Genomic DNA, 72,089 nt, shown 5'->3' with positions numbered 1-72,089 from the left:
ATACAAGCCGGTAAAGAAACATAATGGCATACTGCCGCAGAAAGTGGGAGGCCCGCCTAAGGCTGAGGTGGATGCTGCTGCTCCGGCTGATTTTGGCTGGTTTGGCCTTCATTTCGCTCATCCGCCGCCGGCTCCTCGTTATCAGAGACTTCATATCCCTGCTCGGCAGCCCAGTCTTTGAAGCGAGGCGGAGGAGCCTCACCTAGTACTTGGGCATCATACATCTCAGTGGCGTAATCATACCTTAGTTTATAGACCTCAAAGTCTATATTTGGGTAGAGGAGGCTCCAAGTGATCTTCAGCCGGGACAGATTATCACGCTCATTCTCCTCCAACAGCCGCTTTTGTTCTTGGGCGAGCTCGTCTGACTGCTTGTTTCACATAGTGACAAGCTCAACCCCCAGGCGGGAAACGTCTGCTCGGAGTTGAGTGTTTTCTTGATCAGCATCTTCCAATGACTTGAGCTCAAATTTTGCATCCTTTTGTTTTTGCTCAAGGTCATCATCCCTGCTGTTAGCTTTGTCATTCGCTGCCGTCAAGCTCCGGATCAGCTCCTCCTTTTTCAACTCTACTGCTTTAATCTTTAAATCACACATATAATTAGCATATTCAGCAGAGTTGAGGTTTTCAAGGGCCCTCCGTTTTGCGTCATTTACCTCTTCTTGTTTCCGCCTGAAGGGGCCCCGGAGGCCATCCACTCATAGCATTACCTGAGAAAAGAGCAGCCGGATTATGATATGCTTAATTAAAATAAAGGAAAAGTATTGGGGTTGTGGGATTTTTTACCTCAGCCAGTTGGCCCATTATCCGGTCGAAGTATGGAGTTCTTCTCCGACCGGGTGAGGGTCCTAACCATCTGTTTTGCGAAACTCGCAAGATCTGGCTCGTCGGATGTCAGATCTGCACCAAAAGTAGTACTATGTGAGTAAGAGGCAGCACAGTTGGCACTCATCCGTTGCCTGCTGCTGACTGAACCCCCACATGGGTCTACCTTAGTCTTAACTGTCATGAAATCAAGTGGCCAAGGCATTTCAATCCTTCCCTTACCTTGGGTATCCGAATGGGGCGCAGGCTTCTGCTCCTCCCCAGGTGTTGCCGCACCGGCTGCAACATTAGGTGGCTCGCCACCCTTCGATGCCGTAGAGGCATCCGGCGGTTTCTGCTGTGAGCATTCAGAGCTTTCGCTCAGAATCTTCATCGCAGCAGGAGATTTTCCTCCGGTCGTTGGACGATCGGATTTGGCAGCATAATGTGTCTGGAGAGGGGGGTCCTTTCTGGCGGCTTTCGCAGCCGGAGTTTTTTCCAGATCCTCTCCTTTCCTTTTGAAAAGCTTGGAGGAGGATCGGGGTACACGCTTTGTAGAGTCCTGCAAAATGAAAGTGGTTAAGTATACCTAGCCGACAAATTTAAAAAAAATGTATACACATAAAAAGTCAGGCGGTCTTACCCCGCCTTTCTTAGACTCATTTGCGTCGACGGCTGCTTTCTTGGCAAGTGCAACCTCTTTGCGCAGCAGCGCCGCCGACTTAGCCGGTGTCTTTGCCGGGTCAACCATTTTTAAGGCGTCGGCTGCATGAACAGAATTCAAGGTTAGAAGAAATTGTTGCAAGTTTGCAATAAAATTAAAAATAACAAACACTCCGGATGCAAGGTAATCTACCCTTGGGAAACATGGGACTTAACCCACAGGCGGACAAGAAGCGTTCATCCTTGAAATAGTCCGGATGGGGGATCTAGTTCTTGGGAACTATAATTTGAGTCCCATCCCCCATGGGCTCAGTTGTGGTCTCAAAGAAGCCCGACTCTATTATTTGCTCCCGGGCCTTAGTAGATAGCTCCGGGAGAGGGTTATTTCCTTCCAAGAAGAGCCGGCGCTGTGTTGTACCGGCGGAGAGTCCGGTTGTGCCTCAAAGTTGGGGAAGAAATCAAGTAAAACTTGTCCTTCCACCCGGACCACTTGGACACTTTGTCCAAGCTCATCAAATATTGGGGCAAGGTAGTCAGAGTATACCATGCCCCATGGCCGCCTGGGGCCTTGCTCAAATAATGCATGTGAGCGAAGGCGGAGAAGCTTGGATTTATATTCTGGAGCTCGCAGGCGGCGATGTAACTTAGAATGTTCACCCACGAGTTGGGGGTGAGCTGCCAAACTCCTAAATCGTACCCCGTCAGGATTTTCCTAATCCCGGGGTGGAGAGGGAACCGGAGGCCGGCTTCTTATACCGCCTCGTAGCACACAAAATAATGGTCTGCATTATCAATGTCATCGTCCCACGCCATTACTGCGTCAGCAGGCGGAACGATGATATCCCACCCCTTCCCAAAGGGGTGCTTCTCTTTTAAGGCCCTAAAGCCGCTTCTCAGTAGGGCGATGTCACCCGGCAGCATTCTAATCCTTTTTGGATTAGGGTGGTCAGCGACTTTAGGTGGCTGCTGATAGTCAGCCACAAAGTTATCCGGGTCACAGCCAGAAGATTTGGCCTTTTACCCATCGGCCTCGTCGTCACCGGTTCCATTAGAGGAGGCGGCTTCCTCACCGCCTTCCTCTCGTACTCCTGAGCTCCCGGAAGTAGAGGGAGCATGTTCATCATAACCACTCTCCTCCAATTCCCTCTGTTTCCCGTCTGGAACAACCTCATCGGCTGGCACTAACATAGTGCGCCGGCTCCTAGATTTCCTAGCTGTCTGTTTTACTCTAGCCATTGTGTCCTGCACAGACATAGAGAGGGAGGAATTCGGAGATGAGCACATCGGTTCTGACAGTCCAAAAAAGGCACCCCCTATTCTAGACTCGGCCGTTCCAGGGGACCGGCTGAGTGTCCTAGGCAGTGCCGAGTGTGTGGATTGAGAGCTCATTTATATTTTCTAAAACTATGTATACAGGCGGAGAAAAAATTGTATACAAGTTAAAAAGGAGAAAAGCTAAAATGGTACAGGCGGTTACCTTACTTTTACTCTGAAAAATCTGAAAACCGATACAACTGGTAAACCTGGTGTTGAACTTGTAGCACACGAAAACTTGAAACCGCTCTGACGCAGACGGAGGCAGAGAAACTCTCTCTAAAAATCTCTCTCTTTCTCTCTCTAAAAATTCAAATGAACGTAAGGTGAGAGAAAGGGAGGGGTAAACTTCTATTTATAGAAGGTGAAAACGGGGGGAAAAATTTTCGTTTGAAATTTAAATTTACTATCCATTACTGTTCACCTCTGATAGGTGGACACGTGTCACAAGCCCACGTGATATGCACGTGCGCCCTGTGAGGGGCAAATGTTTAGGGTAAAAATACCCTAGACACGTGGACCAATGAGAGGAGGCCACGTGTCAAGTTCAGGATAGCCCACGTGGCTTAATAACCTCTTGACACGTGGCCCCCTTAGATACAACTCTGAAATGGCGGCCTTCAAGGGCCCAAATCCCAAGAAGCGCCGTAAAACGGCGCAGCCCACTAAAATTTAGGTCAAGTGACCTAGATAGGGGCACGTTTTCCAATGACCTTATAAATAGGGAGATATTTCCCCATTTTGGGGACACATTCAATCATTTATTACACCTACATTCTCTCTCATCAGATAAACACCTGAGCTTGGAATCCAAGCAGATCCCCACCTAAATTTTCATACCCTTTATTTCCTTTCAAGTTACTAACTTGACCTTTGGAGGCGAAGCTCCAACCACCCGGAGTCTCCGTTGTTTTGCAGGTGCAACTCAGCCGGACCAGATTTCGTGACGTAACTCTCCCGAGGGACAAAAACACCCAAAACAGTACTAACTTAATCTTCAAAGGCGGACCACCGTCCATTCGGTGCTCCGTTTGTTTTGTAGTTACACGCGTCCTTGTTGAATCTAGTCTTGAGTTGTAACTTTCCCGAGTGACATAAAAACCCCCGAAACAACATATATAGACGGCAGCTTCCATACCCGTCTGACATTGGACTTTTCATCAAGAAGGAGCTCAATCGGCATTCGAGAGTAGTTGCATTTATTCATGCGACACTCCAAGGCCAAGCAGCAAACCTCCAACTCCACATATACAAGCGGCAACTACGGGGAATTAAATCCCAGATTCCGCAAATACAAGCGGCAAATATGCCAACTTATATAATAGTAGTCAGGCGGCACTTAGACAGTGGATGCCCGAGTGATACAGCCGGTTGTATGACTTCGTGCTTAATCGTCTCGAATTTTAATCTAAGAGTCGGCCATGTGTAATGCCACTTGTGTCTTTTGCTTACAAGAGAGTGAGCAGCCATTGCCGAAGCTCCCATAGCTAAGAAAATCACCTTAGCTAATTGCTTAGCCACTTTGAAGAAGAGTTGCAAACTTAGAAGACCACGTTGATAAAATACACAAGAGGCCAAGCTTTTTTCTTTTGCTAGCATACACAAGAGGCCAAGCTTTTTTCTTGTTTTAGCATAAACAAGCGGCCAAGCTTTTTTCTTGTGTTAGCATGCACAAACGACCAAGCCTTTTTCTTGCGTTAGCATACACAAGCGGCATTTTCAATAATTTATGAGATCCGCCTGTATATGGGATGAAGCCTTGCCGCCTGTATATGGGTTGAAGCCTTGCCGTATGTGTAAATGATTATCAATGCGGAAGACGGCAATTGATCAACGCAGCAAAAATGACCATCAATGATGTCAGTGGGCCATTGATCGCTGGACGACCATGTCATAACAAACTAGCGGCTGCTTTGTTCATCAATCAAGCCTAGTTGTAAGGGGCTGCTTCTTGCCTCAACTAACCCCGGTTGTGAGGCTGCTACCTGCCTCAATTAAGCCCGGCTGTAGGGATGTTTCTTACCTCAATTAAGCGAATGTCATGGCTGCTCTATTCTTTAATCAATGGCGGCTGTAAGGGTTGCTTTGTTCACCTCAAAGCCGGCTGCCATGGTTGATTTGTTTATCATCAGAGCCGGCTGCCATGGTTGCTTTGTTCAACCTCAACGCCGACTGACATGGTTGCTTTGTTCAGCCTCAAAGCTGGATGCAATGGCTGCTATATTCATCATTATTATGATTTTAAAAAAAAATAGAGAGGAAGTGAGAAAAGCCGCCTAACTGATGTTCTACCATTTTGTAGGTATATACAACTTTGGTGAAAAAAAAGAGGCATGCATCACTTAAGTATATTTATATATGCATATTAGCATATATAAAATACATATAAAAGGAGAGCTACTCCATTATTATACATCTCTTAGTGAGCCGACCATGAGTCAGGAGACACTTGTGAGTTTATTGAATAAATCAATAATATTAGCTAAGTAAAAGCTTCAATATGGATTTCCACGAGCAACTTATTATTCAATAAGTTTTTGGAGCAAGTTCTGGTAAGCAAAGATAGCCGAAAGATGGCTATAAAATACCATAGGCGGCACTACTTATTCCTGGTTGCCTTGTTCATTCTCAAGCCCAGACCGTAGGGGCTGCTTTGCTCATCAATTAAACCCAGCCACACCCATCCGGTTGTGTGGCTGCTTTGTTCACCAATTAAATCCGGCTGCGTGGCTGCCTAGCTCATCAATTAAGCCCGACTGTGGGATGCTTTGTTCTTCATAAAGCCCGGCTATGGGCTGCTTTGTTCTTCATTAAGTCCGGATGTGTCATTGACTCATTGAGCTCGATGACAGGGGCTACTTTGTTCATCGACACCTCTGGCTGCTCTGATCATCATTATCATTACTATGATTAAAAAAAAAGGTCGGTTGTGAAGTGTGCTTACAAGAGAGCTCGATTGTAAGCTTGGTCAAGCGGCGACCAAGCTAAGCAAGAGTCAGACGGTTCAAGTTTCATCCCTACGTCAGCCCGGTTTTAGCATTGGATTGTAACCAATCTAGCCCGTCTATGGCATTAGCTCATTGAGCTTGCCTAATCAATCATGCTCGGCTACAGGGGCTACTTTTTTCAAGCGTATGTGGCTATTAAAATAAAAGCTTAGTCGCGCGGCTGTGGCTATATATGTTAGAGCTCTTGGAGCGGAAATGTAACTTCTACTAGATAATATGAAACCGATACCTCACAAAGATAAGCAATATATGGGATAGACAAATAACCACTATGAAGGAAATAATAAATATAAGAAAAAACTTTCTTAATGCTAAAACTTTTGACGTGAATAAAAATGAATAATTATTAATCTATTTCTACATTGTGATTCTGCATATTTATAATGAATATAATGTTAATTAAACAATGATTCAGATTGTTTCTCTAACAATCACTGATATTGTTTCTTTTAATTAGAAAATTAAAAGCTAAACAAAAGGCAATCGTCCCTATTAAACTCCTTATATTTCTCTCCTCCTATTAGCTCCTTAATTTTCTCACAATTCTCCACCTCGTTCATAATTTGAAACATTCAAAAAATATTGGACGAACAAATTGCGTAGGTCGTATCCCGTTGCACCATTTTACAATGATTGCCTACGTACCCTCGACCGGGATCAAACCAACCGTAGTTCCATTTATTTCTTCAAGTAGTAACTAACATGAAACAATATTGAGCAATTCCAAAAAATGTTGGAACTTACTTCCTTAGACAACTTTGGTCAACATGTTTGTAGGGTTTTCATTTGTATGCACCTTCATAAGAGAAATACTACCTTCCTCTATGAAATCTCGTACAAAATGATACCTTACATCTATATGTTTGGTAGGAGCATGATGAACCTAGTTTCTGGCCAAATGAATAGCACTTTGGCTATCACAATTCAGATTCACACTATCCTGCCTCAACCCCAAATCATCTAGAAGTCCCCACAACCATAAAGCTTCCTTAACTCCTTCTGCCATTGCCATATACTCGGCTTCTGTCGTAGATAAAGCCACTGTAGCCTGTAACATTGATCGCCAACTAACTAGAGCACCATTTATTTTAAACACATAACCAGTAGTAGATCGTCTTATATCTAAATCACCAGCATAATCCGAGTCAACAAAGCCACTTATTTGACATGTATCTCCACCAAAGCATAAACCTTTTTCATTGGTACCTTTTAAGTACCGTAAAATCCATTTCACTGCTTCCCAATGTGTTTTACCTGGGTTCGCCAAGAACCTACTAACAACACTGACTGCTTGTGAAATGTCTGGACGTGTACACACCATAGCGTACATTAAACTGCCAACTGCACTAGCATAAGGTACATTATTCATGTATGCCTTATCTTCCGCTGTAGTGGGAGATTGTTTAACAGAGAGTCTAAAATGTGGAGCCAATGGAGTCACCAATGACTTAGCTCCTTTCATTCCAAACCTATCAATAACCCGCTCAACATAGCCTTTTTGGCTCAAGAACAATTTTCGGTTTGACCTCTCTCTTTTAATAACCATACCCAGTATTTTATTTGCAGTGCCTAAGTCTTTAGTCTCGAACTCTTCACCGAGTTGAGTTTTTAACCTATCTATCTCCACCTTGCTTTTTGAAGCAATTAGCATGTCGTCTACATACAATAGGAGATAAATATAATCACCTCCACGAAGTTTACGAATGTATACACAACAATCGTAATTACTTCTGGAAAAACCTTGTTTTAACATAAAAGAATCAAATCGCTTGTACCATTGTCGAGGAGATTGTTTTAATCAATAAAGTGATCTCCTCAAGCGCCATACCTGATTCTCTTTACCCTCAACCTTAAATCCCTCAGGTTGATACATATAGATTTTCTCATCCAAGTCACCGTGTAAGAAGGCCGTCTTCACATCAAGTTGTTCAAGATCAAGATCTCCATGAGCTACAAGACTCAATAACACCCGAATAGAAGTATGCTTTACCATTGGAGAAAATATCTCATTGTAATCAACACCTTATTTCTTTGCAAATCCCTTGGCCACTAACCTAGCCTTATACCTTATTTTATCTAACTTGGAAGGATCCTCTTTTCTTTTATACACCCACTTACAACCAATAGCAGTATTTCCCACGGGTAATGGGACTACTTCCCATGTCTTGTTTTTATGAAGAGATTGCATCTCTTCTTCCATAGCAACCAACCAACTCTCCCTATCCTTTTCTTTGACAACTTGTTTGAAGGTGACCGGCTCATCATCCTCCACCGAGAGAGCATATTCTACCAAGTTTACCTGCCCGTAATGCCTCAGAGGTTTATCTGACCCAAACTTCTGAACTAATTTATAATTCCTCTTTGGCTTAGTGGATGCCAAAGAATCCTGTTGTTGTTGTTGTTGTAGTACATGTGCATTTTCCTGCTGAATCTCCTCATGATCCAGATCATCCTCCTCCTCATCTTGAGAAACACCAGGATGCTCCACCTGAACATGACTAGAATCTTGTTGGTGTTTAGATTCTATCTCCACCACTTGAGTATTTGTAGTCATTCCAACCTCACCATCATTAGGCACCATAGTTTTTGATAAAGCTACCATAGATCTTTCATCAAAGGTCACATCCCTGCTAATTACAAATTTAGAATCTTCTACACTCCAAAGACGATAGCCTTAAACCCCTTTTGGATACCCCAAAAAGATTGCTTTCTTGGCTCTTTCATCAAGCTTATTATCCTTAACATGATAATAAGTCGTGCACCCAAAGACTCTAAGTCTCGTGTAATCTGCATGTTCCCCTGACCACACCCTATAAGGCGTGTCACCATCTAAATAAGAATGTGGGGATCAATTTACTATATAACAAGTTGTAGCAACCGACTCCGCCCACCATTCTTTACCTAATCCAGAATTAGAGCGCATACACCTTGCCTTCTCAATTAGTGTACGATTCAGTCTTTTCGTGACTCCGTTCTATTGTGGTGTGTCTCTGACCGTCCAGTGCCTCACAATGCCTTCCTGGTCACAAAATTCCTTGAAAGCTCCTTCTGTGTATTCGGTATCATTATCAGACCGTACAGTTTTTAGCTTTCGACCTGTTCTGTTCTCAACCATTGTTTTCCACTGCTTGAAAATGTCGAATACCTCATTCTTATGCTTAAGAAAATAAATCCAAGCATATCTAGAATGATCATCAACAAATGTAACAAAATACCTGGAGCCACCTTTGGAAGCAACTTTAGCCGGACCCCAAACATCCGTATGCACATAGTCTAACAATCCTCTGCTCTTGTGCTTGCTTGTAGAGAACTTTACCCTGTGCGCTTTTCCGTACACACAATGCTCACAAAATTCCATTTGTGGCTTGTCCACTAAGCAACAATAGACCTTTTTCCGACATATTCCCAAGGCGCATGTGCCATATTCTCGTGCATTCTGTTTGGTCTTTACTTCCACCAGTTCGAACTGATAAATCACCTGTAACAGTTGTCCCCAAAAGAGGATAAAGATTACCGTGACAAATTCCCTTCGTCACTACCAAGGAACCACGAACAACTTTTAAAATTCCATTCTCCAAGACTATTTTGCAACCATTTTTCTCTAATAAACCAAGAGAAATAAGGTTCTTCTGCAAATCTGGAATATGTCTCACATCCTTTAAGGTTATTATTGTTCCATCATGCATCTTGACTCGGATAGTACCTAACCCAACAGTCTTACAAGCATGATCATTTCCCATCAAAACAGTACCACCATCCAAACTCTGGTAAGTTGTAAACCACTTCCTGTTTTGGCACATATGGTGTGATGCACCTGAATCAAGCATCCATTTACCGGATATCTCATTGCATTGTTTTGAAACCGAGTAACAATAATTATCCTCGTTATTTGAGACAAAACTAGCTTCTTGTTTTTCATGTTGTTTTCCTCTGGAGTTGTCGCTGTTGTTCTTCTTGAATATTACCCTCTTAGGGCAATTAGCTTTAAAATGACCAAGCTCGCCACATTTAAAACATGGCCTTTCCGCAAGAGGTCTAGATTTTTATCTAAACTTTCCTCCCTTGCCTCGCCCTCTTTCATTAGTCCTTCCTCTGTTTGCAAACAATCCCTGAGCTTGTTCATTGTGCTCTCTTCCATTACCAGACATCATTCCGCTTGTAGAAACCTTTCGAAGGTCATCCGCTAAAAGCGATGTTCTAGTTTAATCCATGGTTAGAGTATCACCCACAAGCATCAATGTTTGAACAAGATTTTCATAGGATTTCGGTAATGAAAGCAATAACATGAGTGCTTGGTCTTCCTCATCTACCTTCACGACAATATCCTTCAAGTCTGATATAATCCTATCAAACTTATTAATATACTACCGGATTGAGGTGCCTTCATCCATCTTGCATGTATACAATTTGGATTTTAAGTAGATCCTATTTGTTAGAGTTTTTGTCATAAAATTAGTCTCTAACTTCGTCCACACTCCAGCGGCTGTTTCTTCTTCATTTACCAAGAATGCAACGTCCCTCTCAAGGCATAAGATTATAGCTGCTCGTGCTTCAAGATCTAACTCTTCCCAATCCTCATCCTTCATGTCCCCGTGTTTTTGTTCTTTTTCTACCAATGCCTTAAGCAACTTTTGTGATACAAGCAAATTTTTCATTTGCATCCTCCAATAGGAAAAATCATTTTTACCATTGAATTTTTCGATTTCATATTTCCCAACTTGAACCGTTCCACTAGTAGATGTCATTATAATTAATTTCAAAAAATCAAAAAAATTTATCACTTAATATTTTGACGTCGGCTCTGATACCAATTGTTAGAGCTCTCGCAGCGGAAATGTGGCTTCTACTAGATAATATGAAATTGATACCTCACAAAGATAAGCAATATATGGGATAGACAAATAACCACTATGAAGGAAATAATAAATATAAGAAAAAACATTTTTAATGCTAAAACTTTTGACGTGAATAAAAATGAATAATTATTAATCTATTTCTACATTGTGATTCTGCACATTTATAATGAATATAATGCTAATTAAACAACGATTCAGATTGTTTCTCTAACAATCACTGATATTGTTTCTTTTAATTAGCAAATTAAAAGCTAAATAAAAGGTAATCGTCCCTATTAAACTCCTTATATTTCTCTCCTCCTATTAGTTACTTAATTTTCTCACAATATATATGTCGTCTAAGTAGTGAGCAAGCAGTCTCTAATTATTTACTTGAGTTCGAGAGCTCGGCATTCAAGATTGTTCTAGCAGCGAACTTCAATTCCATATCTCATTGGTAGAGCTCACTCACTCGGTAATCATGGAGCCGCTCGACCTCTTACATAGCAAAGAAGCTCACCTTGTGAGACCAGCCGCCCACGATCTACCGGCCATCTACATGTAGGGGCTGTCTGTGGTCGCATTCTCGCTCAAAGTCGGTCTTATGTTTCGGTTGTACCACCCTTGAAGCAATTCATTTGCATGAAGTTACCAGGGCTATCATGGCAGCCAATAAGCAATAAATAAAAACCTACAAGGCTCCTTGAAAGGTAAAGAGATGGACGGTCGTTAAAGCCGACCAACATTCAAGAGTGTATACGTTATTTGGAGGGTTGTCTGAGCCATAAGGGAGAAAGCGACATCAGGGGCTGCACCTTTGTACAAACGGCATGAAAGCCGAATGAAATGAGTAAGCCCCCCTTCATGTGAGGGAAACCTTAACCTCTTGTATCCAAGCGGCATTAATATAAAATGATAAGGTTAGGCACATCCGGCTGTGACTTCATATGCTCGAAGGCAATTCCAAATCTGGTTGTCAAGCAACCTTTGTATTTGGTTAAGCTCGACAGCCGGCCTCTCAAGGTCCTTCAAAGGCTAAGCTACCCAATTACATAGGTTAAGCATCGAGCATTGAATATTTGAGGCAACATTGATTTATTCTCTTCTAAATAATGTTGATGCATTAAAATAAACTAAGTTAAAAACTTAGTAGCCAAACTAATGTCCAAGTGGCATAAGGCCAATAGCCGGATAATAAACTAAGTAAAAAAACTTAGTGGCTATACAACCGTCTTAAAAATACATGAGGCCAATGGCCGAATGGTAATATATTTTATAAATTCGCCTGCTCCAACATGAGTAAGACTTTTGGCGACGCCTATCTGGGTGAAATCGTCGCAGAGAGTAACTCCCGTCCTGGTGACATAGTGCTCTACAACCACATGCATGCAAAAAAGATTGAACAACCTAATTGGTCAACTCATAGTCTTCTCACCTGGGTAATCTAAAGAACGATTAATTCTTCGCAAACCGGATGTCTAAAAGACATTAGCCGGTGACCGGTCAAAGTTCTAGCCTAGATTACCTTCCGAAATTATACGATTCCACCCAATGGAATAAAAGGACATTAAAAGTATAATTACAAACACCCCAGGCGGCCATTTGCCTCTTGTCATATCAGGCGGCCATTTGCCTCATGTCCTGCCAGGAGACCATTTGCCTCCTGCCCTATGAAATGTCAGGCGATCATTTGCCTCATGTCCTATCAGGCGGCCATTTTCCTCCTGTCCTATCAGGCGGATATTTGCTTCCTGTCTAGCCAGGCGGCCATTTTCCTCTTGCCCTATGAAATGTCAGGCGGTCATTTGCCTCCTGCCCTATCAGGCAGCCATTTGCCTCCTTTCCTGTCAGGCGACCATTTGTCTCCTGCACTATGAAATGTCAGGCGGCCATTTGCCTCCTATCCTACCATTTTCCTCCTGTCCTGCGGGACGGCCATTCACCTCTTGCCTTATGAGATATCAAACGTCTCAAAAATATTCTAAGTCACCCAAAGGTCATATTACCACCATATTGGGGCTAAAAGAAATGAAAGATCATTATGATGACTGATTAACTTAGAAAATGTCATCCATTAAGATATCAAAATTTCCAAGTTAATCAAATCTCTCTATTATTGAACTAGACATATGCCGACCAAAGAGCTTTTGAGCAAGTGGCAAATAAAACCTTAATTTCAAAAGGAGCAATTCCTCTTGAAAGAGAAATTACCTCTTTCGAGGGGCTAATGTTTAGGGTGAAAATACCTTCTATATGTGGACCAATGCCACCGCAACAGGTGTCTGCAAGCTCATCGCTCAATGAGCCAATTAGAGCATGACACGTGTCACTCGATGATAGAAGGGTGAAAATGGGCTCTAAGCTGTAAAATGGAGGGAAGACAATTTACTTAGGTTAAATAACATAAAAGGCACATGTCTCAATGCTCTATAAATACTAATCATTTACATCAGTTCAAGGAGAGTTAATTCATCCTCCAACGGCAATGCCCCCTACAATTACTCTCCCTTCTATCTATTTTCTCTCTCTAAAATACATTCTTTCGGTCACTAACTTAATCATCGAAGGCAGACCTCCGGCCCCTCCAAGGTCCGTTGTATTGAGGTGAACAAGCCTTCAAGTGCTGCATTGCGGATCTGTCTCCCACGGGACATTCACACTCTCCATTCGGGTACATAGAAAAAACTCTGAAACAGCTGATGTACTATCAAGGGTGCAAGGTTCTTAAATAATGTTCATGGATATATTAGTGATTGAGTCAAACCTAGCTCACTAAATTAATACTAGTTATGCCTTGGATACAAACACAACTTCCCTGATTCATAAATTGAAATAGGGTGAACCAGTTCCTAGTTTCCAATTTCATGATGGAATTTTGAAGAAAAATGGTAGAATAGTGGTGGGACCAGATGAAAACTTGAAAAACAAGTTGATTAATTGACAACATGCTTCTTTGGAAGCTGGACACTTAGCTAGGGACAAAATTGGGAAGAGAATGCAGGGCATTTTTTTATTGGAGGGGCATGCTGAAGGATATAAGTCAATTTGTTAGGAGCTTTACACTACAGAGCAGTTAATTATCAGTATACCTATTATAGCAGCATCTTCATCTCTTTCTTCAGCATCTCTTTCTTCATTGATGTTGTCTTCTATAATTACATTATCTGCTGCATACATCATTAGTATTAGTATATTTGAATTTTACTTTAAAATTATCAGAAAAATAGATTCGAATTTAAATTAATTTTCTACGACATCTTATATATACAATTCGAATTAAAATAGCTTTGATTGCAAGTTATTAGTCGAACTTAAATGCGATCGGAATATAATTAGCATTGATTTTAAATTATAAGTCAAAATTAACTACGATTTGAAATTAAATTATGATTCATTCAAAATTAATAACGATCTGTAATTTAATAAGCATTGATTGCATATTATAGGTCTAAATTAACTCGAATTTACATACGATCTGATATTAAATCGAAATTTAATACGATCTGAAATTCAATTTGCCTTGCATGTAAATTATAAATCGAAGTTCATAATACAAATTCACTATTACATTTAACAAATATGATTTGAAATTAAAAACAATATGAAATTATGAATTGTATTGTACCTTTTTCAGCAGTAATTGTGCTAGAATTTGATTCTATGGGTGAATCAGATTCTATTTCAATCATCATTATGTTGTTTGATTTCTCCATTTTTTTGATTTGAATTGTTTGAAATTTGAAGATTTGAATTGAAATTTAACGAAATGAAGGAGTTCGAAATTTTGAGTAAATGACGGCGCTCAAAATTTTAGGAAAATGATGAAAACAAAAAAATTCGACATTTTATTAAATGGCGCGTGGGTTTTGGTCGGGTTTACTAGGCCCGCGCCTTTTTCATTTACAGCCCGCTCTCACGTGAGTCCAGTCTCACACAAAACGCTTTGTTTATTGAAAAGTAATGAATGCGAGAGGAAAGATATAATAAAAAAAAAGTAGTAGTGGGTTTGGGTGGGGACCATGAGAGGAGAGAGATACTTCTTCTGAAACTTTTTAGTTGACACGTTTCTTTAGTCACGTTTGTCAATGCACTTATTCAATCATTAATATCTTTAATTATCGATAAGCAAAAATTATGAAAAGTTGATATTTTGAAAGTATATAATGTGACGAATCTAACATGACTGTATTTTTCATTACGTATAAAGCACAAAATACGGTCAAAGGAAGGTAGATGAATAGTGCTAAAGTCGGAACGTGTCAACTAAAATAAACGGACGTATAATATTTTAATGTAACTTTTTGCCAAAAAAGAAAGTGTAACACTTAAAAAAATACGGCCGAAAATAGGAAGTGTAACACTTAAAAAAACACGGAGGGAGTAGTTTTTTATAAATCTATAATAATGTAAAAAAAAATAGAAAATAACATAATATAATAATTGTCTTAAAAAAAATATACTCCGAATATATAATTTAATAATTTAAGGCAAAATTTAAGAAGGTTTCAAAAATTAAGTAAGAATAAAAATAAGAATATGATGTCAGTAATTGATTTAGGAGAGAAATTTTTTTACCACAACTTGACATTTGTACAATTTAAATAGGGGATGATGTCAGCGGTTATTACTTTAGTTATATTTATAAATATAATTATTGATTGATTATTGATACCTGTGAAGCTGAAAGCATTGAGGTATTACAAGTTTACAACTACAGAATTGGAAAATCAAAGAAAAATCAACCTATTCAACAAGTTACTAGTTGTAGACAACCTAAATGTATCTCACCAAAATAAAGTACGACGACGAAATAACATTCACCGCCTTATTTGGTCTGGTTCAAGTTTGGATTTGAAGATGACATCTAGATATTTTACAACGATTTAAAAATAAAAAAAAATAAAAAAAAAACCCCAATTTGCAGCGTCTATGCCGCTACTAGGCATGCCATGATGCCCTTTTATGCCACGTTTTTCTTTTTTTCTTTTTTTTTTGCCACGCTTTTTTCTATCTATAAATACTGACCTATTTTATGAGTTTGGGGATAATTTTAGCAACCGGTATTTATTACGGAGATAACCCTAAGCCCTATTCTCTCCCTCTTCAAGTAATCCGACGTTTTAAGCCAAGGTTCGAAAATTCTACCTTTTGGTTAAAACGTGACAATATAATTTTACTGTATCAATTTTTCTAACTCGAGCCTTAATTTGTTTCTTATTAATTTAAATTACTACCTCTATTAACGGTTATCTGCAACTTTGAAATTTTTTATATCTCATAAATAATACCCAAAGTTGCAAATAATCATTAGCGAAGATAGTATATTAAAGTTTACTAACAATTTATTCATGATTTAACATTCAAAGTTGCATGTTCAAGTGAACAATTATTCACATTCACACGTGCTAAGGTAGGTTGACTCATAGGACGCCTACACCACTCATCTAAGATTACTGAGATCAACAATTATAAATCAGCCTTAAGCCCTTAACTTACTACAGAGAGTTTGAGAATTCAAATTAGAAATTACATTGGGTTGGCCTATGTGAAATTCGGCTTAAATTTTAACTCCAACCCAACATCAAATTAAATTAGACTTGCCAAATTCAAAAGCTTTATATAACCATACCAAACTGCACCAGAACTTCCTTTGTCAAAAAAAAAAAAAAAAAATTAAAAAAAAATAATAATAAAACTGCACCAGAACTTTTTATAATAGGCCAACAGCCACTCTTAACTGCACATATAACTATCATTACAATATGTACATTTTGCACATTTTCCTTCTAGTGTGAGACAAAACCTGTATAGATAAAGACATCCTAAGTTAAATTGCAACAGCACACTGGCATTCAAATTGCACAGCTGATATAGATGTCCTCAATATGATCAGAGAACTCTTGACAAACTTCCATCCGATCAAAAACTTAGGCACACCTTTCAACAGGCGGTTTGACGTAAGAATGAAGTGAATCAGGTAGGTAGTTAAAAGTGTTATGTTAGAATCAATAACTCCATATGACGTGCAACATTTACACTTCGACGGCCATGATAGATGGCGCACATTTCAGTTGCAACATGTGTGCTCTAAGGCTGCAATCTTTAACCTGTTTTCCATCCAAACCAGCAGTCACAATATAATCATAATATTATTTTAAACATAAGTTATCATTCAGTGAAGCCCCTACAATAAGCAAAAAAATGACTGACAAGGAAAATTGAAACGGAAAAAAGCTATTAATGCTACCTGTATAGAACAAAAAATACAGAATATTGGACCAGGATAGTTCATCATGTTAAGTATTCTCAGTAGAACATCAAGTGATATAAGACATAAGAATATATAAGAGCCAAGAATTCTCTATAGAGATCTTAATATATTCTTATGTCTTATATCACTTGGTGTTCTACTGAGAATACTAACACGATGAACTATGCTGGTATAACCCTGTGTCTAAAAATCAGCAGCTAAAGTCCACTTATCACCAAAGTTGCATAGCCCTACCCTAAAGGAGGCCGGCAAGATGAAAACGGCTGAGTAATCGAAGAATGTAGGTCAATTTCATAAATGAACTCTTCTTTGATTTGGTAGGGCCTCCCTCTAAGATAGCTATTTCACTGTTTGACTATTTATATACAACACAAAAACCTAGAAAGGTATCTTATTTTTAAGGTAACTCCGTCCATCATTGACAACCAAGTATATTGCTTTGATGAAAAGGGTTCTAGATCAGACATCTCCATATTAAATAATAGGGGTGCTTGATTAGAAAGCTTCAAATTCTACCACCCAAAAAGGGCAGTGACAAAACACTGGATAACAGGCAACAATTCACCATTTCTATTACAGCTTCTACAATAGATAGCAAGCGCTTGAACCTTATATTTACCTGCATGGCTGCCAACATTGATAATATGTCTTTGCACTCATTGAGGAAAGATTGTTCCTTTACAGTAATGCTGGCAACTTCTGCCACCAATAAATTTACATCCTCAACCTGTCAGTCACAACAATACAAGGTCAAAATGTTATCTTAGACAGGCAACAGAATTCCTTCAAGACTTTTTAGGAAACAAAATAATATCTAAACTGAAATATATTCATACAAGACACGACTACAAAAGCAATGGCATGAACAAAACAGAAAATTAGCATAGCACAATCCTGACACACTAAAGGATTGTGCAATACTTTAACAACTAGTATTCAAAGAAACAGTGAGCAACAACAATCTTGAATGACTACTGTGCTTCTATGGTGTACATAATTTCAAATTGATTTTATCTCTGTGCGCTCATACTAATATCCTTGAAATAATCGGTGAAATGGCAAGTGGTATCAGCTATATATGTTCAATATCTTTATATAAATTTCACAATATTTTATACTACCTCCATTACTTTTTATTTACAACAAACTGAACAAAGGAACTTATATCTCACAAAAAAAAAAAAAAAAAAAAAAAAAAAAAAAAAAAAAAACCTTTGTTGCAACAAAAAAGTAGAGGAGGTAGTAACATATATCATACAACCACAGTTGCAAATGGTTAAAATTGCACAAAAGAAAAAATTAAACATACCCAAAACCATACAAGCCACACACTGGACAACCATGGCAAACAATTAATAATGGGACAAGGGGAATTTAACAAAACCTAGACAAAATATATAGATGCCATGATTCTAAAGTAACAACACACGCCCAAGTCACAAAAAGTAAAAGGTCATATTAAGAACAGAATGCAAAAATAGAAGTAGGTTTAGTCAGGGGCTACTTTAACAAAATGCCAAAGACTTAGGGGCTGCTGATTTCTGTACAAGCATTTTACTATGTAAATAGGGAGTTCAAGATCAATTTGAACATGGAAGACAAGATTGACGAATGAAGGAGAGAAAGATGATACAAGAAGGAGAAGCAGCAGCAATTGGAAGCCGTAATTGGCAGAGTCCCAACTTAAGATTCATTGACCAACCATGACAAGTGGTAAATACCAAGAAGCAGGGATTGGGGGGGGGGGGGGGGGGGGGGAGGGGGGGAGATGGAGCAGGGAGAAGGCGAAGTCACCAAGTAACTGTGCAACAAACTTTTGTACACGTATTAAGAAAGAGGAGAGAGAAAATGAAAGGGCAACATCTAATCAATCTAAATCAAAAGGAACTAAAACCCCTTATACAAAACCATATACAAAACCATACTGCCACCGCCGCCGAAATAAGACCTATTGTGAAAAGGCTGCCTAATATACTCAAAACATCATTGACAAACTAAATCAAAAGGAACTTATTACTTTAATTTTTCATTTTTTTTCAGAATTTAATACTTATTTGATTTATTTCAAATCATATCAGGAAAACAGTAAAATAAAAAATACTACCTTCGTTTCTTAGTTTGTTCAGCAAAATGCCTTGCACATTTTCCAAGACAACTTTTAAAGGATGTTAATTTAAGAAATAGACAGATAATTAAGAAAGCTAATTACCACCATCCCACCAAATACTAACATCAACAATCACCCTATCACCACCAACACCCCACCCCCCACACATCCACCCTAACCACCAGAAACCAACACACCACCCACCCACCCACCACCCGTCCACCCACCAGAAAATGACGAGACTCAAAACCCACCACCCAAAACCCCCAGAAACTAACGCAACCACCGGAAACTATCAAAACCACCCTCTAAAACTCAGAGGAAGGCAAGTAATTTGACAAGGAGGGGCGACGACGACTTTGATCTTGATTCTTGGCAATTAAGAGGGGTGGCAACTTTGATCGTGACGAGACGAGTGGTGGTGGTCATGGTGGTTGTTATGAGGATGGGGACAAAAAATAAGGTGGTGTGGTGGTTGTGAGAAGAGAGAGACAAGTGGTGGTGAGGGTGGCTTAGAGGGAGGAGAGAGAAAATGTGGTGGTGTGGGTGGTGGATGTGGTGTAAGGGAGGACAAAGATTGTGGGTTAGGGTTTTATAGAGGGATGATTAAGTTAAATTTATTAAGTTAATAACATGAAGTTTGATGTGCTAATGGAAGTGAATTATGGGTCTGTTGGTACTTTTACTTTAAAATATTTACTATAAAAGGAAACTTTTTTTTGTTACACACAACTTGTAAGTTGTAATACTCCAAAATGGCAAATGTTGCACAAAATAAGAAATGAAGGTTGTATGTTCACATATTATAGGAAAAAAATAAAACTAAATTAAAAAAAAATAAAAATACTTTAAGAATAATGTGCGACATTTTATCACAAAATGTCTTAAGGATTCAATTTTTGAAATATTCAGTGATGATGGAGGTGGTGAGGGTGGTGGTTTCGGTGAAAGTAGGGTAGGTGGGTGGTGTTTCAAGGGAAGGTGGTGAGGGTAGAAGGTAGTTTCGGGGAAGTGGTGAGGGTAGAAGGTAGTTTTGGGGAAGGTGGTGAGGGTAGAAGGTAGTTTCGGGGAAGGTGGTGAGCGTGGATGGTTCGAAGAAGGTGGTGAGAGTGGGGGCATGAATAGTGAGTGATGGTGGTGATGGTGGCGATTTAGGATATGGCAGTAATCTTGGTTGGTGGTGACTATGGTGGACAAGGCGTATGGAGGGAGGGGGGAGTTAGAAGCAAAAGGAGAGTGTGTGGTCAAAGTTAATAGTTGGGGGCTGGTGTAATTAGTGGGGTATATTTCATATGTTAATTAATTAGGGATAGTATGGTAACCTTGTAAGAAAAAAATTTCATTTTGAACTGTGTTGCAACTATTGTGACATTTCCTTTTAAGGAAAGTGTTGCACATTAAGGAAAAGTATAAAACAATTCTATCATGTGATATTGTGTTCATCATATTAAGACATTAGTATGGGGCTAACAAGCAAAGAACCATCCAAACAAGAATTTTTAATTTGATTCTCTACAACAGGAAGTATAGTTGGGTATTCCGTATTCAATAGTTCAGATTATTTAGATTTAGTTTAATACTCTTAAATCTATTCTTCGGATATAACAATGTGAGGGAATTTATAAGTATTGAATTCAAACATATGCTATTCTAGATAGAACTCTAAATTTTACATTCAAGTCTAAGGCTAATATACTTCCTATTAGAGTTCACACATAATTAAATGAACATTGGATTCAATCCAAAATTAGATCAACAAATCAAAACTGCAGAACAAGCAACATGAGAGAAAGGAATTATGCTTTTACTAAAGTAGAACAAAAATGTAGAGTTGAAGAACCAACCAAAAAAAAAAAAGTAAAAAAAAAAATTGCTTACCAAAAAAACAAGGATGGGTGATGACAATGCTAATACATAATTGACTAATGGTGACGAATGGAATAGTGAAGATAAAAGGTCTATATCATGGGTCTTAGTTTTAAAAAGCGCACCTTACAGCCAATTCAGGCACAAGCACCTACAAAAACACGTGCCTTGGTGTGCCTCAAGACATCTTCTATGGCATAAGACGTTGCGTCTTTGTCGCTTTATGGTTTAAGGCTCTAGTTGCTGCTCACTTTTCATGTATATATATATATATTTTTTTTTTTAAAAATAAGTGTATTTAAAACCCCTAACAATCGTATAATTAGACAAGAGGAGGGTGAAAAACCCTAATCCCCAACTCAATTGTATATTGATAACCCTAGTTCGAAGAAGAGTGAGAACTACCAGTTGTCTACCACAACCAACGGTTGCTAGTCAACGTTCGCCACCATGAAACTGCTGGTCTTCTATCTTTTCTTTTTTCCTTTTTTCGTCTATTCTTCTTCTTCTATGCGATTCTTTTACCTTTTCTTTCCCTTATTTTTCTTTTCTTTTTGCTTCATTTTTTTTCTTCTCTGTTTAACCTCTTCTTTCTGTCTTTTTTTATTTTATTTTTTTAAAAAAGGACAACTATTATGCAGTTTAAAGTACAAATTTTGTTCTTTAAATGATTTTAAGATTTTAGGCAATTTAAGTACGCCTCGACTACAAAAGACGTGGGGCTGCGCCTTGCGCCTCACTCCTGTTAATACTAAGCTAAGGTAGATCATCAATAGGATTATGAGGTGTGCTTGAGCAACCATGCAGCAACCTCACTCAGAATGACACAAACCACGATCCAGTACAATGACCAAATGCAGATTGATTGGTGCCAACTTGTTCCCTTTCCATTTCTACATAAAGTTTATCCCCCCCCCCCCTTTTCTTCCCCCTCCCCCATTTACACAGCAAAAAGAATGCCCCAATGGCCCAAACACAGATTGTTAAATTCGGAAAACAAGTCTAAATTTGTATCCCATATGCCCATGGGTAATGGCTTTTTCTCCCAGTAAAACATTGGTCATCATGGTATTAAATCTTAGCCACACTCTAATGGGATGTTTGGTTCAATACAAGACATGGGTTTGGTATAGGTTTAGAATCACTCAAACCCAAACCAGGTTCACATTTTTTGCAATTTTCATGACTGGGGAGCCCCACTCTCTAAACCTCCAACGAGGGGGGGAGGTGGGTTTGGAAGAAACCCCCAAGTTAGGAATCATCAACCTAAAATGTAAAAAATAAATAATAAATGGAACATTGTATTTGTAATTTCGTAGGCTATCAATCGTACTCCACCATTGCCTTAATCTACAACCTAAATTACCTAACTCACTTCATGAAAATTAGCAACCTTCAAGTAAACCCATAGTCAACCACTACTACAGACTAACAATTGTCGTAGCAAGAAAGATTTTTTCTTTGGACTTTGTAAGAAAAAAAAGAATTCTTCTTTCCAATGCTTTTGATGATGAGTATTACAGAGTATGATTTGGAGCAATTTTGTTGACTTAAGATATGAGCAGCAAATTTTTTGAATTTGTTTTTGAAACAATGTGTGCAACAATATACTTCCTCCGTTTCTTTTTAGTTGACACGTTTCTTTAGTCACGTTTGCAAATGCACAAATTAAATCATTTATATCTTTAATTAGCAATGCAAAAATTATAAAAAGTTAATATTTGGAAAAATATACATTATGACGAATCTAACAAGATCTCGTTTGACTATATTTTTCTTCACATATAAATCACAAAATATAGTCAAAGAGAGGTGTGTGAATAGTGCTAAAGTCAAAACGTGTCCAACTAATAAAAAAACGGAGGTAGTAGTGTGCAATTTTGAATTTGTGAAGGAGAAAGGAGAGAAAAAACATTTTTTATATATATAATTTTGCCAGTCAAACTAATGAAATTTACTTTTAAGTTTTATGCAGCCAAACAAATGAATAAAGATATGGGTTTCTAGGTATGACTCAATCCAAACCCATGGGTTTGATACCTAACCCTGTACCTAATACCTACGGATGAACCAAACGCCCTATAAAGGGTTTTTGGCTTACCATGACAGATATTAGGCCACATTGCCCATGGAAATGAATTTGAACTGTTACTTATCGCAAACACATCCAAATATAAACTGTGGAGATCACCACTCACCATTTAGTCATAACTGCCTCTTCCACTCCTTCAATCAACTTTTTCCCCTTTTGGCTTTGGGGTAGTTGGTGTCACATTTGAGTTAGATCCTATTTTGTTATTTTCAATCGATTAGTATTTTAAAATTTAAGGATTGGATCAAATGTGGTCACATAATTTTAGGTTTGGATCAGGTGATAAGTTACATATTGCCTAATTCTAGATCTAGATACTTGCTTCACTGCTCACCAAGATTTTTTACTCCATAAAGTGCATGTGCTCTTAGTCTGTATTTAATTTGGGTAATTTTTCCGATATATTTAATCCTTTAAGTTCTCTTCCACTCTCATTACTTTCCCTTTTTCATCCATAATTGCTTTACAGCTATAAATTATCAAATTGTTTCCAGTTGCAACTAAAAACTATTCCACAAGCTGTTTGCCTGATATTAATTTTTACACCTCGACATACCCGATGCATTTAATATATACGAAGTAGGCCCCATACTGTTGTAATCTAATATGCAGTGATGCCTCATACGATAATTTATGTACAGTAGAACATAGCATGGAAAGGTAGCTTTGACGTTACCTTCTCCAACAGCGAACATATTGAAGAAGCCATAGCATGCATCACATCTGCAGCGGAGCATATAGCGTCCTTCAAATCTTGAATATCACCCTGAATAAACAATGCCAAGAGTTGCAGTCACACTGGACTCTAAAGATTTTAATCACCCAATTAAAAAACCAAGTCACTTACCTTAGCTCCACCAACAAGTGGAAGGCGAACTGTGCTAGCCTCTAATGACTCGATGGCTCCAGACAATGAACTACAATGATCCTTGACCATAAGAGCCCAACCTTCCAAGTATAACATCTGCACTCATTTTAGGAGCACATAATAAGGATAAATACAATCATTAAACGCCAGGAGCCCTGTCCCCCTGTAAGACAGACAGTTCCTTGAATGACCAAGCTAAAACAAATAGTGTTAACAATTCTAGCTTCTAGAGATTCAAGGCTTCCCAGATGCACAACAATAGAAGAGACAATTACAAACAGGTCCAACTAATACAACAATTTTTTTACAAAAAAAGGTTACGTACGTAGCATTTAGAAAACTTCATATCAAATGTAGTAACCTAATGCCTTTCTATCTTATTATTAAATTTTTATGATCAGCGAAATAACTAATTAGCTTCAGTCTTCAGAAAAAAATACAAATCATAAGCCTTACACATTTTAAAAATTGCAGAACTTGAAATATTTAAAAAAAAAAAAAAATATATATATATATATATATAATAATTAAAAAAAATAAAAAAAAAATTTAAAAAAAAAAACTACAAATAATCAAAACTATGTTTTACTGTATCATTAACAATAACAATAATTTAATAATATATAACACAACCGATTTTCTTTTGTTTTAATTGCAACGTTGGAGAAGGCATGCTTGTCAATGCACATTTTATATTTAAATATCTAAAGTTGTATTTTAGTAAAATTATAAAAAATAGATTTTATGAAAGTATATTTCAAAACAAATCTAACAAGATCCCACATGCTATAGTTTTTCCAACCTTGAAATTCAAAAGACAATTGAAGGAGTGTGTGTTTATAGTGCGAAATTCCAAACATTGCAATACAAAAAAACAAAAAAAAAATACATGATGGAGGCTGTAGTCTTACTTGCCCCTTCAAAATAGACACAAGCTTCAAATTCTGCTTCAGCCATTGTAACTCTTTCCTTTTACAAGAGACTGCTTCGAGCAATTCAGAGGTTGTTTTCCATGCATTGAAAAGACTCCTCTGGTGCATATGTGAAGAAGTTAGAAAGTAGAACCACATAATAACATTTAAATAAATAAGGGCTTCTTATACCCAACCATTCATGACCAAGAAGGGGGTATTCACAGCATAGGTCTCAATTACAATGTAACAGGCGCTAGTTGGTGGGACCAAAAGTCTATAAGTATGAATGAGAAATTGAAAGTTGCTGCTGTCTAGGACCCGAACATCTCCTGTCAAAAGCCAATAATATTGACAGGAATCACAGGAACAAGGTATGTTGTAGAACTATAAGAATGGTCACTGGCAGCATGCACCACTTACTAGCTGTGTTACCCTGACACTCCCCTCAACCCAGAGTATCACGTGTGACGCACGACACGCCTGGGTTGAGGCGTTGACACGCATACCGGAGAAGTGTCCCGGAGCGAGTGTCGGGATCCATTGATTTTGAGTGTCGTGAGTTGTGGAAGCCTTTAATGCATAAGAAAGTTAAGGGAGGAGATGAATAAAAAGTAAATGGAGGACAGCTATTTGACTCTGAATATTTTTTTTTTAATTCTTTTGACATGACTAAAAAGTAAAGTCTAAAATACTGTTGAACTTTTTACGGTTTACTGAGTTTACTTTTTCATGACTTGGGTGAGAGTAATGACAGCTGGGAAAAAAATATATTATACTACATATTTGTTAACGACTACTTGCTCTCTTACTATTTACCCTGTTTTATTTGGGTACAAATGATATTATCCTAATTTTTTTTACTCCCTCCGTAACGAGTTACTCGCAACAATTACTAAAAATGGTCATAACATATTACTTGCAACAAACTTATTTCTTTCCTTTTATGGTAAGTTTTTTTATGTGATATTACAACATTACCCTTACTTTTTTTTTCTAAACACCCTAATTAAACTACTAATCTTATTAACTTAAAGCCTAACATTGATTTAATCACCTCCCATCTAAATTCATCATCACCTTCATTGACCACCACCACCACCACCACCACCATCACCTTCATTTGCAACAACCACCACCACCACCGATCGCTACTATCGCCGGAAATCACCACCGTTTTCTTCTTCCTTGTCGAGGCCTTCGTTTTCTCTATCTTCTTTTTCTAGATCTGACTTTTTCTGGGTTCGTTGTGTGTTTGGTGGCTCGATTGTGGTGCTTGGTGGGTCGAATTTCTGGGTTCGAATTTCAGGATGTGGTGGTGCTGGGTTTGAATTTTGTGGGTTCGAATTTCTGGGTTTGAATTTCTGGAGGATTATGGGTTGTGGGTTTCGGGGTGGGTGGTGGTAGGTTGTAGTGGGTTCGAATTTCTAGGATTGTGGTTGTGGGTTTCGGGGTGGGTGGTGGTGGGTTGTAGTGGGATCGACGGTTGTGGGTCTGGCTTCGTGGGTAATGGGTTTCAGGTGGGTGGTGGTGGGTTGTAGTGGGATCGACGGTTGTGGGTCTGGCTTCGTGGGTAATGGGTTTCAGGTGGGTGGTGGTGGGTTGTAGTGGGTTCGGTGGTTGTGGGTTTGGGTTCGTGGTGGTGGATTTCGGGGTTATGGGTCTGGGTTCGTGGGATTTGGGTTTCGAGGTGGGTGGTGCTGGGTTGTAGTGGCTTCGGCGGCTTCGCGAAGGGTTCTGGGATCGTTGGTGGTGGTGGTGCTGGTGTCTCGTTGGTGGTGCGCTGGGTGTGGTGGTGTTTTCGTGGTTGTGGTTTTGCTAGGTGGTGGTGTTGCTAAGTGGTGGTGGTTTCGTGGTTGTGGTGCTTGGTGTTTAGTTTTTGTTTTTTTTTCATTGATTGGATTAATACTAAGCACATCCCTTATATTCCAATAATTACACTTAAGAAATTTTGCCTAGGAGTCCGCAAACTCCCTATTTGTTGCGAGTAAAAAGTTACGGAGGGAGTACTTTTTTACCAAGTATCGGAAAAATATCCCGACATTCAAAAAATAGCCGATACGGGGATACGGTCAAAAGAGTGTCTTCACTATGCTCTTTAGACACTTTAAGTAAAGTGTCTAAAGAGCATAGTGAAGACACTCTTTCGACCGTATCCCTGTATTATAAAGTGTCTAAAAAAACATAGTGAAGACACTCTTTTGACTGTATCCCCGTATTATAAAGTGTCTAAAAAACATAGTGAAGACACTCTTTTGACCGTATCCCTGTATCGGCTATTTTTGATCGGAGGATCGGATACTCCGATCCCTACTTGGATACGACACTCAAACTCGAGCCTGTGGAACACTAGGGATCATGCTGCTGTCTATTTCTTATATTGTAATACTGGAGCATTATTTCCATTATCCCATCTTAGATATTTTATATGCCGCAGCAGGAAAATAATAAAATCCAGAGCATGGGCATCACCTAGATCCCAGGAGCAATTCACGTATGTGATTAGTGGTGATAACAATGTTGGTACCTGCACACCTCAGAGAAGCAGGCAAAAATCCCTTTCCTTACGTCACAAATAAGTGCTGCACCAGTAAATAAATTAAAACAAGGATCTGAGCATAACCCAAAAGCCTCGACGCAGTTCCACGCATATTTGGGGTCCAACTTGTTTGCATCTGAGCAAGAATTCCTCACTTGTGTGACTTGGCTGGCTGAATAGCTTAGTAAAAAGCCAATGGTTTTACCATTACCATCTAAGTATGGATTTTACATGGTGCTACTTGAACCTAGTTCTTTAGCTTAGCCCAATTCCGGCACATTAGCTAAATGGAAAAATTAACTTCCTTAATTCTGGTTCCTGGTTGTGAGATTTCATTCATTAGTTTCAGTTAGTTTTTAGGAAGTGTTCATTAGCTTTCCATAGTTAAGTAGGAACTCATTTCCTTTTCATTCTGAAAGTGGCATGAGATTTCCTTGGAGATCCAAGGAAGCCTGTTTCCTCAATCTTGTATGAGATTATTTCTGGCAGTATAATACTAATCCTACTCTAACCTGGATTAGTTCATAAACCTATAGCCTTATAAATACACCCACCTAGTAAGTGAATTAGCTAGAGTTTCACAGAATTTTGATGCTCATAAGTACCTAACAGCACATTAACTAATAAATCACAAATCATTAAAGTCATAATCACGCAAAAAGGAAGCTTGGGACTTTGAATTGTCCCATGCATACAAGCAAATACATAATTAAGCAACAAGTAACTTTGTATGTATATAGCAGCTATGTTCAGTCAGCTAAAAGAGTAGATTAAAATTATTCAACATGTGAAAGTGTTTACATGTTGCATTTATCCATATCAGTTAAAGTGCAGCATGTTATTGACTTAATATTGTAAAACATTTATATTATCAAATGTCATGTATTCAGCATAAGTAGTAGAGATAAAGAGTCAATGAATGACTTAGTTCCCTTTGTTATAGCAAAAGTACCATACACGTCATCCAATCTATCAAGTGGGGCACACAAACGAAATTGTTTGACAGAAATCTTAAGTGAATAGTGCTACCTAACCTTTTTTGGTTTTCAAGTGTAGTATTGGTTATTCAGGTAGCTTTTCTTTTAAATAATTAAAATTAGGTGCAGTTATTTCCAAAAGTGGTATTTTAATTCCCAACAAGTTTCTCAGCTTTATAAATCCATTGGGACTTTGCAACCATAATCCAACCCAAAAAAAATCAAATTACTACGTTTGACTGTCTAAGAAAACATATGTTTTTCAAGCTTAAAGCATCCTACGAGTGGAAATTTTCTTGTTTGAGTAAGGAATGCCACATTTCCCACTCCTTTTACCTTTCTCCTTCTCTCCTCTCCAATGTATCATCCCCTCCATCTCCCTACTTTCCCCCTTCCTCTCTCACATTCTCTAACCAGTAACCAAACAAGGGAAAGTTAAGTTCAAAAGTGGATTTGAATTAAATTTTATAACTATTTTGAAATTATAACCCAACCCAATGTAAGTCCATCTCTGTCAAACACTAACTTAATATCTCACCTAACAAGTCCAACAAAACCATTTGTCTGTCCTAAAAGCCCATCGCCAACCCACCACTCTTTCCCTCATATATAAAGACATTCTTGACATTGATTAGATATGATTGGACGAGCTAATCAAACCTAAAACATGTCCCACTCCTTGTATCATACTTCCTCGTTTTCCTTAAAATTGTAATCCTTCTATAATTTACAAGTTTTAATAACTAAAATACCAAAAATGCCCTTATTTTATTCCATGGATAAGGTAGGGTAGGTATGGATCTATACTCTTTGGTTGAAAAAAGAACATTGTCAAGTGTTTTAGGAAACAGGGAATTATAACACAGTTTTTGAACTTAGTTCAGCCAGGTAATATGGGTGCACACTTGATTTTCTACATTACAGCTTCATTAAACTTAGTTCAGCCAGGTAGCATATATAAATTTTGAAGCACTCCAATGTACCATGACACCATATTCTGCCTTAAACTCGTAGGGAGCAAAGAACAAAGATATTGTCTCAAACTATGGCTGGCCCCTTATGAGGATTGCAGATGACATACTGGGTGGATTTACCATAATCAACACTGTTTGCATAAATATAAAAAACAAGCCACAACAACTACAAATGAAACATTGAAGGTAAAATCATGCGAGTAAATAACAAACAATTGCAACCTCAATAGCATACCTCTGCGTTGAACTTTTGAAAAGACAAAGAAGCCTCCGTTCTTGCATTGACAAACCGCCACTGCAAGTGCCTATTATGCAAGATACGAAGCAAATGTGCATCACCAAGACGGCTATCGCCCACCCTCACCCTCCTAACATCAGCCCCAAAGCAAAGAACTGATGGCATGCTGGTCACATTACTGGCCTCGGCATTTCGTACCCTAGATGGACTAGCCATTCGACCCATCCCTACTGAGGGGGAAGCCTTCTCAAATGCCAAGGATATTCCCAGCTTATTTGGTGATGCAGGTCTCATAGACATTCCTGATTTACTTGGTGATGCAGGTCTCAAAGATGTCCTTGGCTTACTTGGTGATGCAGGCCTCAAAGCTGTTGCTGGTCTACTTGGTGATGCAGGTCTCAAAGAAGTCCCTGATTTACTTGGTGTTTCAGGTCTGAAAGATTTCCCCGACATCCTTGGAGATGCAGGTCTCGATGATGTTCCAGGTTTACTTGGGGATGCAGGCCTCAAAGACGCCCCAGGTTTACTTGGCGATGCAGGCCTCAAAGACGCCCCAGGTTTACTTGGCGATGCAGGCCTCAATGATGCCCCCTGTTTACTCGGAGATGCAGACCTCAAAGATGTCCCCAGCATACTCGGTGATGCAGGCCGCAAGGACGACCCTAGGTGATTTGGTGAGGATGGCCTCAGAGACCCACGAATAGGAGATGAAATTCCTCTACTACTGACAGGTCCTCTAGGCGACGCACCTGAACTATCCGACATCAACCTCTTAGGTGGGACGAGTTTAGGCAGAACTGCCACTTTCAACAAACTACTTCTAGCCACTGGAGAACCCGACTCTGAGACATGTTTGGACCGGAAACCATTAGCCTCTTGCCAAACTTTTGGAGAAACCACGATACTCCGACCGCTACCTTTGCCACGACCAACACTGGCATTACTACTATCATGTGATCCTGTAGCTGAATTGCACTCAGATGACACACTCTCCCTATCAGAAACAATCGATTCCGAACCCTCATTAAGGCAACTAGCATTATCATCCCCAGTCCCCTCAACAACATCATCTTTACTCATACTTCTATTCAACTTACAATCACCCATCGACTCTTGCAGGGCCCTAACCACTTTGGTAGTAGATCCATTGCTTAATTTCTTACCTTCACAACCCCCCAAATCAACACTCCGACTCAACGAGCTAACCGGCGGCCGCGACCTACCTGGCCATGGCTGATTCTGCTCAATTAGCCTAGCATTTTCTCCTCCCGCTCTCGGCGTCATCCTGGACGGAATCGTCTTCCTCTCCGGAGTAACCGCTCTCCAACTCGCAACCGGAGAATACAAATATTTCGTAGTTTTCTTGCCCGCAAACGACCCCCCTTGAAATGAAGCTGAAAGGCTTTTCGAAGAAGACATCAGCAATTTCGCAGTATTAGACATCTCACCAGAAATTCTCTCCCCTCTCAATCTCGGCGTAGTTGGTTGGCGCCGCTCTACTGACTGCGAACGCTTAACTACCGAATTCGAATTCATCGCCGGTGTCGATGCTACGGCCGTCCCCGTCCTGGAGGTGACTGGGGAAGGACATCGGCGTGAAGAGGGGGAAAAGTAGGAAGAATTGGAGATAGTTGAAGAGGAAGAACCAGATGTTGAGGAGGAAGAAGAAGTCGACAAATAACGAGAATTGACCTCCCGAGATTTCGGACGCCGATGATGAGCTGCAATGGCGACATTGTTGTTGCTGTTATCTCTCTCCGACGGCAACAATGGAGGTCTCTTAGGTGTCGACTGCGACCGTAGATTCGGGGTCGTCTTCAGATTCGACGTTTTCGGTGCTGCTACCACCATTATCAACCTCCTCCAACTCTAAATCGAAGCATAAAAAAAAACCCTAATTTTTGTTTTCCTCCCCAAAGTTAATCTATTCACAATTGATGGCGATGATGATAATCAAAGATAAATCGGCTCAACCAGAGAGAAAAATATAGAAGAAAGAGAGAGAAATTCGGTGATTTAGAGTGATAAAACGCGACGATATTTCGAATTTCCGGCACTTTTAGGAGTATACAATTGAAGAACCTGACCGTTATACTGAGGAAGCGCTGATAGCCTGATCGTTGGGAATTGGGAGAGAGAAGAGAGAGGTGATATTTTCTCGGTGAAAAGCGGAGGAAGCGTGACAATTACTCCTTTACAGTAATTTTTTTTTAAAATTGTAATTTATTAGGAGTAACTAGTTTAATTCCGTGTGTTGCACGACTTAGGGTCTGTTCTCATTGACTGAACTGAGCTGAACTGAACTCAGCTGAACTGAACTGAAGTGAAATGAATATTTTATAAGAGAAGGAAATTAGGAGCTGAACTGAACTGAACTGAACTGAGCTGAACTGAACTAAACTGAACTGAACTCAGCTGAACTCAGCTGAACTGAACTGAACTGAACTGAATTGAGCTGAACTGAACTAAACTGAACTGAACTGAACTCAGCTAAACTGAACTGAAGTGAACTGAATTTCAACGTAAGAGAACAGACCCTTAATAGATTTTATTTGTTTTAAATAGTTGTTAATATTCAGTATTTGAAACAGGCATATAATAATCTCATTAATTAATTTTGAAAGAAATATTGTGTTTGTTTAGTTTTAGAACTAAGGATGAAAAAAATAGAGAAAAAAAAAATTACGATGTTAAAAATAGTTTTGGCGGGAAAATTTTTCATAAGAAGTCGACAAATGTCTCTTAATGATGTCAGCATCTTTTGTTTTAGTAATAGTTAATAGATTACTGGTAGAAAGAAGAAAGAGCACTAATTTATTAACTATTATTAAAACAAAACATTGACGATGTCATCAATTTTTTAAAGTGTTTACGTGTTAAACTCTCATAAAAAAATTTCCCTTCAAATTTTATCTATGTTGTTATCATTTTTTTTAATTTTTTTTTATTTTATTTTTTTTTTGTTTTTGTGTGTGTCTTTTCTAGCTAGAAACTAGGACCAATAAGATGTGAAATTTGAATTTGACATCAATATTGTTGTATATACTCCACACTACTTTTGGATATTCATAATACAACAATATTAAATAGGCATAGATATTGTTAGCTAATTATACACATTATTTTTTGAACAAATTAATACACTTTTTTTAATTTTTTCTTAATAGTAAATACACATTTATTTAGCTTCCACTCTAAACATATAAGCTTTTAGTATATTTAATCTAACCATCATTTTAGTATATTTTTAAGGAAATTTTGCAAAAAAAACACCTTTTAAATCTTATTTTTTGCATATAACCACCTTTAAAAAAAATTGCAAAAGACCACCAATTTTAAAATTTTTGTTGCAAATTACCACCATTTCAATGTAAAATAATTGATAAATTTGGCTGAAAAAGTGGTATTTTGCAACAAAATTTTTAAAATTTGTGATCTTTTGCAACCTTTTTTTTTAAAAGGTGGTTATATACAAAAAACAAGATTTAAAAGGTGGTTATTTTGCAAAATTTCCTATTTTTGATAACATAGTAAATATTACATTGTGATGCAGCATTTTATAACTAATTTTTTTTTAAGTACATGTTTTTTTTTTATATATCTGTATAACAATTTTTTTTTAAAAAAAAAAAAACGAGCCAAATCATATTAGAAAGTTATCAACGACAAAAGATAAATAATTATAGAAAAATTTCTAATCAACCACCGTGCAACGCACGGATACTAATCTACTTAGGGAGAATAACGGTCCCTAGGTTATTTGTACGGTTTTTTTTTAAATGAAAAAAAATGTTGAGGGTCAAATTTAAACAAAACAAAACAATTAAATGTGGCATAGCCATACCTATTAACACATTTTTTTGATTCAAATGAGGCCAAGCCAAGAGAAAGAAAATAAACAAACTACATACAACAAAAAAAAACGAGAAAGAAAAACACAACTACGAAGGTACTAGGCGTGGGAAGGCCACATCCCTAACATCCTTCCCAAAATACTACTAAGGCCTAAAGGAATAAAATTAAGAATATCTAAGTCGGTGTCTTGAGTGACTCCGCGGTGAGTCATACCTATTGACATCCTTTTGATAGCTTGTTATTTAGTATAGTATGATTTTAGTGTGGTTTTAGGTCATGATAATGTGATAAATCGATGTTTTAGTTTACTTATTACTCTACTTTTATGCATTTTTGTGTATCTCATGCTCCATGGGTTTTGTTTGTGCTTTTGATGCATCTTAGCACTTATTGGCTTGCACCTATGAAGTCTATGCAGTGATTGAGCACGTAAGGACAAGGAAAGAGGCAAGCACAGCTTAACGGAGCTATGAAAGAATGTCTTTGTGTGAAATAAGAGCATTTGAAAGGACTTTTGCGCAAGGGTCTACTTTAACTGACTATATCTTTTTTTCTAATCAACATTTTGAAAGTTATTCAAATGGGAGATTAAAGTTCATCTCAAAAGCTTTTAAGCGATTGGTCACATTTTTTTTTTTGACGAGTAATGAGAAAGTTATGGCGGCCTTCGAAACGAAGCTTGTTTTGGAGTTTTCAGGATGTCCTGCACGAAACTTAGAACACTGAATATAGCCCATCGGATTCGCTATACATACAAGATAATGAAAAGCTCCGGTTGTTCGGAGTTTCGTCGTCTTCGATAGTCAAGTTAGTATTGGAATGAGAATCAACGGAAATGTGTTGATTTTGCTAATGTAGGGTGTTCATTAATTGAGTTTAGCGGGCTTTTATTTTATCTCCTATATATATGATCACTATTAAGCTAAATTATTACTCTCCTTAACCAAGGACCGAGAGATAAAATTGGATTGTAGCTCCCTAACGCTTATTTAAAGGCCATGAGAATAGGAATTTCTAGTCAATGGAATCTTAGTGTATTGTGAATATGCTTTACTACTTAAGATTATGTTTTATAACCATTAGAATAGGATGTAGCTCATGATTCAAGTCATCCATTCTAGCTCAAGAAAGTATAAGTAATTAAGTATCCATGTCTTTTTATATGTATAATTGTAGTTTGTAAATGACTTGATTCCTAAGATTATTTTTATTATTATTGATTTGTATGTAGTTTATCTCTATAAATTTAAACTTTAAAAAAAAAAAAAAAAAAAAAAAAAACTTGACTTATCTTATCATAAGTTGACGACTTGACATTTGTAGGTGCTCTCCTTTGTCCTTGTGGGACCGATCCTTATTTGTCCTTTCTACCCACTGAAGAGACAAAGTTATTATATTTTTATCTTTGGTAGCTTAGGTCGGGCTTGATGATGTCTTATCAAGGTTCTACGTGTATGTTCTAGTCGTTCATCTTTGAATATAAGTCCTACAAATTGGTTCGTTGCTGTAAGGTAATGAAAAACATGGCTAAAAAAATTTGAATGATTTGTAATGCATAGGTTTGTATGTACTTCATATGGAGAAAATTAAAATTAAAAAAAATTACTAATGACCTAATACACAGCACAATTCAACTCGATACAAAATTAATTTTTTTTTTAAAAATATAGTTCAATATACTTCTCTAATATAAGATTCAAATCGGATGAAACACTTCGGCTAGAACCCGTCATCTTCTTCGTTACTGTTTTTAGGTTTTGTCTTTTCTTTTTGTGTCAGCCATTTAAGCAACAGTGAGCAAGAATTTTCTACACAATTCGACCTTCAATAACTATTCACCTCTTTTTGTGAAGTCAAAATGCCAACTTATTTATCTCAACAAAAACAATAGAATTGTTTGTGATGATATGATAGTGAATCCCTAAATTCTCTTTAGTTGGGTACTCCAAGTCAGATTAAATTTCATAATTCTTGAAATTGAGGTGTTCTCGCGCTTTCAATTTTAGAAGTGTAAGAAAATCTTTCAAATAACCTCCTATGCAAAGTTATTGGAAAGAAACCATCTCGAGAAATAAGATATATGATAAATCCCATATATGCCGCTGATAAAATGCAGAATAGAACCCCAAGTAATAGCCCGTTGATATTGTTGATGAAAAAGTCCAATAAAACATAGATGTTAATCATCATTACCACTGCCAATACTGTCCATGTCACCTTCTGCAATAAAATATTAGCAAAATTAGACCTAAAATAACATTAGACATGATTCTTGAATAAACATATTAGCACATATGAAACATCGAACATATATGTCAAGTACAAACCTCAAGTGTAGGTCCTATCTTAAAAACTCCCATCACCTCCTCCTTTGACACCATAGTAAAAAGGGGTATTAGAGAGAAAGGAATTTGAATTGATTGGAGCACATTAAGCCATTCATTCATAATATCCATTGCCCCATCCGATCTATCAAATATAATAGCTAAAATCATCGTAGGCACTATAGCAAAACTTCTTGTTATGACTGCTCTAAGCCATTCATTTAGCTGAATATTAAGAAAACCTCCCATAATAAATTGTCCAGCATATGTTCCAGTTATGGTGCTACTTTGTCCGGCTGCTAACAACCCGATACCCCAGATATAAAGAATAGGAAGAAGACCACCTCCATACTTCTCCTCAAGGTATCGCCCTGCATTTTCAAGGCCTACACTAGAAGCATTCTTTGTTCCATAAAATCCCTTGGCAAAAACAGTCATAACAAAAAGGTTTATCATGAAGGAGATGAGAAGTGCCATTGATGATTCAATGGAATAGTAATTGATTGCCTCTTGAACTTGGCCAAATTTTTTTACATCTACCTTCCTCGATTGAACGAGAGCGGAATGTAAATATATGTTGTGCGGGGTGATGATGCATCCAAATATACCTACTGCTTGTTGAATTGTCTTGGAGTTAAGTTTTGGTACCAACACACCTAAATCCATTAATATCATGACCATGTTATATAATAATAAACTAACAAACTTAGGTCATGCATGAATTAAAGCTAATATTGCTAATAAATTGTTACCTACTAGAAGCTCCTTTCCACTTGGTTTAGCATCAACAAACATATACGCGAACGAGATAGCCATTGTCATTACCATGATTGCAAATGCTGCTTCCATTTTTCTTACTCCATAACTCTCAAGAAACAAAAACACGAAGCTGCTTGTCCAAAAAAGAAAAAATGCATATAATTAAAATTTAGACACGATGCCTGTAAATCTGGACTACCATTGATACCATTTCCCACAAGCCAAACCTTTAAAATAGCCCATTCTATAGTTTCAAATTTTTAAATCTACATCTTTTTGTATGAACATATATAATTACAATCCTTTCTCTCTCCTCCTTTCTCTCACCAAAACCCTAGTCTCCATTGTTGAATTTTGAAGGAGCTTCCATCGATTTTAATCGGTGGAAAGGCTCAATCATTGTTTCTTTATTGTTTTTTTAGGTTTATAATAATGCTTCCTCCTTTTGGGAGGAACTTTTCTCCCTCGAAAGAAAGGGTTTCCGATCTCCTATGAAAGACAAGGGTTTTTCGACCTCCTTCGAAAGACAAGGTTTATCTCCTCTTTTCGAGAGAGAAATTTCTTAGTTTTGAATCCATGGTAGCAGATCTAATGGATTGTTGTGAAATTATTTCGTTGGTGAAAAAGTTATCAAGTTTTCGAATTCGAACAGATGAATGAGAAGGAAAACATCCTCACGGCTACAAAGGTCGTTAGATTGTCTGTGCAACAAGGCTGTAATTTTCAACGATATAAGCAGGAGATGCTCCGCAATGCAAGATTTACTCGACGATCGTAGTTTTTATGAAGGAAAATTCTATTTGATTTAATATCTTATGTATTTGTTAACGTCGAATCTCTATTGTAGATGTCGTATGACTTTTAATTAATGAAATATTTTTGCTATTCAATATATATATATATATATATATATATATATATATATATATATATATATATATATATATATATATATATAAGTGAAACATATGAAAGAATTAGTATTTTATATCTAAACACCAAAATCTTTATCTCTTTTTTCTTGCTTTTTTTTCTTTTTTAAACAAAAGTATGGTTTTTTTTTTTTTTTTTTATAATTTTGTAAACAAGAATGTTTCGGTGGGTTTTCAAAGTAATTTTATTTAATATATTAAACTATTCCAAATGATATTATTGTTGTACTATTTTTAATTCTAACAGGCTTTTTCACTTTTTAGGCATATATGTATAGATCTTAAAACACTTTTCAACATTAGCAAACACTAATTAAATCATCAAGGCGATGACCAGCCTTTAACTTTTTGTCAAACAATATATGCGCATTTATATATTGATCTTAAATCTTTTTTAACTACTTTTAATATCAAATTAGATATATTGAATTTTTATATCAATTAGCTAATAACTTGTAATGACCATAAGCATCACGGACACTAACTAGTTACCACCTAAAATCACTCAAATTTGTTTGGTTTATTACCTAAATCTGTATAACATCGGCATGTTATATATTTAATATTAAACTCCATGTTATCATTATAACCTACGTGCTTTTTCAAGGGGCATCATGCTTTCGAATTTTCAATTGATTTTAATGCTTTACTTATTTAACTCTTGTTCAATCCATTAATTTTGTTGGTGTACACACATTAAAAATTATACTCCATTTATTTTTCAATATATGTAACCGTTTAGTTGGTACATGTACAATACATTTTGATCTTAAATATTTGCTAGTATTATTAACAAATATGAAAAATTGTTACTTAAAAACATACATTGATATTATTCTAACTACATACAATTCAATAATAGGGTTAAAGCCAATTGGTCGTGACTCTTGAGTATTTAGAAACATAAGGAATACATAACTTGTTTATAAGAATAAGTTGATATATATGATTTTACATGGATACATCTCACACATATATAGACTTAGTAATGTAGTGTTGGATATCCCATGAACCGAAATAAACCTAGCTTTCTTTCTCTTTGTTGTTGTTCTCTCATGAATCAAATGTATGGATTTTAGTGATCCAACGAGTAGATTTATCAAAAAGGGAAATAAAAGGTACTACAAAATGAAGTGGGACACTTAAAAACTAGAGAGAGTACTAGTTTTTGGTGGGTTATCCACTTACCTTATACGGAGTAAAAGATTGTGTCTAGTAAAGGATGTTATAATAAACGCATAAACAAATAAAATTGTAGAAATTAATGTAGTCATGCCCTATAAAGTTCACACATTCAAATTCCCTATTCCGATCCCATAATTAGCGTTTATATTGTCCTTATAGATTATTTAAGCAAAGAATAAAACAAATTACGACTAAAATATAAAAGGTCCAAGATAGAAGCTTACCAATCAGCTGCAGTAATGACAACACTAGCCCAAAGAGGCAAAACACCATTAGTTAATATTTGAATGGCTATAGCTGTACCAACAACCTCCTGGATATCGGCAGCGATAACCGCTACCTCTGCCATAACCCATAGTAAAATCCTGGCCCATGGAGGGTACTCCTCCCTACATAACTCGGCTAAGTGCTTGCCTGTCGCAACTCCAACTCTTGCGGATAGAAGTTGAATCAAAAGTCCCATTATTGTTGACCATAATAGCAACCAAAGCAGTGAGTAACCTGCTATTGCACCTGCTTGTAGATCACCTTCTATATTTCCTATTAAAAAGGCAAAAAATAGTAAGTCACTAAAGTATAGGTAATTGTAAATATTTTTATTTAATAATGGAGGGAGAGTATAAATTCTTTACTTATTTAGACATATTAGTTTTAGTATATACTTTAGTATTTTACCGAGTAACAATAAAATACTCTCGATAAAATACAGTCCCTAAAAAATATTTGTACATTTTAGTCCCTCTAAACTATTTTGTGCACTTTTAGTCCCCTAGCCACCATGTTTGGTGTTTGTCAACCCAAAACTGAGGGACCTATCCTGGTCAGCAACAATTTAGGGATAATGATGTTTAGGGACAATGAGTCATCAATTAGTTATTTAGAAAGCTCAATTAATTTTTTGGTTTATTGAATAAAGTCTAGCTCAACAACTCAGTTAGTTCACTAATTCAATTATAATTATAAAAGTAAATTATTACAGTATCATTCCTCAAAATTAAAACACTGATTAGTCTCAATTTCGAAAATCATAAAGTCACTATTACATCAAGTATCAACTAATCTGAATTATTAATTTCTAAAAAAATAAAAAAATTCTAATTAGAATCATTAATAAACAACTCACAAGTCACAACCTACAATAATCAAAACATAACAAACCACTGATTCAATCAATAACTTAATAAGAATAGAAATGTAAATCCAAATTAAAGTATAATTATTAAAAATTAAAAAGATGCAAAGTCTCAAACAGATCAAATCAAGATTAATTTTGACTAAGAAAACTCACCCCACTGTCAGTATCATCATGTTGAATCCTTACAAGTTCATTTCTATTGTAAGGTCCAGCCATTTTACCAAAGGTCGCCTCCATTGTTAAGATATGAAATTCTCAGCAAATTCAACCAAAATGTAGCAAATTTTATGTGGGTCGGGCCGCGGTATTTTGGGGAGATTTGAAATGGTTATTTGCTCACTTTGTAAGAAATCCAAGCAAATGAAAAGGGTATATCTTTTTCTTCCAATTTCCCTTCTTGGTTAAAGAATTCTTGTGTTCTTGCCATCAATTGAATTCTCAAAGTGCATGTGCGTCATTTTTCGATTGGATTGCAGCTAGTAATTTAAAGATTTTACGCAGGTGGGTTGACGGTGGTTTCAAACTTTCAATGGGTAATAGGTAGGGCCGGGATTCATGAGTGTAGTTTCGGTGGGGCTGGGGGATCGTGGAAGGGTTGCAGTGGTGTTCGTCGGTAGGGGAGTGCGGTTGGGTTATGGTGGTTGCTGGTTTTAGGGGTGGTTTTTTTTTTTTTTTTTTTTTATATATATATTTTTAATTTAATTTATAACATCATAACTAAAAATTATTGTGTTTTTTTTAGTGATGCTACACATACAATGGTTGACAATACTATTATATGCATGCCACACCAAAAGGGAGGAAAAAAATAAGAGTAAAAAATAGGAAGAAACTAAATGGGAAAAGTGGACCTCCAAATGCAAACCAATCAAATACAGTCAACAATTACAACCATTGTATGTGTAGCCTTCTCTCTCTCTCTTTTTTTTTAATAAGAAATCAGTGTTGTTTTGTAATTACTTTTGCTTTTTAAATTAATGTTGATGAAAAAAAATCAATGTGTCAAAAAAAAATTGAAAATAATAAATTAAAGTCCCTAAACTATTGTTGACTAGGCAAAGTCCCTAAACTATTTGGTCAAAAACACCACTCAATGTGATTGAGAGACCAAAAGTGCACATACAAAAGATGGGGGACTAAAAGTGCACAAATACAAAATATTAGGGACTGTATTTTACCTTTACTCGTATTTTAGCTTAACCCCTTAGCTTTAACGTGAAAAGCTAGTTTAATTTATATTCGGTATGTTATTGCATTAAATTGTTCAACTTTATACTCTATACAATATTTTTTGTTGTCCCACTTGTTCTTTGCATATTTTTCGATGCAATATTAGTTTCAAGTATCTCAAGATAAATATTACTCCCTCTGTCGACCCTTTTGACCTAATTTTAGTTCCAAAATGATCTACCCATTTGCATTAAAATATTCTCCAATTTGCAATAATAATTGTGCAAAGTTAGCTTTCTCATTTAAATTTTGTTTTTTCCATATACTTTTATGACTTTCTCTCTCTACTTTTTTGCAAACCCCATGTGAATTTCATTTTCCAATATATTTTTACTACTATCTTTTTTATTTTCTTAATACCCGCAAAATCAACCCAAATGGGTCGTTCTTTCGGGGATGGAGGGAGTACAATTTTGTTTAATTTTTTTTACACATCTATATATTATTTTAAAACAGGAACATTTACAAGAAATCTATATATTTTTTTACACATCTTTTTTACTACTATCTTTTTTATTTTCTTAATGTCCGCAAAATCAACCCAAATGGGTCGTTCTTTCGGGGATGGAGGGAGTACAATTTTGTTTAATTTTTTTTACACATCTATATATTATTTTAAAACAGGAACATTTACAAGAAATCTAGAGTGCCTCGTGGCTTTTTATCTTAAAATTCTATTTCTTAAAAAAAAATTAAAATCCTTTTTTAAAATAGACATAACTACCTTTTTTCAGTTTCTTTTTTACAGTATTTTTTAGTAGTAGTACATAGTATCGATTTTCAATTCTATTCCAAACAAAAAAAAAAACCTCATTTTCCAGTTTGGAAAACTCTTTCATTCCCACTTGCCTTTTTCCCCTCTTCTCTCTTTCTCTTCAATAATTCTATAATTTCGATCAAACCACGTGATACATCTTAAACTATTATTCCTTGCAAAGTGGCTAAGACGACTTCTTAGTTTCAGAAAGCACTTGCGACAAAGTTCCTATTAAACTTACTCCCAGTTTACTTGCAACATTTTGACTGGACACGCTTGCCGATGCACATGTTTGACCATTAATATCTTTAATTATATACTAATATAAGCCATAAAAATTTTATATTAAGAAATTATACATTACAATAGACCTAAGAACATATTACATGATTATATTGGCTTTCAAATAATAGCTAAAAAAGATGGTTAAAGTGAGATGTGTGAATGTGCAAAAAGTCAAAACGTTGCGAGTAATTTAGGACGGAGGGAGTATTTGTCAAGATAAAGGTTAAGTTCTTTGCTGTCGTTGTTATATGATTTCTCAAATTGCAATTTAGGTACAAATTATATGGTTGAATCAGACAAATTTGATGGTTTAAGTTTGGGTCTTTAAAATATATGATTGACAAATGTCATTGTTGCATTGAAGATTTAATTTGTGGGCATCACTTACTATACTTATACTTTTTTAATGGATAATTTTGTATGCAGTATTAATCATACTTTCGGATGGAATTATTATGTTCAACAAATTATATTATATGATAAAATGGATTCCTTCATTCAAGTATTTTACGTACCGCTATTGAAAGTTCCACATTTTTTAATGTTTTAGTTCACTTATCAATTAATTTATATTACATTTTGAAATATAATCAATTATCATTGGTTTTATTTTTATTATTATTATTAAGTTGTTACAATTTGCTTACTGTTGGATTTTTGGGATTTATATTGCATTTTTTTTTGATGTCAAACATCTTCATTAATAAATCCAATTTAAAAACTATAGTTACTCAGTAACTTGTAATTTGATGCTTCATATAGGACGTATGAATTTATGGTTATGAGAATTTTGATTAGTTTTTAGGAAAATTTGTTGAAAACCTTCTTATAAAAACCAAATTTTGTTGAAAACCATCTTATAATTTTTTTTTGTCAAGGCACACTTGTTTAAAATTTTTTTTTTGTTGAATCCCACCACTTTTCGGATTTAGGCTATTGATTGACATTTCCAATGTTGATTAACATGTGCACCTCATATGACCCATTTATTCATTTAACCCCACTTTTCTATTATTTCCCCCTTTCCCTCCATTCTTTCCCCCTTAGTCACTTACATTTCCATGCAATTGTATAAAAGGCTATAAAAACAAAATTATGATGAAGAGGAGTGACGAAGAGGGGAACAAATGGAGGGAATGGGGAAAAAATAAAAGAAAAGTGGGTTTGAGTGGGTTACGTGAGGTGCACATGTTAGTCAACGCTAGAAATGTAAGTAATTAGTCGGAATCCGAAGGAATGGTGGGAGTTAACAAAAAAAATTTTAAACAGGTGTGCTTTGACAAAATAATTTTAAAATGGGTGTGCTTTGACAAAAAAAAAATAAATTATAAGATGGTTTTCAATAAAATTTGGATTTTATAAGATGATTTTTAACAACTTTCCTAGTTTTTAATAAGTTTTGTTAGTATAAATTGAATTTAAATATCTATAGAAGTATTTGACTTTATAATGGATTTAAAGCTTATAGATTTAAAGGGTTGTAAATATTACTAGAAAATAGATGTTCAATTAAATTCGATAACCATATAAAACAAACATTTCTCATATAAGTATAATTGCATATGATTTTAATTTGTTTCATTTTGCAGCCAATGGGTGTTTTAGAATTTTGGTTTAGTTTCATTTCGCAACCGGGGGTTTTTGAATTTAACACTACTATTAAAAAAATTTCTACTATTCTTAACGAAATTGAAATACTAGGCAAAAATACAAATACAAAAACAATTATTATAATACATTAAATCGCCATGCATCGCATGAGTTTAAGACTAGTTTAGGAAAAAAATGAGATGAACCTAACAATGCCTTACATAATGGCCTTGTTTGGCAATTAGTTGTTGGCCGTTGGTTGCTGCCTGCTGGTTGTTTAACTTGGCTTGTTTGACTGACTGTTAGTATTGGTTGTTTAATAATTTGTTGTATGTAAATATGTTTGGTAAAATCAGCTGTAAGATGTTGGCTGTAACTATGCAAAATGATCTTAAAGGACATAATTATGTGTTCTTATTCATTTATTATTAGAATTATTAATTACTAATTACTAGTTACTAATTTTTAATTATTAATTACTAATACAAAATACTAACTACTCCGTATTAATTATTAATTACTTAATTATTAATTATTACTCCGTAGTAAATACTAATTATTAATTATTTATTACTAATTTTTATTGTTAATTACTAACTATTAATTATTAAGTTACTATTATAACTATTAAATATTAAGTGCTAATTATAACTAATTATTAATTATAGACTACTAATTATTAATTATTAATTTTAATAATTAATAATTAATAATTAATAATTAACTATTATATATTATTTATTAATTATTAATTACTTACTAATCATTAATTATTAAATCTTAATTTTTAATTTTTAATTTTTAATTATTAATTAATAAATTCTAATTATTAATTATTAATTATTGATATTAAATATTATCATTAATTGCTAATTATTAATAATTAATTACTAATGACTAACTGATAATTTTTTTTAATAATTACTAATTAATGATTAATAATTAATAATTTCTAATCACTAATCACTAATTATCAATTATTAGCTATTAATTGTTACTAATTATTAATCAAGGATAAAAAAAGTACTCTCTCCGTCCTTAAATTACATTCCTACTTCTAGCATTTATTCCTCACATAATTGAGAAATGTAAGAATATAATTTAGGGATGGAGGGAGTAATTTGTTTAATGAAAAGCTTAAAGTCAAAGCCAAAAGGCTAGTAAGACTAGCTTTTTGTTTTTGGCAAAAAAGCCGGCTTTTCGGCTAGCTAAAAAGCCATTTTCCAAACATGTATCTTGGTTGTTTGACCAAAAGAAAAAGTCAATAAAAAAGCCAGCCAAAAGCCATTTACAAAACAAGGCCAATATGTCTTAGAGTATAGAGCAACCGTTAATATGCAAAATTTCATTTCTATTAGAATCTATTAACATTCCTATTGGGACAAACAAAAATTGAAGGGAGTATACACACCACATTTGTTAAAGCATATGATTTGTGGTTATCAGGAAAAAAACAATTATCATTCTACTTTTCAATATCATTACTCTCACTAGTTATGTTGATATATGTTAACTAAAGGACTTATATAACGCAATCATCAAAATTAACATATACTTGTATGAGGCAATATCTATACTAATATTCAATTTAAAGGCCATATAGAGTGCCACATAGGATTATTTATTTATTTTTATTTTTTAGGGTAGTTTTCCTACTTCCAATAATGCTTTCATATCAATTAATTTCCCAAATGACACGAACAATGCTTTCGATCATTATCATATCCCAAATGACGCTATTCCCCTGAAGTTTCTCTATTTAATATTTACAAATAAATTAATTTCCAATTATTCAATGTTACTTGATCAATCATCTTTATTTCTCCTACCTATAATCTTTATGAATTTTTAAAGGTTAGTTACAAGTGTTCATCCCCTTATATTAATTTCATATTTTAAGTCATTTTTTACATTTTAATTTCTCTAAACTTTTTCCATTCCTTTATGTGTTTTTTTAAGTTCTTAATGATAATGGGGTTGATGGATGAGTCGATTTTCGTTTTTATGTAATAGTCTATTCAAAATATTAGTTTTGTAATTTTTGTGATAGCTTTCATGAATTTATCAAATAATTTTTTTTGACATACATTACCAAATAAATTACAGAGAAACATCTGTAAAAAAATAATAAAAAAATAATTACAGAGAAACATACCTTTAGTTTCATAAAATCTATCACAAAACGGCAAAATTAATACTTTGTAAATAAAATTTTGATGAATTTATTGATTTATTTTTTTGTTTAAATTATATTGTAATTACCTCATGCAATTTGTGATGATATGTACACCTATTAATGCAAATAATAATATTTTTTTACTGTGGTAGATTTCATGAAATTAAATGTATGTTTTTTTTAAAAAAATTTTGTTTAAATGAAATTAAACGTAAGTTTTGTCAATATAAAAAATATATTTTACCAACAAATTTAACATGTACATCGTACGGGCTAAATACTAGTTTCATTTAAAGATTGTAATAACGAGTAATTAAAAGTGTAGGTATTAACATACATACATTATTCATTACCTGGATCCAAAAATGCAATACTCATTAAAATGCCAGGCCCTGTATACAACCATAGCTTCTTCCATGAAAAGGGTGGTGTTTGAGTATCATCAAATTGTTCCACTTCTATTACACCATATACTTGTTGTGTAAAATATGATGTAACTTCTCTATCTTTCTCTTCTTCTTCATAATAATTATCGGGAAATTCTTGAAAGATTGTTGAGGACGAAGAGGCAACATTGGAAGGTAAAAGTTTATTTGCCTCAAAGGATTCATAATCGACGATAAATTTGTTTTCATTATGATTTTCAAGGGGAAAATGAGAATCCATATTAGTAAGGGAGCAACATTTTGCTATGAAAAGTCTGTTTCTTCTTTTTGTATGTGCGAGTTTGTTTGAATTTTCTATTTAATTTGTGGTTTACTTTAGTGGAAGAAAATTTAGGATATAAGATAAAAGATCCCCTAAAGTTCTGATTGTTAAGAAATTTTTAAGCAAATTCACCCAAAATGTAGTGTTTGGGTTAATGCATAAAAAAATGTAGGATTATAAAAATTTGTTGGTAAAATATTTTATCTCCATGTATATTCAATAATATTTTTTTTTTTTGAAATAATATTCAATAATATTTTATTATGTAATACAATTATGAAGATAAATGTCAAAAAAAAAAACAATAAAAAAACATAAATCTAATTAAACAAATATTAAGAATTGCTTTTCTAAAATATGGAATTTATCTGCAAACTAAAGAGATATGTAGTAGATATGTAGTACTTGGGACAAATTATGTTGATATATATATGATTTAGCAATAAAATGGAGTCGTTTAATGTAATGGAAAAGAAAATAATAGGCCCCGCCTTTTTATAAAAAAAATATGGTTGATTAAGTATATCAAATAATGAACTAATACTTCATAATTTTTAAAGTTAAACATGTTGGATAATATCAGAGGAACCAATATCAAATGACTTGTGAATTATATATGGACATCTACTCGGTTCTTTCATATGTCATGGTCAATGTTTACGAATGTGTTTATCATTTGGTTTTTTTAACCTAGTAGTATGTACATAGGTAAGATTGTAAGAATAAAATGTAAAGACTATTAGTATTATGTACATAGGTAAGATTGTAAGAATAAAATGTAAAGACTATTAGAACTGAAAGGTAGAACTAGAGGCTAACAAATTATATAATAAATAGGAGATTAAAGCAAGGCATGGACTTCTTAGCAGTAGTTAAAATTGATAAAAGCAAGGCCTATGACATGGTTAATTGGAATTTCTTTCAACATGTTGTAGGGAATATTTAAAGCATTACCCTAAACTTGAAACCCACTGTGATCATACACTTAAGCATGGTGGCGTCCAAAGGGAAAGAAGCTAGAGCAAAAGAGTCGCCAACAAGTTTTAGGAACTTGTAAACCGTCCAAAAGGTGAAGGTTACATCCCTTAACGATCCAGGAGATCGTCAACTCCAATAGGTATGGAACCATGACTGGAAGTTCGGGGATGAAGGTACAAATCCAACCTAAAAGAGATTGAACCTGTCCTGATAATAGGCCTCTACTTTATTCTGATCGTATTCATGTGCGCTTTCTGACTAACATGCAATCAATAGGTTTACCCTAAACCCGTTTAATCTATGCTGGTTGAATATTAATGCACAAATAACACTATTATTGGCGATCACTTGAATCATAATCAAATTAACCCTAAACAAGATTAATAATTATCTTATTAAGCGTGATTACAAGTACCAATTCCCTTTAAACATGTATAAAAGGTGTGATCAAACAATAACAATAAATATATATCAAGCAACATAATAATCATAATAATTAAATTAATCATGTTAAAGCATAATAATAGCAAGATCCTAGGCATGATACTAACAAGATTAATAACAAACCCTAGCATTTCTCTAAACATCAAAAATCAAATATATAGCCCTAACATGATACTAACATGAATATTAGGAAAGAAAGTAAGAAGCATCGCATGAATCATAATAAGCATATTTGATATTATAACTTTTTCCCTAAACATGATACTAGGAATCAAGATAGGAACCTAAACATGATTTCTATATCATAATATCAATAAAACAATTAAAGCACTTACTTGGATGCCTCTTACCTCTTTCTTTCACGTCGAGGGTGAAGGCAACTTCGAACTTGGATAGGTGTGTCTAGATCTTGTGAATGCCGAATTTTGTTTGAGAAAAGCTAGTTTAGAAAAGAGAGAGAGAGTATCAAGAGTTTCTTGATGAGAGTTGGTGATAAGAATTGATGATAATTGAATTGAGAATTGATGATTGAAAACAGAGGTTTTAGAAGGCTATTTATAGAGAAAATCAGCCGGATATGATAAAAAATGAATCAGAGTTTCGAAAAGAATAACACACGTCGCTGTCGCCAAACACGCGCCTGTCGCTAGACGACAGGGCTTTCGCCAGACGCTAGGTCTGTCGTCAAGCGACAGACGTGTCGTATGGCGCTGCAATCAGTTTTCCACCCATTTTCTTATTTTGATAAAATTTAAGCGTACGAGAGGGTAAAACTATAATTTCCTTAAAGCACTTATTTTATTCTAATTAAAACTCTTAAAAGTAAATTTATCAATGCTTATCAAATTAGGATTCAAAAGAACTTTCTAGAAGATTCTAAAAGACTATAATCAATCATAATCGCATTAGGAATGATAAATCAATAATAGGCCCTCCTCTAGATCATTGGGCCGCATATAAAGATCAAACCGGGCCCAGTTTAGTAATTTGGCCATAACTTCCTCATTATTCATCGGAATTGGGCTTATAATATATCGTTGGAAAGATCTTTTCGAACCCGACCGAACTACACTATTATTGGACCCTTTCTAAGGACCAAACCAAACTGGATTGGCTGTTTTCACGAAATAGGTTTTTAAAAACAGAGAGAAAGAGAAGAAATAAAAACTAACCGCAACACTAGACTTTCCACACTTTCACTTAATTCAATTATGGTTCAACGTGAAAAGTACTCATCAGTGGGTTTGGTTTTGGTGAGACACAAATGGGTGTCTACAAAAGCCCCCACTTTGACTGAGTTTGGAGAAACGCAAGTTTCGAAAACAAAAGTCAAAGTAGCGATAAGGACGGAGAATGATTCAGGACAATCTGCGATCCTAAATCATTCTTGTAACACCGATACCTGCAAAACTAGCGTTAGTTGAAACAGATAAGAGAGTTAAGAAACGCGTATCTTTCACCATCGAGCACACGTCTCTGGGGTAACCGATTTGTGTTGCATTTGTTGTTGTGACAACCTTCCACAAGCTAGGGAACGCAATCGTGCCGTTTGTTTTGACGATCTTCTGCAAGCTAGAGAATACCGCCTGAAGACTGCTACGCCTGTAACTGCCTCCAATTCCGCTGTGATAGAATTCTACAAGCTAGAGAACTCCGTCGAAGATTGCTTCGCCTGAAATGATCTTCTAGCGCTTTGTGACCATCTTCCGCAAGCCAGGGAACACGATCGAAGATTGTTTCTCCTGAAACTATCCTCATTTGTTGCGACAATACCCTGAAGAGTATCACCGAAGACCAACGCCTGTCGATCCTTTGCTTTTGCTATGCAGTGCGTCGGTGCTTTGCTGCTTATGAACTAGTATGTCGGTGCTTTTGAATTGTGAACCAGTATGTCAGTGCCTTTGCGTATGTATTAACCATTATGTCGGTGACTTTTACAATGAGCCAATGTTAAGGCGCTTTAAGCTAAGTGAGACGATCATTCATCAGGTCGATCACTTAATGTGATTGTAACCAAGCCGATTACTAAATCATGCCAAAATTGCTCATAAGGGCTAACTGGCGTACCAAGGAACCCAAAATTGCTGTACAAGGTCGAAATAACCATTCTGAGTGGCTTCGAGCTGTGTTGCCGCTGCAACACCGCTGGCACCACGATTTTGCTCTGTCGCCAGATGCTGCACTCTATCGCCAGGCGACAGAGCTGTTGTTCGGCACCAGAATTGGGAATTCCGTATAAATCCTCTTTTCTTCTTCATTTCGCTGCTACTGCTCTTCTTACTTCAAGTTCGCCGCGAGAGTTCGAATTGCTTAATCTTGCTCGTTTCTCAGCCAAATTAGCTCAAATTTGTTGCAAATCAAAGCTTTATTCATCTAGTTTCCTGCCTATGTAAGTTTTTTCCAAACTAACTCGAATTTTGATGAATTTTGCACATGTTTGTTCATGAATTTCTTGAAAATTCGAAACTTATATTGCTTAATCTGCTTTGTTTGTCAAATTTTATGCCATGAAATTGCTTGATTATGTTTGTATATTGCCTTGGGAGTATTTTGAGACTTGTTTGACTCAATGTAGTGAAGAAACGAACAATTCACTTTTTTTGAACCCCTTAAGGTCGGGAAAACAATGTGAATCATTATTGATGTTTTTGCTAGCAATTCTTGTCCAATTTGTCACAATAATTATCATAATATTGCAAGAAATTGTTTAGATACTTGAAAAATGCCGTATATGCTTGTATTGAAATTGTGCTCTGTTTTTAGTACTACGTACTATGTTTTTTGCGAACATAGTATCATGCGGCTAGGCGAACCTTAGATACTATAGAACCTTAATTTTTTGTCAATTTTACACAATGTAGTATGGCTAGACAGCGAGGTTCAGGTTCACGATCCCGAGACACGTAACGGGAGCATGAGCCCGTTGAGGAAGACGCCGACCCGTCCACTTCTCCTGATTCCTTCCCCGAGTGGGATGAGCGGACATTGTACTTTGCCCCCTGACCACCACATTTCTGAGAGGGTGCGTCGTGGGATTACTGGGGGCAGCAGGCGTTGCCACGGCTCTGGCAACGACACCCTGGGCAAGCAGTACAGGACGTACTTCAGCGTCGATGAGGGGTTGTGACTTCTCTAGGAGTCTTGTGGGCTGACTGCCCTGTTTCAGGCCACACAGGCCATGAGCTTTTTTGACGGGGGTTACCGCGTGGTTCGCGCTCTGGTGGAGTTTTTCTGGGACACCACCAACACTTTTCACTTTCCTCGGGGTGAGATGATGGTCACCCCAGCTGACTTCAGTCTCATCTCGGACTGGAGTTTAGTTCTACCGCACTGCCGTTCGACAGCACCATCAGCGTCTACTCTCCTGAGGTTGATGAGCTGCTGGATTTGATTGCTGTTCGGGTCCGTGCTGAGGTGGATCCATCACGATTCAGCTCCAAGTGCATTCGCCGGTCTACTCTGGCGGCAGCTTTCGAGGTAGATGCGACCACTCGAGAGCAGTGGGTGCGCATCTTTGCGCTTAATTTGCTGTCAGGGACGTTTTCCCCTGACAAGGGTAGTAGGGTGCTGCTTTACTACCTTCCTGGTGTCCGTGATCTTCACCTGATCGGGACTTATGACTGGGCCAGCTTGGCCTATGCTGATTTTCTGCGCGCATTGCGAGACTCCTGTCGTCACCGGTCTTACACGGGAGACATCACTCTTTCCGGCTTCTGGAGAGTTGTAGAGGTATACTTCTTCTCTTACAAAGTTAGCTCTAAGCTCTTGTTAGCATTTGCTGATATCTTTTGTCTTTTGTAGATTTGGTTCTACAATTACTTTCCGTCACTTGCGCCGGCGAGGCCATCACCACGTGAGTTTCCTGTTGGCGCCTGTTGGGGAGGCCGCTACAGCCGGGCGACTACCGCCCATGTTCGAGAGCTGATCCTTTATATATGATCTTTTTCATAGTTAACATCTTCATATCGCTTTTTGGTAGATCTTTATCTCATAGGCATTCTTTGCAGGAGCCTGAGGTGCTATACTGGCCATGGGGCGGTTTGGTTATCCCTGGGCTGGCCGCGCAGTACATAGCTGAGCGTCGCTACTTCCTAGGAACATATGGGGCGGCGGCGTACCTAGGAGAGAGAGTTTCTATTCAGCACTCCTCGGAGATTCCTGTCGTGCCTGCTCCTCCGCCACGTCACATGTTCAATGACGTGAGGCTGCTTAGCATGTCGGAGAGGTCGCCTGCCGGTACCCCTTGGCAATCTCATGCAATCCCAGGGCAGTGCTATGAGGAGGAGTTGCTGCCGTTGTTAGCTCCGGCCCCTGTTCTATCTGCGGAGGCGGCGATATGATTTTTATCTTTTACCTTTTGCTAAGTAGCCCCCAAGCGATATTTTATTCACTTTGGTTTGCTTTTTGCCAGACCGAGCCTACTGAGTTCGTGCCCCCTCGTATGTCCATCCACTACCAGGGGACATATGGGCCTATCGAAGAGATGATTCCTCCGGCTCCCGAGGATCAACGCTTTGTGGAGCGATATATTCCTCGCCACCAGACTCGGGTGAGTTGTTTACTCGCTATTTGTTCATATCTGTCTTGTATTGTTACTGATTTTATTTCTTTGACAGTTCTTGCACGAGTTGGTTACGGCAATAGCAAGGTGCATTGACGCCTTTTGGAGCCAGCTCGTGCGGATGAGGAACGTGGCTTCCTATCGTTGCGACGAAGCTGTTCAGGAGGTAGCTTTTTCTCTTTATTTTTGCATTGTTTATATTTCTATTTTGATTGCTTCTAACCCGATTTCTCCTTGCAGGGACAACCTATTTCTTCCCGTACTCGGACGAGACCAGAGGTTCGGAGAGAGCCGGCGAGGTCTAGCTCGAGACGTCATCGCACTACTTCTAGTGGTTAGGGTGACCGATCTGACGCTGCCCGGACCGAGGCGGTGGAGGGCTCGGGCTCTTCATCCGAGGTGCTCATGCTGGGCCGGTAGACCAGGGAGAGGCGACTTCGGCTCCGAGTGGTGGTGGGACATACGAGGTCGGCTCATCGTTGCAGCAGCCTCCGTAGCCTCAGCCTCTGTTGATTCATCACCAGGGCGACCTTGGGTGGACGGGTCCTTAGTTGAGTTTTCCTCCTCTTGGAGAGACTGAAGCTGGTGGGGAGCATACTCTTCGTTCTGCGCAGTTCTTTGATATGATGAACATTCCTCTCATCTGCGTCCTCCAACACCGTAGTTGTACCTGTGTTGTTTATTTATTTTGACTTTTGTAGGACTTTACCTGATTGACTCACTTGTTAGACATATTTGTATATACATATTATTATCTATTATGACAGCATTTATTTTTGCATTTATTTTTCATTTTCATGTGCATATGTGTGTGTGCAAAAAATTGTGATAAAATTAATTTTGCGCAAAAATTTCCGTAATTTTTATTTATTAATGGAGGGTATCCGACTTTCTCCCCCAAAAAGAAAAAATGAAAAATAAATTGGACTTGCAACAAACCTAAAATTAAATTAAGTCTGAATAAATCCAAAAAAGAAAAATTGAAGGAAAATATATGAAATTAATATGTAAGGGTATTTGTAGAAAGGGATAAAATCGTAAAGTCATTGTACGAGTTCGAATCATAGCTAGAAAAACGCGGTTTGTATAGCTCGTTGATAAAATGCTGCAGCGTCACGTGTCGCCACGCATTTTGCGCTGTCGCCAGGCGACATGGTTGTCGTTTGGCGCTGCAGTGCGCTGACTCTGAGTCCTTTCCGGAGTAAAACTGTGTCGATTTTCTGCATAAATAGCCCCCTAATCTGCCGAATTTCTGTATAATTCCAACAGATTAATCATAATCTCAACGAATAATCATGTCTTTAGTTACTAAGAGTTTTACCAATTTCACTCGTGAATGGTGTCGGTCTTTAACTGCTAAAGAGAGAAAAGAAATTGACTTTTTTCACATGGGAGGTATTTATGGTGTTAAGGGAGTAGACCTTGATATAGATTTTATTCATACCGCCTTAGAATATTGAGACACATATACTCATTGTTTTAGACTAGGGTGTGATGAAATTAGCCCTTTATCGAAAGAATTTGGTGCCATCTTAGGCTTCCCTTCATTAGATCTTGCGGTAATCCCTAGAATAAATGAATATTATTATAAAGATTTTGAGCGCTTCTTTAATTTAAGAGACAGAGATCTAACAAGTATTGTAGATGGAGCATAGTTAATTTAAGAGAATTTGCACGCCATTACTTTGATAGACCTTATTCTGTTTCTTTTCATGTTTATAGAAGAAGAGCTTTTCTCTTTTGCATGCTTAACCAATATCTTCTCACTAGTGGTAAAACTAATGAGGGCCAAACAATTATATTAACTGTTTTGGAGCTTATTGATTCTGGAAGAAATCCAATGCCATTAATTGTTGGAGAGACTATGCTTATCTTGATGAATTGAAGAGAAATCCAAAAGCACCTTTTTGGGGCTCTCCAATTTTATTACAGGTAGAAAAATAATATTTTTAATTACAGAAATCAAAAACATATTTTTGTATAGTAATATTAATTTATTTGCATTGATTTTTTTTTTTTTATAATTTTTTTACAGATATGGCTAATGGAGAGACTAGAAGTAATTAGTCCTCCTGACAATATTGAAAAATATACTCCAAATTGCTTTGTGAGGCGAAAGAAACGCTTCTCTAAGATGGGACGCCATGAGTGGAATAAAATCTTTGCCTCTTGCAACTTTTCTATCAAGTGGGTCATCCCTTGGTGGAAAATAGAAAAGATGGTTAGTGTCAACAAGCAACCTTTCTGCCGTCTTCCAAGCTTAACCAAGATGACTTTTTATTATTCCTGCAAGGTAAAAAGACAGTACGACCTACTTCAGACAATTCCTTTTGGGGATCTTCGTTTTCCCTATGTATTCCCTGTTTCACAAGAAGTAGATAAATTTGACACATATTAGAGCGCTAAACCTTTATGGGAAGTGATTACCCAAAAGGTTCCTCATTCTTTGCCAAATGATGTGAAGAGATGGCTTCTTAAGAAGCCTTCAAAGGACATGAAGAAAAATCCAAGTAAAACCAATGTGAAGAATCGTCTAGGTGACAAATTGATTCCTGTTAAGGAACGCTTGGGTGAAAAGATTGAATTCAAAACACCTGTGATGCCTAAGAAGAAAGACTCTACAAAGGATAAAGGGAAAAGAAAAGTTGACACTTTAGATAAGAAAGTTTGGGTAGAAAATAAACATGGAGTCCTAGCTAAGGGAGAAACTATTTACTCTAAAATTGAATTTATGTCCTCTAAAGGATGCCTACTAGCTAAAGTCATGGACGATGAAGAGTATTCTGATAAAAATTGGAAAAGAGCAAAGAAAGAAAAGAAAGATTGAAGCATTTCTTAACTTCTAATTTATTAGACTTAGTTAATTTGTTTTATCAAGCTTTTAAATTCCATCAATAATGTAATGTTTATTTTATTTTATTAACGAAATTTCAGCCTTTTAATTAAATCAACTTCTTTAAAGCATTGAAAACTAAAAATTTTATTTTCCAGAAATTTTTTCGAGTACGAAAGTCGAAAATTTTCCGAAAACACCAAAATTTTCCCAGGTACTCCCGGAAGAGCGGCGCCGCCGTTTTGCGGCTGCCGCCAAACGTTGCCGTCTATTGGCCGGCGACAGGCGCTGTCGCCTGGCGCTGCAGTCTGTCGGCCGGCAACATACTTCTTTCTGTGACGCTACTGTTCCGTCGAATTTCTGTTTATTTTTGGGATGCGAGGTTTGCGAAAATTAAAGTGGCCGCACCCTGTAAAGGGTTGCCTATGTATCCTTTCCTAAGGAATCAGGCCAAACGTAGCTCTCTTGAGTATCCTACTCAAGTAATTATGGGTAGTAATTTTTAAGTTGGTCAAGGTTTGTCATGTTTGAGAACTCATTGCCACCCATGTCAGTTAGTTTTGCTGCACCTCCTGATAGGATTGTTTTGACAATATAGGGTCTGGACCAATCAGGCCTAAATTTGCCTCTTGGATCCAAAACATTTTTCCTTAATGCTTTTAAAACCAAGTCTCCTACTTTGATGTTTCTCGTCTTGACCTTATTATTAAAATATCTAGCCATACGGGTTTGATAGCATTAGGTATGATGCAGAGCTTCTAGTCGCTTTTCATCAAGTAGAATTAGCTCTTCATATCTTGCTCTAGTCCATTCGAATTCATCGAGTTTACTTTCTAATGCAATGCGTAGAGATGGTATCTCTAGCTCTACAGGTTGTACGACATCTATTCCATAAACTAAGGAGAATGGCGTATCACCTGTTGATGTGCGAATTGACGTGCGATAACCCCAAAGTGCAAAATGGAGTTTGTCAGGCCAATCCTTGTAATTTTATGTCATTTTCTCGATAATAGTCTTTAGATTTTTATTAGCTGCCTCAAATGCTCCATTTTCTTAAGGTATATAAGGGGAAGAATGATGGTGTTGAATGCCATATTTTTGTAGCAATTCTTCACACTCATCTTGAAAGTGAGTTCCATTGTCACTTATCATCTCATGTGGGACTCCGTATCGACAAATGATATTCCTTTTGATAAAGAGTGCTACATATTTTGCAGTGAGTTTAGCATATGATTGTGCTTCAACCCACTTTGTGAAGTAATCAATTGCTACTAGGATGTATTTGTGACCTCCTATTCCTAGAGGGGTAATTTTACCAATGATATCAATTTCCCATGTAGAGAATGGCCATGGTGAAGTGTAGTTATAAAGTAGAGATGGAGGAACATGTTGTAAATTAGCATAAATTTGGCATTTAGGGCATCTTTTTACATATTGATGACAATCCCTAGTCATGGTAGTCTAATAGTAACCTTCTCGCATTATCTTTTGGACTAGCATTTTGCCATTAACATGGGTTCCACAGATGCCTTTGTGGACTATCCTCATATCTCTTTTGGCATCCTATTTCCCTACACATAAGAGAGCTCGGCCCTTAGGTACCCTTTTATGTAACTCATTGTCTATGAGTACGTATTGGGAAGCTAAGAGTCTTAGTGCTTGTTTTGCTCTTTTGTCAGCGTGAGGAGGATATTCTCCTTTGGTGACGTAATTAAGTATATCTGTATACCAAGGTTCTTCTTCTTCTTCTTCGTCTTGGATCACTTCATCATCTTCTATGGCTTGAATATAAGCCGGTTTGTGCCTTTTCTCTATAGTTAGAGGCATTTGCTCGATTTTCGTAGGAATCCTAACCATTGAGGTTAGTCTTGCCAAAGCATCAACAAATTGGTTTTCCTCTCTAGGTAGATAAGTGTATTCCACCTTTTCTAACTGATTGGTGAGAGTTTCCAGATAAGTTTGGTAAGGGGCTAGACTTTCACTCCTTACTTTCCATCTTTTAGAAATCTGATTGATGATCAATGAAGAGTCCCCGAATATTCGTAATTTCTTTACTCCCAATGCCAAAGCTGTTTCAAGGCCTACCACGCATGCTTCGTATTCAGCAGCGTTGTTGGTAACGTCGAAATCTAGCTTTATGGAGATTGGAACGTGCTCTTCTTTAGGTTATACTTATAATACTCCAACGCCACATTCCTTTTGGTTTGAGGCTCCATCGAAGTATAAAGTCCAAGTATCATATTCTATGACCATCAAGTCTTCGTTTGGAAATTCATTGTCGTGTATTGGCGTTGAATCTTCTATTGGAAAATCTGCTAGGAAATCCGAGACCACAAATCCTTTGATAACCTTTTGAGGCATGAATCTCACATCAAACTGGGTTAAATGGACTATCCACCTTGATATACGCCCATTGAGCGTAGACTTATAGAATAGATAATTATGTGGATCCATTCGGGAAACTACAAAAACTGTATGCACGAGCATGTAATGTCTTAGCTTGGTTGTGGCCCACACCAATGCGAGGCACAATTTCTCAAGCGGTGTGTAGCGTACTTCATATCCAAGCACCTTTTTGCTTAGATAGTAGATTGCATTTTCATTACCTTCTACTTCTTGTGCAAGAATGGCTCTCATTGTCTCCTTGGTGACTGTTAGGTACAACCTAAGAGGTATCCCTAAAAGTGCTGGTGCTAATACGGGAGGATTTGCGAGATAGGATTTGATCTTTTCAAAGGCTTATGACACTCATCGTCCCATATTACTGGTACATTCTTTTTGAGTTTCTTGAATATTGGTTCGCATATCGTTGTTAGTTTCGATATGAACCTACTTATATACTGCAACCGGCTAATAAACCCTCGAATTTGTTTCTCGGTTTTGGGCGGTGGCATTGACATGATCGCCTTGATCTTGATTGGGTCTATCTCTATTCCTCTAGAGCTTATGACATACCCTAAGAGCTTGCCTGAGTTGACTCCGAAAGCCCACTTTGATGGATTCAACCTCATGTTGTAATTTCTTAGCCTTTCGAAGAATTTTCTTAAGGCTACTTAATGTCCTCGGTGATCTTTCGATGTCACAATCATGTTGTCCATATATATTTCAACCTCCTTGTGCATCATGTCACGGAGTAGGGCAGTCACTGCTCGTTGGTAAGTAGCACCCGCGTTTTTCAACCCGAATGGCATTATCGTGTAACAGTAAGTACCCCATGGTGTTATGAATGTTGTTTTCTCCATGTCTTCTTTTTCCAGGAGAATTTGATTGTATCTCGCGTATCCATCCATAAACGAGAGAAGTGCATGATTTGCTGTATTATCTACCAAAATATCGATGTGTGGTAAAGGGAAGTCGTCCTTTAGACTTGCTTTATTTAAATCTCGATAGTCGACACACATTCTTACCCTTCCATCCTTCTTTGGAACTGGGACCACGTTGGCTACCCATTTAGGATATTTTTGGATACCCTAATAAAACCTGCAGTTATTTGCTTTTGAATTTCTTCTTTTATTTTAAGAGCTACGTCGAGTTTCATTCGACGCAGCTTCTGTTTTACAAGTTTCATTCCTGGAATTAGTGGTATAGTGTGTTGAGATATTTCTCTATTAATGCTTGGCATATCTTCATATGACCAAGCAAATACATCAATAAATTCTTTAAGTAGATTAATTAAATTGGTTCTTTCTTGTTCATTAAGTGTTAATCCGATTTTAACTTCTCTTTTAATGGTTGAATCATTTGAGATATCAACTGTCTCAGTTTCCTCAATTATCGGTGTTTTCTTTTCAAGTGTTTCCATTTCTTTAATAATTTCTTTGTCATTTTCATTGTTGGTTAAGCAATGCTCGTCATCTTGGGTTAATGAAAAACACGAGGAGTAAGCAGAAGAAGACATATTATTGAACTCTGAAATCATTACATAAAAAAGGGAGATGTCCTCAAGGACTCGATTACTAACTATCCTAGGAGTAGAAATAGAAGAAGTAGGGGATGCTACAGCTAAAGATTTAGAAGACTCTAAAGGAAAAGACTCTGACTCTGATTAGACGACTCTTCGAACATCGGTCCTTGCCCTGTTGTTATGGAGATTTTCCTTCCACTTGGAGTAGTCACCTTGATCGTCTTGTGCCACCCTTGTACTAATCCTTTCGCTGGAGTGATGAGCTTTGAAGGGTAAAAGTTCTCGCTTTGTAGGACCGTTTGGATAAGCGAGGAATTATCCTCTATATATTTCGGCTCATCTTTTTCTCGCCCAAATTGTAATCCCATGACATTAAAGTCAAAGCATGGAGGTGCTTTCTCCTTGTGAATAGGAGTTGGGATTTCATCTAAAAAGTAGCAATCCAGAAAGATTTCAAACCCCAGTTTCGTTATGCCATTTACAACAAAAGGTTCGGGAAATTCATAGCATGGATAGTCTTCTCCCTCTCTTATGAACTGTCCATTGAGAGTAAGAGGATACTGATCCATTTGGATTGCTTTCTTTTAGTTGCGAGCGTTCCTACGCGCCTTAGACCTTTCCTGGGCTCGCTTAAGATATTCCCGAGTCGGTTCGAAACCAAGTCTGAAAGTATCTAACTTAGGAAGGCCAAGTAATTCCAGCTGTTTTGCTATTTCCTTTTTCTTCCCTAGAGTCATTCCAGAAAAGTGCCCTCGTTTCTTGAGAATAGCATTTACTGTCATATTGGAGTGTGGGTCGTGACAGAGAGGGGTCCTTTTATCCTCCTCGATTAAGGAGACCTCTTCATTAAAGCCCCACAAGTCTTCATTATCCTCATTGTGCTCCACATTAATGATCGGATTTTCAACAGCTTTAATTCTCATAGGTGAAGCATCGATTGTGATAGAGATTCCTCCAACTATGGCTTTTACTTGTTGGTGAAGAGATGAAGGGACGACCTTGAGGTCGTGAAGCCAAGGGCGTCCCAACAGTAAATTGAATGAAGCTTTAATATCTACCACTTGGAAGGTAGTGGCATGATCTATTGCTTCCGCCATTATATTCATAGTAATTTTACCAAGAGCTTGGCGACGAGTATTGTCATAAGCTCTTATTCCTTGTGTTGACGGGGTTAAGTCTTCATCCCTTATGCCTAACATCCTCGCAATTCTGAGTGGACAAACATAAATTGCCGATCCGTTGTCTACAAGAGTCATTGGGACATTCATTCTCTTGCAAACTACTGTGAGGTTTAGTGCCTTGTAATGCTTGTCACCTTTTGGAGGTAAATCTTTGTTAGAAAAGGTGATCAAGTTGATAGGACTAAGGAGATCACTCGTAAGGAAGTTAGCCAACCCCTCAGCAGTGGTATCAGAATCTATCCCTATCTTATCCAAGGAATTCTTTGCCGCCAACCTATGTTCGCGAGATGTAGCTAGAAGTTTCCATACATTTATCTCGACCTTGGTCTTTTTGAATTGCTTGACAATGTCATTGTCTTCTATGATAGGTACTGGAACTTGTTGCACGGTAGGAATAGGTTGTGTAGAGACGGGAGGTTGCGTTCTCCCGAATCTTGTGAGGACATCTATAGGTGAATCCTCTTCATCCCAAAAATCACCTATTGAATACGACACTGAAAGTGGAGGTTTTTCCATGTCTTTTAGGTAGACGTCTTCTTCATCGCTGTCCCAAACCTTATTAATGATTATATCTTCTTCTTGTGGGATTTGAACTAGCTTTTTATCATCAATCATCTTCTGAATTAAATCTTTAAATTTAAAACAGTTTTCAGTGGTATGTCCTCCCGATTGATGGTATGGACAGTAGAACCTATCTATCCTCTTTAGAGATTCAAATGGTCTCGGTTCGAGAGGTTTGACCTTACCATTCTCGGAGAGTATTTTGAACATTTTAGCATAGGTAGTCCCAATTGGAGTATAAAGTTTATTACTCTTCTTGGGTGTGTCAATTACTTGGAGAGAGAATGTTTTCTTGTTCATGGGTGGAAATTTATCACACTTTTACTAAAGTTTTTCCCCTTGTTTCTTTGCAGATTCAATAGCCTCACGTAGTAAGTCTATTCCCTCCCACATGGACCATATAAGCATTCGCACATCTTCCTTAGTTGCTGGTTCTGGAAAGTCATCCATGGCATCGAAAAAGATTTCCTCCTCTTCTTCGATAGCATGAATTTCATTAACAAGTTTGATGAGAGATGAGGGATCAACATCCTTTTCCTCATCAGAGATGGCCAAGGAATGGGAGAGAGGTGCATTGTCGATGCTTGGCTTCTTACTAGCAGGGGAAATGGTAGTTTGTTGTTATCAATTAAATTTTGGATAGCTTCCTTAAGCTTCCAACAATTTTCAATGAGATGGCCCCTACCTTGGTGATATTTGCAGTGTGCATTGGGGTTCCAATTAGCTGTTCTCTTTTCAACTGGTGGGTTCCCAAATGGTCTAATAGGAGTTATAAGACCTTTTGCATTCAGTCGGTCAAATGCGGTGTCATGACTCATGCCAATAGCAGTAAAGTTCCTCCTAAATGGTTTATTTTGTCCCTGGTTGTTCATAGCAAGGACTTCACTCAAATTAAAGATGCTAACATTTTTTGAGTGGGTGGATTTGGAAGAAGAAGGATTGTCGTTCTTCTTGCCTTTCCAGCCACTGTTGGAGTTATTGTTAGCAACTTTTTGTTTTGCAAGGTCGTCTTCAATGTTAATCCCAATATCATAGACGGCCTTGAAGGTGTGTAGATTGTTTTGTTATTTCAGATGCTTGGAGTACTTTTCTTGAAGGTTCTTGATGAACAACCTCACGTATTCTTTTTCACTTGGTACTTCAATCATCCTGGCAGAGGTTTCTCTTCATTTGTTGAAGAAAGAAGTGAAACTTTCATTCTCTTTCTGCTTAAGTATCTCAAGTTCCCTATGATCAGTTTCAACTTGAATATTGCACTTATACCTATCAATGAAAGCGTTTACTATTGATTCCCAAGTAGAGTTTTTCTCTTTGTCAAGGGAGAAGAACCATTGTTGGCAAACGGTTTCAAGAGATAAGGAAAATAGAGAAGGAAATACTTTTTTATCAATACCCTTAATACTCATTATTGTTTCAAAAGCTCTTAAATGGAATTAAGGGTTATTAGTTGCTTTGAATTTTGGGATGCCGTTGGCATTGAACTTCTGCGGAAGAAGCTTCTTGTCCACCGAGACCCCTTTTGAACTAATGCCCTGAAACTTGTAATCACTAGATAGCTTGCTCAAGATTTCTTGCATAAGATCCATTTGTTGTTGCTTCACAGAGTCATTAATTTGGAGAATTAAAGTCTTCAATAGTTCAGTAACACCAACCATTTGCTTCTTGAGCTCGTTAACTTATTCTTGACTCGCCATTATTTTCTTGGCTTTCCTTTTTTGAGCGATTGGTTTGTCAAAAAGTTGTAGTTGAACGAAAAAGTTGTCTCTGATCAAACTCCCTTCCTTTCTTGACCATGCGGTGTAAATTAAAACATATTTATTTTAATGACTTGACTCAAATTGACTTTGACTTTACGGATTTATAAAGAGAAAGAAAAAAAAGCAAAAATAGGGTGTATATTTTTGGGAATCAAGCATAAGGGTTCAAACAAGTGGTTTAATTGGAGGATTAATATCCAACTTACCCCCCTAAAAAAATGACGGAAAAACACGCGCATGTAAGACTCTCTTAGACATTGTAAAAGTTTATATACATATTAGTGTGTGCTTTATATGTGAGTGCAAGTGATATGCTTTGACTCTTGTGTAAGACTATGGGACTTAGTGTCTAGACTCAATTAAGGACTTCACAAAGGTACTGTCATTAACAAAATAATCGAACTGATTAGCAAACTTTTTAATTAGACTCGTCGTGATGACTCAAGAAAATACCGAACTGTCGTCAAAGCAACAGGACTGTTGCTGCACTCTGCAGTGCAGCGCCAGACGACAGAGTTGTCGCCAGGCGTTGCACAGAAAAGTGTGGCGCTGCAGCCCAAATCGTGGCGCCATTACTGGAGCGTTAATCTGGGACTGCTTTCAGTATTTTTACTTTACAGAACATGCCTAAAGTCGTACTATGTCAATTCCGATTAAATTATTATACTTTAAATTATTCAAATTAATTAATTAGGCAAAGTCATTTTAGTCATTAATCAGTTTATTTAAGGCTTAAACACAAGTTAAACAAACAGCTAGGAAAAACACATAGAGTATGCACAACAAATAATGCACAATTAGTCAAGCAGGCACAACATGATGCAATGAGTTTGCAACCTAACCATGGCTCTAGTTCTCTAAAGTTTGGGATATGGGTTAGTCAAAGAGGGTCCATGGTTAATTGTCCGGATGCACTGCGTGGAAGCCTTAACTTTTGAGGTGTTAGCGCGAGTGGATGGGACACCATGAGTTAAAAACTTGATTACATGGTTTGGTGAATTCAACATTCTCGGATGTACCCTTTGTTGCACAGAGCGTTCAATCAGGTAGATGGAGCATGAATTCCCATAGGGTTATGTCCATATGTAGAACACATATGGGTTTCAGAAAAGTGAGGAAAACTCAATCAGGAAGTAGAATCGAGCAAACAGTGCTAAAAACTAGTCAAAATTAGAACTCATATTTCTGGCCCGGTATTGGAAGAACTTGGCGCCAGCGAACAAAGGTCATCACCACAATATGGCTTTGTCGCCTGGCAATAGAGTCATATCATCGGCGACAGACTCTGTTTTCTAGACGCTAGTTCCTACATGCCTCAGCAGCTTTTTGTGTTTGATAAAATTTTCCAGTTTTTCGCTGCATTATTTCGATCCTAGTTGTGAAAGATATTCCTCAAAAATCCTACGTGTAAAAATCCTATGTTTTTAACTCATTACAGATGGTCTTTCCAATGAGATATTTTTATGCATATGACAATAATGTTGATCAAAATTACGCACATGAAATACTTAATTTTTTTTTGAGTCTCATCCACTCATTCTAAATCATTGCCGAAATAAATTTCAGGAATTAAAATAGAAATCCTCCCCGGTGGAGTTGCAAAAAACTGTAGGGAATATTTCAAGCATTACCCCAAACTTGAACCCCACTATGATCATACACTTAAGCATGGTGGCGTCCAAAGGGAAAGAAGCAAGAGCAAAAGAGTAGCAAACAAGTTTTAGGAACTTGTAAACCGTCCACAGGGTGAAGGTTACACCCCTTAACGATCCAGGAGATCGTCAATTCCAATAGGTTTGGAACTATGACTGGAAGTTTGGGGATTAAGGTACAAATCCAACCTAAAAGAGATTGAACCTGACCTTATAATAGGCCTCTACTTTATTTTGATCGTATTCATGTGCGCTTTTGGACCAACATGCAATCAATAGGTTTACCCTAAACCTGTTTAATCTATGTTGGTTGAATATTAATGCACAAATAACACTATTATGGGCGATCACTTGAATCATAATCAAATTAACCCTAAACAAGATTATTAATTATCTTATTAAGCGTGATTACAAGTACCGATTCCCTTGAAACATGTATAAAAGGTGTGATCAAGCAATAACAATAAATATATATCAAGCAACATAATAATCATAATAATTAAATTAATCATGTTAAAGCATAATAATAGCAAGATCCTAGGCATGATACTAACAAGATTAATAACAAACCCTAGCACGTCACTAAACATCAAAAATCAAATATGTGGCCCTAACATGATACTAACATGAATATTAGGAAAGAAAGTAAGAAGCATCGCAGGAATCATAATAAGCATATTTGATATTATAACCTTTTCCCTAAACATGATACTAGGAATCAAAATAGGAACCTAAACATGATTTCTATATCATAATATCAATAAAAAAATTAAAGCAGTTACTTGGATGCCTCGTACCTCTTTCTTTCACGTCTAGGACGAAGGGAACTTCGGATTTGGCTAGGTGTGTCTAGATCTTGTGAATGCGGAATTTTGTTTGAGAAAAGCTAGTTTAGAAAAGAGAGAGAGAGCGTATCAATAGTTTCTTGATGAGAGTTGGTGATAAGAATTGAAGAGATTTTAATGGAGAATTGATGATTGAAAACGGAGGTTTTAAAAGGCTATTTATAGAGAAAATCAGCCGGATATGATAAAAAATGAATTAGAGTTTCGAAAAGAATAAAACACGACGCTTTCGCCAAACATGCGTCTGTCGCTAGACGTTGCGTGTGTCGCCAGACGCCAGGTCTGTCGCCAGGTGACAGACGTGTCGTATGGCGCTGCAATTAGTTTTCCACGAGTTTTCTTATTTTGATAAAATATAAACGTACGAGAGGGTGAAACTGTAATTTCCTTAAAACAATTCTTTTATTCTAATTAAAACTCTTAAAAGTCAATTTATCAATGTTAATCAAATTAGGATTCAAAAGAACCTTCTAGAAGATTCTAGAAAACTATAATCAATCCTAATCGCATTAGGAATGACAAATCAATAATAGGCCCTCCTCTAGAACATTGGGCCGCATATAAAGATCAAACCGGGCCCAATTTAGTAATTTGGCCATAACTTCCTCATTATTCATCAGAATCGGGCTTATAATATATTGTTGGAAAGCTCTTTTCGAACTCGACCCAACTACACTATTATTGGACCCTTGATAAGGACCAAACCAAACTGGATTGGCTGTTTTCACAAAATAGGTTTTCAAAAACGGAGAGAAAGAGAATAAATAAAAACTAACTGCAACATTAGACTTTCCACACTTTCACTTCATTCGATTATAGTTCAACGTGAAAAGTACTTATCACTGGGTTTGTTTTTGGGGAGACACAAATGGGTGTCTACACATGTCTTCTTGGCATATGGTCTTCCGTCTCAATGGATCCAACTAATTTAGCAATGTGTTTCCACTGTCTCGTACAAAATCTTGATCAATAAGGAGACTAGCTCTAATACTACAATTAAACTTCAACAACATTTCAAGCTAAGGGGCTTTTAGGTATGGACTAGGTTAATCAGTTTAGGTCTTGTTTAGGGTAAATATATCGTAAACACGTGGACCAATAAGAGAGGGACACGTGTCAGCCCTAGACAGGTCTAAAATGTGCCACTCAGCAGCTTACATGTGTCATCCTCAGACAATAGATGAAATTGCGTCCTTCAAGGCCCAATTCCAAAGAGCGCCGAAAAATGAAGCAGCCTATTAGGCCATCCTACCTAATAAAGGACACTTTTTCCAACAACCCTATAAATAGGGAGATTTCCCCCATTTTGGGGACACAATTCATTAATTACAACCTACCCTATATTCTCTCGCATTAGAGAAAACACCTGATCTCGGAATTTGAGAAGATCTCACTTTACCTTTTTACACTCTTTATATTCTCCTACACGTTCTAACTTGATCGTCGGAGGCGGAGCTCATACCAACCGGAGTCTTTATTTTTTGCAGGTACAAACCATGCCGAAATATTCTTGGTGACGTAAATCTCTCGAGGGACAAAAACACCTAAAACATTTGGCGCCGTTTGTAGGGAGACTACCTCTAAGATGGTTTAAGATTTTGTACCGCCGCCTAAGTTAACTGGCCTAGAGCCAATGGGGAGGTCTATACAGACCAGGACACAGACAATGACTATGAAGTCAAAACCCATGTGGCCCCTGATGGGTCACTCATCTCTAAGCGCATCTGTCCCAAAGATAGACTGGAATGGAGCAACAATGAAGTTGGTTCTAGCAAGTCTACTGGACCACCACCTAATGAAACCTAGAAAACTAGGGGTAAGGCTTCAGTCACCTAAGATGAGCTCATGAAATTCGTGATAAGTTTCAAGGGTAAAATCAAGGACCAAATCAACAAGAGGACGACTGGCTCACACAAAGGTTAGTCGGCCAAAAAGACTCCTCAATTTTAGAGGAGAAAGTCAGTCAGAGAAAGGTAGCCTACTTCACACCTAAAGGAAAAGATTACGCCTGCCATTGAATGTCTAATATCCTTCTGCCTCAGATGAGTAAAAGGAAGGTTATCCGACACGTCCAGCCGGTTGGCAGCAAGAAAACCTTCTTTGATGCTCGACACATCATCGAGCACAACCAGAGCCAACAGCTGTCTGAGTCAGCCTCTACATCAAGCTTTCAAGACAGCTTCAAAAATATATCCGTAAGAATTCTCAATCCTTGCATGAGAGCCATACATATGGCAAGTCTGTCTATACTGGCCCTTAGATGATTGGGGCAGTCCCGTATATGCCATAGACGCCATACGGTCTGTATGTCCCACCATTCATGCAGCCATTTCTCTTCAAAGGTCAGGCGGCAGACAATGTCCAGCCCCTGGACTGGCAGCTCCGTCTGCTCAGACTTGGTGAACAAACCTCTGCGTTCACCAAGGAAATAATCGAGGCGGCACAACCGACCAAGGTTAAGAATGTCTTAGTTGGTGCCTATGATGGTACCACCAAGAGGACCACCCCATGGCCTTCACCAACCTTATGCACGTTGTAACACCCCAAATTACCGCCACGTGATTACGTAAGGCTTAACAGAGTTTTACAGCGGAAAACAATACTTATCTTTTATTACTACTCCGTTACAGGTTATGTGCAATAATTTGACATAAAGCAGAGAGAAAAATGACTAATCGTTGCACATAACCTGTAACGGAGGTAGTAGTAATAATAATAGTTTTGAAACACTTCCAAAGTTACTACAACACTAATACTATGTTTACTAAATTAAATTAGGTGATCACCGCCCATCGTTTCCAATGCAGCATATAGTACACGTTGTCCGATCGCCATCACCTATGTACTCATTAAAATGATAAGTAGGACCAAGACAAAACAAACAAAAACGTATTAACAAAAAATGCTAAGATACATATAAATGCTAGACATGTTAAATAAATTTAATTAATTTAACATGCTTTCGAAGAGATTTAACTTTAATAAATCATAATTTATCCAAACCATTCATGAATAGAAATTCATGTATAAAAACTTGTCAAAAGAACCAATTTCCGAAATAACCAACTTTCCAAAGATAATTCCGAATAGGATGGATCTATCCATACTTACATAAACCATTTTCCCATATAAGTGTGCACACCTCCAATATAGTAAATCCTTTACATAGTGCTATCAAGGGGAAAGACTAGGTCATACAAAGTCCATAGTCTTCAACTTACTCCGCGTAGTGGGAGTTAAAAATCCAAAGATCCAAGAGATAAATACCGATAAATAAACTTTCCAATATCCCATACTCGGGATCATTTAAACAATAAAGCTTCCTTTTAAAACATGTTAAATATCAATACAAGTTTATAATCAACCATATAAAACATTTAAGCACTTAGTATTAAACAATTAAAATATGTTTCACCAAAATATATTTCACAATCATTTAAACATGGTTCGAAATCACTTAACATGTAAATCACGTTGCATATAAATGTCACTTTATAAATGATCTAGCCACGTGTATGTACCTTGATTTTTGCACACAAGTACGGAACTCCTACTTACGAACACCAAATTCCTCCTACAACAAACAAATAATCCTAATCAAATACTTTTCAACCTATAGACACGAGGGCTTAGAATACCGACTTTGACTAGTTATGCATGAACAACTTATTACTATAACCCTTTTATAAAATTAACACTTGTATTTATGAAATAATATTTAATAATCAATAGTAATAATAATAATAATAATAATAATAATAATAATAATAATAATAGAAGTAATAATACCATTCATACGTAAGTAGTAGTTGTATAACTTGTATATGTAAGTAGTTGTTGCTAGTAATAATAATAATGATGATAATAATTGTAATAATAATAAAATAATAATAATATGTACGTAGTATGTTAGTAGTACATAGTATATAGTAGTAGTAAATCAGTTAATTATAGAAATTTTGATAACCATTATAATAATAGTAGTGATAAAATAAGTAGTAGTAATACGTAGTATGGCAGTAGTAGATAGTAGTGCATGATAGAAAGTTTAAGAAGTATGGCAGTAGCTTGGGACTTACGGCCTACAACAACAAGCAAGGAGGTGGCGGCAGCAAGGTGGCAGCGAGGAGGTGCTCGTGAGGTGCTCCAGGCCACAAATGACAGCTAAAAGAAGGTGAATATGGAGTAGGAAGGAGAAAGGAGAAGGAAAGTAAGAAGAGAACTAGGAGATGTGGTGAAATAGCTTATGTTCCCATGACTATTTATAGGGAAGGTGTTGTTCCTTGTTCAACCTTCATCAATGAAGGAGGCAAGTGGGCAAGTGGTTGGGTTTTCCCCTTCTTGCCGACATAGCTCCATAATTTTTTTTCCATGCCAATTTGATGAAGTAGGAAGATAACTAGATTGGAGTATTGGTTTTGTGTAGTACTAGTGTACTACAAATATGTGTTTGGCCTTAAGAAGTGAAATTGATATTTTGTAATTTGACTCGAAAACAAGGTTTCTTGACTCGGGAAAATATTATCAATTGAACTTCAATATTAAGGTATGATAAATTGTAACTTGACTCGTATAATTAAAACCTTTATAACACATGTTTCGGGGGTTTTTGTCCCTTGGGAGAGTTACAACACTAAGACTGGGTTCAGCAAAGGGCGCCTGTACCTGCAAAGCAAACGGACCGCTGGATGGTCGGAGGTCCGCCTCCGAAGTTTAAGTTAGTATATATTCAGAGTAAAACGTGCGGAAATAAAGTTATCTGCTCGGATTCCAATCTCAGGTAAGGTGCTGTCTGTTTCTTGAAAACGACAGCTCTGTAATAAATGTGAAAGTGACGTGTTGTCTTGTATTCCGTGTATCCCGTCATAAATCAAGGAACTATCCCTATTTATAGGTTCTTTTTGAAAAGTGTGCCCTCCCTAAGATCTGGTGACCTAGGGATTAGGTCACGCCGCAAAACGGCGCCTCAAGGTTTAGGCCCTTGAAGGCCGCCATTCCAGAAGCAATGCTTGAGTGACACGTGTCCTTGAGCCCAAAAGGCTTTTAGGCATCTCTTAGGGTGACACGTGTCGCCCTCTTAATGGTCTGTGCTGGATCATAAATCATCCCTGTACGGAGGAATGTCTGCCTACCACGTGTCACCCCTTCAAAGGTCCAGGTGGTACCTCTTCCAATGACACGTGGCGACTTCCGATTGGGCCACTTGGCCGGGTATAAAAATACCCAAATCATTTTCCCCTCACAGGGGTCACGTGCATTGCACATGACACCTGTGACAGGTGTCAACACCCGTCTGGCTGGATTTCAAATTATTTTGGAGGGAAAAATTAGGGTTTACCCCTTCTATAAATAGGAGGGTTTGACCCCCCCTTTTGCTTTCACACCTTTGCGAATCTTGGAGAATCTCTGGACTTTTGACTTTCAAAGACTCTCAAAGACTTAAACTTATCAAGCATCCAACGCTCGGCTTTATGTCCGTCTGTTTTAGCAAACCAGGCGTCTCATAGTACCTTCTTCTAAGGTAACCGCCTGTTCTCTTCTTTTACTTATTTTTTCTTGCATTTTTCCTTTATCAAATGGTTTCCCAAACGCACCCGGCACAACCTAGGTTACCGATCAGCCGGTCACCGGGGACGGCTGAATCTAAAACTGGGAGTGCCGAATGCTCGTTCGAGAACTTTTCTTTAAGTACATCTCCAAATCTGATAGTGTCTGTGCATATGCAGGACACGATGACCAGAACAAAGCAGACAACGAGGAGATATAGGGCGGATGGTTCCTTTTACCATTCGGAGAGTCTAGGGGAGGACCCTGCTGGCCCCAGCCGACAGTCCCCTAGCTCTGGGGAGAGCTCTGATGACGATTCGGCCTCGTCATCTTTTGAAAATGCCTCCGTTACTTCAGAGGAGGCTAGAGAAAAGATAAGCACTGCAAGGGAATCCTTGTCAGTGGAAAAGGAAGAAGGCTGGGTAGAGCCGAGTGCTTCTAGGCGCTTGGAACGCGCCCCCTACTATCACCATGTCCCGCAAAGTAAGCGGACTTTTATGACATCCGGTCTTGCCAATTTCAAGCGCAAGACCGTAATGGGTCATGGCTTTTCCTTGTCCGTTCCCAACAAGGATGATACGATAACCTGGCTGACCTTGGCAAGCTATAAGGACTAAGCATTCGGCTGCTACGAGGCGGTCCTCCAGGCTGGTAAACGCTTCCCTCTCCATCCGGCCGTGGAGAGAATACTGGACGGATACCAACTGGGTATCTGGCAACTTGTCCCGAATTCATGGATTAATATCATCGGGTACGTTGCCGCATGTGAAATGCTGGAGGTGGATACCAGCTTTGAGGCATTTGGCCACATGCATTATCTCAGCCGAGCGCCTGCTAAGGGCGGCGAAGGCTGGTACACCTTGTCCACCTGCAAGGGGTACATGATGGCAGTTGGCAAGGAGAACAAGTGGAAGGACTGGAGGACAAAATTCTACATAGTCCATTCCTCATATAGCCGACTGAATCAGAAATACAATAGGTGGAACAAGGATCCGCCCCTCCTGGATGGCAAGAGTGCCTTGCCCCCTCTCCCTAGGCGGGCCCAGGAGGAAAATTTTGACCGGGGTTTGTTCAAAGTGTCCGTTTGGACAAATGAGCAGGGGGAGAAAATAGTCGTCCCCCAGAGCTACATTCCCCTTTAAAAGTGGCTAGAAGATGGGGTGTTCTTGGCCGCTTGTGGGCTAAGCTCTGAGATGCCGAGAGGTAGTCGGCCGTCTGATTTTATGCAACCTTTAAATTGTTTTTTAATGTTTGTTCATAAAGTCTAACTTCTTCTTTTGGTGCAGACAAAGCTATGGAAAAGATCTTGGCAACAAGGAAGCCGGCTGCTGTCTCTGCAGCAAAATATTGCTGGATCGTCCTTAATCGAGCGAGTGACAAGCAGAAAACAGTCGGGACTCCCAAGGTAATTGTTTATAACACT

General features: G+C 37.3%; 2 protein-coding genes across 2 annotated transcripts; both read right to left on the bottom strand.

Annotated features, from left to right (window-relative positions):
- Positions 1-16,215: 16,215 nt before the first annotated feature.
- Positions 16,216-31,642, bottom strand: LOC110695536 (protein SNOWY COTYLEDON 3-like). The gene is made up of 6 exons (XM_021872758.1): positions 29,465-31,642; positions 24,740-24,859; positions 23,808-23,924; positions 23,637-23,726; positions 17,515-17,622; positions 16,216-16,731 (listed from the first exon to the last, which is right to left on the bottom strand). Exons 1-6 carry the CDS (start codon positions 31,316-31,318, stop codon positions 16,657-16,659), a joined length of 2,364 nt encoding a protein of 787 aa, XP_021728450.1. The 5' UTR covers positions 31,319-31,642; the 3' UTR covers positions 16,216-16,656.
- A 3,158-nt stretch (positions 31,643-34,800) lies between these two features.
- Positions 34,801-40,629, bottom strand: LOC110695535 (metal transporter Nramp2-like). Its single transcript, XM_021872757.1, has 5 exons — positions 39,811-40,629; positions 38,747-39,062; positions 36,399-36,535; positions 35,650-36,302; positions 34,801-35,542 (listed from the first exon to the last, which is right to left on the bottom strand). The coding sequence occupies exons 2-5, from the start codon at positions 38,983-38,985 to the stop codon at positions 35,285-35,287; spliced, it is 1,287 nt and encodes a 428-aa protein (XP_021728449.1). The 5' UTR covers positions 38,986-39,062; positions 39,811-40,629; the 3' UTR covers positions 34,801-35,284.
- Positions 40,630-72,089: the final 31,460 nt, after the last annotated feature.

Source organism: Chenopodium quinoa, unplaced genomic scaffold (genome assembly GCF_001683475.1).
Source record: "Chenopodium quinoa cultivar QQ74 unplaced genomic scaffold, ASM168347v1, whole genome shotgun sequence".
NCBI lineage: Eukaryota > Viridiplantae > Streptophyta > Magnoliopsida > Caryophyllales > Amaranthaceae > Chenopodium > Chenopodium quinoa.
This window is presented reverse-complemented; position numbering and strand designations above follow the sequence as displayed.

Coding starts and splice junctions, on each gene's coding strand:
- LOC110695536 (XM_021872758.1), bottom strand. CDS start 31,318: ATGGTGGTAGCAGCACCGAAAACGTCGAATCTGAAGACGACCCCGAAT. Junction 23,727..23,807: donor CACTTGTTGGTGGAGCTAAG/GTAAGTGACTTG, acceptor TTGTTTATTCAG/GGTGATATTCAAGATTTGAA. Junction 16,732..17,514: donor CAATGTTGGCAGCCATGCAG/GTAAATATAAGG, acceptor GATGGAAAACAG/GTTAAAGATTGCAGCCTTAG.
- LOC110695535 (XM_021872757.1), bottom strand. CDS start 38,985: ATGGGACTTTTGATTCAACTTCTATCCGCAAGAGTTGGAGTTGCGACA. Junction 36,536..38,746: donor GTCATTACTGCAGCTGATTG/GTAAGCTTCTAT, acceptor TTGGACAAGCAG/CTTCGTGTTTTTGTTTCTTG. Junction 36,303..36,398: donor TGGAAAGGAGCTTCTAGTAG/GTAACAATTTAT, acceptor TAATGGATTTAG/GTGTGTTGGTACCAAAACTT.